The following is a 72,089-nucleotide window of genomic DNA, read 5'->3' on the forward strand; positions in this document are numbered from 1 at the left end:
TTGTTATTCTTGTTTTAGATTTTTGTAAAATCTTATAACTCTAGATTTTATTTACTCTGTTTACCCTTGTCCTACTGAGACATTAAGGGGGAGTATTTTTTTTTTTTTTTTAGCTGTTTTTTCTTTTTCTTTATTTATTTATTTATTTTTTCCTTTTGTCCTTTTGAGACAAAAATGGGGAATATTTTTTTTTTTTGTTTTGGACCGGAAATGTATTTTTAAACCGGTCAAGTGATTTTTGTCCCAGAATGGCCAAATGAGGAGTTTGTTAGTTTGTGATTGGCTGCATTCTGTTTGACAAAATCACTTTTATGTAATGTTGCTACATTATCAGGGATGCCGTTTATTTCAGAGTCTTCATTTCAGAAAAGTGTTTCAAGATGCTCAAAGAAGACTCTGTACAGATTCCAAATCAGAGAAGTCGGATCCTAAGCTTCCGTCCAAACGACACAGTCATGCGTCTGGACGCCCATCAATGTCCAGAAGTTTCGAACAATTCAAGGTTGCATCCGTCCAGCGTCGCGGCAACGCGTCCAAACGCTCATCAGAGTTCGACCAGAAAATCGAATTTCCTTCTTAGACACAGTTATGGGAAGATAGATGTATCCGTTCGGACAACAGGACAACACCGTCTGGACGCTATCCTTGATAAGGCAAAATGTGTAGAAGAATTGTAACTGTCCGGATGTCAGGGCAACACCGTCCGGACGAGGTCTTTATTATGGTATTTACATGCAGTAGAAGTGCAACCGCCCGGACACTAGGGCAACACTACTCGGACGCGGCCTTGATATGGTATTATGTGAAGCGCGTTATGGAAAGCCGATTGCACAATTGTCCGTCCGGATGGCCTCAACTTGCGTCCGAACGTCCCATAGAGAAATCAGAGACAAACTCAATTCTTAGCCTATAAATAAAGACCTCTAGGCATGTACAATTTACAGAATTCGGTATTGAATTCTTCATAGTTTATAGAGTATATTTTAGGGACAAATTGTGAAGATCCGCTAGCTCTCAAGCTGTTGTCGTTGTGTGTTGTTGCTGTGCTCGTTATTGAAGTCTATCCTAGGGAGGAGCCCTAAGGTAAAAGAATCCATAGAAGACCCCTTCAAGTAGGAGACTTGGTTGGGAGGCGTACGTTGGGTTACGGGTCAGAGTGCTAGATATGATCGCTGCATTGGGTATGTGAGTGTTACTGCCTATGTACTAGCTTTGTCTTCTGATAGTGGATTTCCTGGGTTTGGCTATCCCGGAGTGGTTTTTCTCTTAATTGAGTTTCCATTTCGTTAACAAAATAATTGTGTTCTTTAAATTCCGCATTTACTATTGGCTACATTCTGTTGACAAAAATACTATGTTTGTAAGGTTGCATTATTTCACAGGGATGTCGGTTTATTTCAGAGTCTTTAGGTGTTATGGACAGTACCTTATATTATGACAAGTGACAGTTCACATGCTTTTAGAAAATGTCCATGAAGATTCTAAATAAGATTCCATTCAGACAAGTCAGATCCCATGCAGCCGTCTAGACAGGCCTTTGAAGGAGTCCGGACTCTCCCTAGTGTCGAGAAGCTTATGCCAGTGCATTGCATCCGGATGACAGGGCAACACCGTCCGGACACTAGGTCAAGCTTTCCGAGTCCTTCAAGTATTTGGATTTCCGAGAAGACACTGATTGGGAAAGTATTCTACAACCGTCCGAACGCTCTTTAGTGTTCCAAAAGATTCCAGTTTTCCTTTATTGATGCGGAAAGAAATCATAGCTGTGACCATCCGGATGCTAGTGCAACACGTCTGGACGAGGTCTTGATATGGGAAGCTTTCAGCGCTATTTTGGAAAGGCAGTTGCAGTTGACTGTCCGGACGGTTGGTCAAGCCGTCCAGACGCCCCTCAGTTTATGGAGGCTTCTGAACACGTCTCAGTATTTTTATCATAACTTTTTACTCAAGTATCGGATTGAGACGAAATTGGTGTCGTTGGAAAGCTAACAAAAAATGATACAACTCAAACATCTGAATGGCCAATAGAAACGTCCAGAAGGCCCAGAATCCAGATGGAAAGTGAAGTGCGTCTGGACGCTCTCCAGAATTCCTTTTTAGACACGGAAACAGTTGACCGTCCGGATGCCCAAGACTACCGTCCAGACGCGCGTGCCAGAGACTCCGATTCTGACTATAATTAGGACTTGTAAAGCCTATAAATAAGAGGCTCTAGGCATGTATTATATTATGAATTTAGTAGTGAATTCCTTGTAGCTTAGAAAATGGTGTTTAGGGAGATATTGAAGATCTGCTAGCTCTCTAGTTGTTGCCATTGTGTGCTCTTTGGTTCGTATGAAGTCTTTCTTAGGGAGGAGCTCTAAGGTAAAGGAATCCATTGAAAACCCCTTTAGGTAGAAGACCTGATTAGGAAGTGTTCACGTATAGGTACATGTCAGAGTAACATGTATGATCGTTGCATTGGGGTATGTGAGTATTACTATCTATGTACTAGCTTTGTCTTCTGAATAGTGGATATCATTGGCTTGGCTGTCCTGAAGTGGTTTTTTTCTTAACTGAGTTTCCACTTCATTAACAAAATATATGTCTCATTTAATTTCTTCATTTTGATATTTTGTTGCACACTATTACACACACACGATTAATTAGAAGTCATAGTTTATTTTCAACATTATTTTGTTACACATTGCACACACACAAAATTAAATTAGAAGTTATTTAATTTTTCAGAATTGATTTAACACGTAGGATGTATTACGTAACATCTGAGACTTGTGTCGAGTTTTTAAGGGCTATAAGTGGCGCTGACATGGACAATCGTTAGTTATTGGATGAAAATTTGGACAGAGGTACCATCTCCATCAGATACCATTTGCGATATAAAATGAACTACATGGGGTAAAAAATAAAAAAATTAAACCACAGGTACCAATTCCAAAAAAAAAGGGTCATTACACTCTAACCGCCAACCACAACTACCTTAGGTGATTATCAAACTTTGGTAATCACAACCGATCCGCCTTAAGTGGTTAACGGTTTTAAAATAACCGTCAGTTACCAGTTATTGAAACTCATAACCGCACTCATAACCACTTTTTAAAAATTGGCCTTTTGTGCATACTTTGGTGTTTTGGACCTTCATTGAGTTTCTTTTTATGACCTATTTTATACAGTTTTGGGCCTTTATAAATAATTAGAAGGCTTTAAAATTTAACAAAGCTCAAGAATTTTATTATTATTTATGAATCAAGTTCAATTTCATTAAACTCAAACGAAAAATCATATATCAAACGCACCAAAATGACGTAGTTTTTGTATATTATTATTATTATTATTATTATTATTATTATTATTATTATTATTATTATATAATATATATACAAGGATAGGCGGTTAACAGTTATTAATGGCCTTCGCCTACCCCTAAAACCGCTAACTGCTCTGCCTTAAGCAATTAGCGATTTTTTCCAACAGCCTACAAAAGCGGTTATGCAATTATACAGTTAGCGGTTTGTACAACTAGTGGCCATCATTACACAGTCTGACCAGTCTGACCCTAGGTGGCACACAAAGTTAACAATGTCGTATGGTCATGACCACCATGCGTACATGGCTTCGCTAGTCACTCAATTGGCCTTTTGGATCCAATGGCAAAACACATACAATTTGAACCATATGGTCAAGCTTATATAATAGCAGCCCATAGCCCATGATCATGTCATACGATGCAAGTATTGTTAAGTTAATATAAATTCTCATTCTTTCTCAAATAACAATAACTAAAAACAGTTGCAATAATAATCTTAAGCATTGGTTATCAAAATGAAATATTACACGGTACTTAAAAATTTGCAGGCTCACACATAATAATAAAGAACATGAAATAAAAGCTCTCACCGTTTATATCAACATAACATGCTCAAAATGGTTTGATTTTCCCAGTTCCGTAAGTATTCACTTATGAAATTGACAAGAGACGTCAATTTTGGGCTTCTTCCATGCCCTTGTCTTCGCTCTAAAGCTCCAAGAAGCTATGTTTTTGAGCAAATTGGTTTCAATAGATTTAAGGAGGCTTAAATATGGCTTAGAATAGAGTTTCTAAGATTTTGGGAGCTCAAAATTGAGTTTCAATTGCATGAGGATCAATCTTAAAAAGTGTAGGATCGATGTGTGTGCCTTTCATATGCAAACGGATACATAACATTTTTATAAAGAGATGTGCTAATCATTATTTTCGGATCCTTCTCATATTCTTTTACTTTTTAAAATTATTATTAGATTTGTAAGACCTATGTTGGGATACAAATCAACCCCACAAATTTAATAATGATTTTGGAAAGTAGAAAGATGAGAGAAGGACGGGGAAAGAAAATGAATTATTTTTCTTTTATAAATTGTTTTTTCAAACTCAGTTAGGAAGAAAGCACTGTTCATGATCATGGTGCGAATGTGAAGAAAAAAAAAAAATAATAATAATAGTAATAATAATAAGAAACAAAGAAAGAAAGAAATTAATTAACCCACGCAGGGATATTCTGCAAGGGAGAGAAGAATCTCTCCTTTATTCAATCAGACCTTTGGAACCTCGCTCGTGGAAGAAGCCTGAAAAGCTGTTCACCTGCAGCACAATTCTTCTTTGTTTGTTTGTTTGTTTTTTTTTTTTTTTTTTTGAAAATGGAATTGTAGGGGATAGCAAAAACCTGACACTGCAAATAGTAGTCAATAGCATGCAGAGAAAGGCGGAGCCTTGCCTTAATCTTCTCCTCCTTTACCTCCGCCGTTGCTCCTCCAACCAACACCAACACCAACTCCAACGCTCTTCCTTTCATTCCTTCCACTCTCGCACTCTCTCCCCATTTTTACCCTCTCACCCCTCCCACCGCGAAAACCAGAGCAATAGCTCCACATTTGGTTCCTCGAAAAGATTCCTTTTACTCGGATTGGTTTCCTTGGACGGCCTTCGCCGTCCCGGTTACCATCAATACTCCTCCCATCGCGGTAAGTTTTCTCTCTCTCTCTCTCGCTCTCTTTTTCGAATTTAATCGTATGCGATTTTCTTTCAAATCAGAGATTTCTGTTTTAATTTTAAGAATGGACTTTCCTTTTTTTGGGTCAGATTTTTTTACGAGGGCCAAACATGCGAAGAAGATTGAAATCAGTGATCAACACAGGTAAGAGTCTTGCCTCCTTTTCTGGGTTTTCCTTTACCTTGCTCGTCATTTGTTTTCTGCATTGAAGATTGGAAATGTTTATGTTCCTAATTTGGTGAAGCTGGGTATTATTTTATGGAGAGTAGTAGCATATGTGGAATTTCAATAATGACAATATGAATAGTTGGGAAAAAATTGTACAGTTTGTGGGTGTAGTTCCTGTTCCTAATGACTGCACAACAGATGTGGGACAAGTTCAGGATATCTTGAACCCCAATATCATTATTTAGCATCTAATATGAAAAGATGGAAGCTACGGATAGAATACAGCTATTGATGAGAAATTTATAAACTCTGCTTACTATTGGCACGACTAACTGCTTTAAGATACATTCTCGTCACTGATCTTACGGGTAGAATATTATCAATGGTGGGGCTCTCTGTTCAACTAAAAGATCTTAGCCTTCACTGACCAAGAGAGGGCCTCAGGGTTTGACCTCAAATTTATCAAAAAAAGAGTGCTAAATATCAAATTTAGTTTCGTCTAAGCTGATTATGTTCTTTCCCTTCTTATCCATAAAGAGACAAAAGGTACCCCCCCGTCCTATATCGGTAAGAAGCGGGAGTAGAGTTGGTTTTATAAGTGCCACACCTCCTCTTCCAGTTAGCAATTGCCTAGAAGTTGTAGGTTTGTAGGTCCCGCTTATTGGCCTTCTCTCTCTTATTCAACTTCACTTAAGCCAATTTGTGTTCTTTCCCCTCTTACCCAGAAGAACATAATAATAATAATATATTTTTTTTTTCATTTTTATAATTGATTAAAAAAAAAATCTAGATTCTAGACATTGCAAAAGAGTCAAGGAAAAATATTAATTTGCCCGGGATGTTGAGAGAAACTGGAACCTCTTCTCTGAAATTAACATTGAATGTTTTATCTACTTGGATATTGCTCCATTGCAGCCATTAGAAACTTAGATGATCTTATAAAAGAGGAGGGGAAGTTGATTAGTTCTGTATGGATTTGATGTCTACAAGGCGATCCGGGATTGGGAGCTTGAGTCTCTTGTAGCTTCCTCGATCTTTTATACTCTTTTGAAAACCCATTGAGAGAGACAGATAAAAAATGTTTTGGCCCCCAGCACGTAATCACATGTATGAAGTGAAGAGCTATTACAATACATTACAATCTGGAGAGTCTTCCCCTTTTCCCTGGAAGAGCGTTTGAAAGGTAAAGGCTCCATCTCGTATTGCTTTCTTTACTTGGACGGCAGCTTTGGGTAAAATCCTTACGATTGACAACTGTAAGAGGTGGGGACTTACCCTTGTCAACTAGTGTTGTCTTTGTAAAAAGAGCAAGGAGATCGTAAGCCATGTTCTCATCCATTGCGAATTTACTAGCGAGATATGACACTTGGTTCTCATTTTATTGGAGTCTTGTGGGTCATTCTAGGCAATATTCTAGAGTTACTTAAATGTTGGACGACGCAAGTGCGGAGACAATCCAAAGAGGTCATATGGAAACTCGTCCCTAATTTACTTATGTGGAGCATTTAGAGAGAAAGAAATAGACGTCTTTTCGAGGACCGCGAGTCTAATGTGTTGCAATTAAAAGCCGCATTTTTTAGGTCCCTTTTAGATTGGGCTGTTACTTTTGTTCCTGATTTCTCCTCTAACCTTGTAGATTTTGGTAACTTTTTAAATTTTCGACCCCAATAGAGTGGTCACTTCTTTTGTATATTTTTCGTGTACGCGAGCTTTTCTTCTTTTTCAATAATTTTTTTTTTGATAAGTAAGAAACTAATCTCATTTAAAAAAGCGTAAGACGCCCTTTAGTACGCTGAGAGTATACAAAGGAAACACCTAAGTAGAAAGAGAAAAAAGGGTGAGAAAGTCAGCAAAAATAAAAGACAAAGGGTAAGTCTCTCATTGACTTACCCTTGTCAACTGGTGTTGTCTTTGTCTTCAAGGCTCCTTTATTATTGAGTAGTAGGTTGTGCTTTTTCGATAGAATTAGGGCTTTGACAAAGTTGTGAAGAAAAAAGGGAATTCTTTGGAGATGGATTCGAAAGGTTTGAGCTAGAAAAAGAATTTAACATGCATACGTATATTTAGAGAAAAGAATTTAGCGGACCATTTAGATATTTGAGTCAGAAATGTACCCCTGACAGGCACATGCTTATAAGGCTATTTATTCTAATGCTAAAAGGACATTTTTTTTTTCCTGTTTGATGCTTGCCTGTATTGCATAGAATGCCAACAATTTTAGTCCACATCTTTACAATCTAATCCTTTTGTTTTTGTTTTCTATTTCATATGTTTATTCTAGTCAACGAGCGGTCACGACTGCATTGTGGTGCAACTTCCTTGCCTTTTATATTATTCATAATATATATATATATATAATCTTTTTTGATAACTAATGAACCAATCTCATTGAAAGCGTAAGGCACCCCTTAATACATTGGGAGTATACAAAGGAAACACCAAGAAGAAATAAAAAAAGAGCAAGAAAGACATCAAAGCTAAAAGACAAGGGTACAAATAGGCCATAGTCCAAAGGTACAACGTATGGTAGAAAAATGATAAAATTTCTCCAAGGACCTTTCCAAATTGTCAAAGCTTCTATTGTTCATTTCTCTCCAAAGGCACCAAAAGAGGCAAATAGACGCCATTTTTCACACCATAACACTCCTCGGCCTTCTAGAGGACCACCAACAAGCAAGCAAGTCGATATCCCATTTGGGCATAACCCAGGACACCCTGAAACGACTGAAGAAAGAACTCCACAAAGTAGAAGCCACGTCGCAAGGAAGAAGAAGATGATCCACAGACTTACCAGTCTTCTTACACATGTAGCATTTGTCTATTACGATAACATGTCGCTTCCTGAGATTATCCAGGATAAGAATCTTGCCAAGAGCCCCTGACCACGCAAAAAAAGCCGCCCTTGAAGGCGCCTAAGTGCGCCACACACTTTTCCAGGGGAAGCGGCTACCTCCAAAACATGCCAAGGAGCAAAAGAATGACTTGACCTTGAATAAACCTTTTTTGGAGGGGACCCACCACAACTTGTCTTCTCTGTCTCTTCCCACTCTAACTGAATGCAGCGCCTGGAGAAAAGAAGCAAAAGCATCCACCTCCCAATCGTGTGCCTCTCTAGTAAAGGGTTGGTCTGTTTGTGGGTTCTTTCTTGTGATGGCTACGAAAGAAGATTATTAACTTTGTTTGCTGATATTTTTGCAAGCAATGATGTTTAGGATACGGGCTCCCGTTCGAAAGTGGGTAAAAAAGGTGTGAGCGAAATCAATAGTCTGTTCAGCTCCATAATTAAGATGCGCACTGTGGTAGTGATTCTCATAGTAGAAACAAGGGGAGGGTTCTAAGAGGTTTTACATGAAACCTAGGTTGATTTCATGGAACGCCAGAGGGTTAAATCAAGCTGGCAAGCGCTTGAAAGTCCGAAATCTCTTAAGGCAGTGGAAGAAGATTATTAACTTTGTTTGCTGATATTTTTGCAAGCAATGATGTTTAGGATACGGGCTCCCGTTCGAAAGTGGGAAAAAAAGGTGTGAGCGAAATCAATAGTCTGTTCAGCTCCATTAATTAAGATGCGCACTGTGGTAGTGATTCTTATGGTAGAAACAAGGGGAGGGTTCTAAGAGGTTTTACATGAAACCTAGGTTGATTTCATGGAACGCCAGAGGGTTAAATCAAGCTGGCAAGCGCTTGAAAGTCCGAAATCTCTTAAGGCAGTGGAAGGCAGCCATTATATGCTTGCATGACACTAAATTGGAGCTTATTTCTAGCAGTATTGTTAGAAGCTTGTGGGGTTGTTAGTTCCTCGACTAGTGTCATCTTCCTTCTAGGGTGTTCGATGGTATTCTGCTGATGTGGGATAGGAGGGTTGTGGAGAAGATTGAGGTTTGTGTGGGGGAGTACGTTGTGGCTTGCTCTTTAAGAACAATTCTCTTACTTGGGCTTTTGTGGGGGTTTACAGTCCTAATAACAATTCTCTTAGAAGATCTTTATGGGAGGAATTGGCTGGCCTTCTTAGCTCCGTTGAAAGACCATGGTGGAGAGTAGTTGTGGACTCCAAATATGGCAGATCTTGGGACCCAGCCACGCTGGAGGGACCACCAGGGGTGAGAAACTGAAATGCCAGAGAATGCAAAAGGCCCAAAGGAATCGGCTCAGCTGGGATGTCGGTGGATCCAAGAATTGTCAGAAGCTGTAGAGAAGAAACCAGCTCAGCTGGGTCGCCGGAAGCTGAAGAATATGTGGCCTCCGACGTACCCAAGGCTGCTTGCCGGGAATGGAAAGGAGAGAGGGTCGTCGGAGACCCCGCTAGGAGCTAAGAAGGCCAGCCAGTAACTCCCTTGAGGCACTAAGATGGAACCGCTTCTTCTCCTACCCTCGAATTCTTCAAGTACTAGGAAAAAGCCATGCCTGTTGGAGCATTGCTGAGCGGGTTGGTTTGGGTGCTTTTAGGGTTTTTTTTTGTATTCAGGGGTTACTATTGGGGGTTTCTTTTGTTTTGTGAAGGTTTCTATTATGCTTGTTAGGGGTTTTTTTGTGGGTTCCTTGTGGTTTTATTGGGTTTTTTATGTGGGCTAGCTGAGTTGCTTATGTGTATACATCCTGTGTACTTAGGGGCGCCTTACGCTTTTTTAATGAAATTCTTTTACTTATCAAAAAAAAAAAAAAGGATCCAGGGGGTAGCCAAGAAAGGATTGATTCCATAAGACTCTAGAATCTTTCACTGTCACCAGATCATCAAAGGACTTGATCAGCCAAGCTGTCTCGTTTTTGTCAAAGAGGATGGACCTCGTCAATCCTTTACATCTTTCGCAGATCCTTAGTCATGTTGCGCCTCCCACCACCGATAAATCGAATTCCTTAGACTCCACGAACCACCATCTCAAGGACCTCATTCTCCTACAACCTTTTATTGTGTATATGAGAGCAATAACATTGAAAACTTACATAATACATATATATATATATATATATATATATATATATATATATATATATATATATATATATATATATATATATATATATATATATATATATATATATATATCTCTTAAAGGCTCCCTTCTTATTGAGTAGTAGGTTGTGCTTTTCCGATAGAATTAGGGCTTTGACAAGGTTGTGAAGAAAAAAGGGAATTCTTTGGAGATGGATTCCAGAGGTTTGAGCTAGAAAAAGAATTTAATATGTATACGTATATTTAGAGAAAAGAATTTAGCGGACCATTTAGATATTTGGGTCAGAAATGTACCCCTTGACAGGCACATGCTTATAAGCCATTCATTCAAATGCTAAAAGGACTTTTTTTTTTTTTTTTTTTTTTTTTTTTTTTTTGAGTTTGATGCTTGTCTGTAATGCATAGAACGCCAACAAATTTTAGTCCGCTTCTTTACGATCTAATCCTTTTGTTGTCTTTTCTAGTCAACGAGCGGTCACAACTGCATTGTGGTGCAACTTCCTTGTCTTTTCTCTCAAGTTTGGGGTCTGGTTAGCAACCTCTAGCCATGTTATGTTGGCTGAAGTTGTGCATTCGGTTGCAGATTTTGCAAATCAGGTACACTTTTGAGTTAGTCAGCCGTGCTCTTTTGAATATTCGTGTTTTTGATTTGTTACTTTGAATTTAACTCAATTTATTGATTATTGAATGGAGACTAATGAGTGTTCACTTTGTAGGTGCTTCTTGCTTATGGTTTGAGTAGTTCAAGACGTGCACCAGATGCTCTACATCCGTGAGTATATGATGCTTGAGCCACCTATGCCCACCATTAGTAACTGTATTTTAAAATCAGATTTATATTTGCAGGCTTTACTTTGAAAGGAATTGAAATGAATGAAATTAATGTGGGCCATTCTCTGGAAGTTTTGCACTCTTGCATCAAAATTTTACGTTCTTTTCTCTAGATCTCCACCTAGAACTAGTCGTAGCTTCTTTATTTTTCATGTACTATACATGAGTTCAATTGACTGAACAAATTGATTAACATTCTGTTTGGAATTAGAAATGTTGAATGCGCTTATGATTATCCTGTTACATCATTAATTCCAAATGATTATTTTTAACACATCTGAAACGTTATTGCATAGAGTGGCCAGTGACTTTTTTTTTTCTGTTTCAAAATTACACTCACATGTGCACAGGTTCATAGAGTAAAAACAAAAATTATAATTCTTATTCTGTTTGTTCTATGTATATAAGCTGAAATTATAAGGGAGTAGAGAGGTGAAAAACTTAGAGTGCTCAATTAATTATGATGTTAGGGGTTTTGGTTCTAGTTGGGGCAAGGCAAAAGGGCCCTTGCTGTGATGTATTGTTCTCTAGGTTTTGTGGGCTGGTTCCTGTTAGGGTGCTTGGGTTTCCTCCTGTTTTTGGCTTTTGCGGGTTTTGTTTTATTTCTTTCTTCTTTCTTTTTCTGTTTTGGTGCCCTTGTTGTGTACTTTATGTATGCTTAGGGGCGTCTTTGTGCTTTTTATAAAATTTATCTGACTTACCTATAAAAAAAAAGGCTGAAATTATTATTTCATTGTTGTACAGTTATGGATACTCCAAAGAAAGATTTGTTTGGTCTTTGATATCTGCTGTCGGTATCTTTTGTCTTGGTTCTGGAGCTACAATTGTTCATGGCTTTCAGAACTTGTGGACTTCACAGGTACTTGTTCAAGTGAAACTTTACTTGGCAACTTTTCTATTCCAAAATCTCAAATCTTCTCTGTTATAAATTCCTGGTTCTTAGCTGTTGCCTTGTTAAATCCACTTGTAAATTGTTAATAAATAAGTGTGTCTTCTTCAGCCCCCTGAAAATATTATGTATGCAGCTCTGGTGCTTGGTGGTTCATTTATTATTGAAGGTATAACTCATTGAATTATGGTTTTATATGTAGTTTCACTTTTTGCCTTCAACTTCTCCCCCCTTAAAAAATAAAGAATCTTTTCTTTAGGTGTTTCACTGGTTGTTGCCATACAAGCTGTCAAGAAAGGTGCAGCTGCTGAGGGAATGAAAGTGAGAGACTACGTCTGGCGAGGTCATGATCCTACATCTGTTGCAGTAATGACAGAGGTTATTTATTGTGCTTTTGTCACCATCAGTCCTCTAACTAGTTACAGTTTTTGTTTTTCTTTTCAGGATTAATATGAAGGTTGAAAATATCATAATAAATAAAGATAATTAAAGAATAGATGAGTAAGCAAAAGTAAAAAGAAAAAAAGAAGAAGAGATTGTGGTCTATTTGGAGACATACAAATTGACTGTTTAACGGGGTTGAGCCATCTGTGATTGATCCAAAATTGCTATTCCGAGAGCCGTATAGGATTGGAAAATTGCTTTTGGGAATTTTTCTTGTACTTCTTTCTTACACTTTCTTGATTTGTGAAATTTCATATCGTACTTTTTGAGGTGAAACTTATTTTGATATTCTCCTTTGTTAATAAATTTCTTGTTACTTATGAAAATGGCACATGTAATTATAGACCACATAGAGATCATTATAATTGTTCATTGTTGAAAATTGGCTAATATTTGCAAACCCTATAGGGTTTCTACAAGATCCAAGTCATCCCCAAATATGATTGTTCTGTTACTTCTATTTATTTTACAGCAAAAAATCTGTATTGACTTATTTTAATAATGGTCTAATTAAAGAATCAACTCTTATTATTCTAAACCTGCGACTTAAATTGCTTTAGCATTGCAGAGAAGCCCAACAAAAAACAAAAGGTCACTAAAAGGGAAAACATATTATGGCCATTAATCTTGAACGGTATCACACATCTTTTAGTCTCATACATTGTGAGCATTAAGTCTTGTTCTTCGTTAAGGTGCTATTATTTTTATGGACGTATTTGATGCAATATCCTTATTAGTCTGATCAATCAATTCCTATTCATGATTTGATATCCTTATTAGTCTGATCAGTCAATTCCTGTCATGTTTTGATATCCTTAATAAGGTAAAAATATCATATATGAATGAGGTATTTTGTTGAGCTTCAGTTGCCATGGTCTTTGGACCAATGGTCCTCTCCCATAAAGAAGTGGTGGAGGGTAAGCTCACAGGTTGAATCGTGTCAAAGTGTATGAACTTAAATATGATTTGGAATTTTGGGCTGTGGGGTTGTGTCTCTGTCCTTAAAGTATTTTGGTCTTCCTTTGAGGGCTTCCTATAAGGCCAAGCATATTTGGGATGATGTGATTCAGAAGATAGAACATCGGTTCACTAGTTGGAAAAAGTTGTATTTGTCTAAGGGTGATAGGATTACCTTTATCAAGAGCACCCTATCCAACTTATCTTTTTTTTTTTTTTTTTGATAAGACACCCTATCCAACTTATCTACGAACTTCATGTTCCTTTTTCCTCTCCCAGCGAGTGTTGCAAACCATATTGAGAACCTCCAGCGTGATTTCTTATGGGGGCTAGGTGATTAGTTCAAATATCACTTGGTGAGATGGTCCAAGGTTTGTACTCCGATCTTTGAGGGAGGGTTGGAGATTAGGAACTTGCTGAGGTTCAATCCTGCTCTCTTAAATAAATGGCTTTGGTGCTATGGCTCAAGAGAGAGGCTTGCTGGAGGGTGGTGGTCGACTCTAAATATGGAAGTGCATGGGGAGGGTGGTGTTCTAGTGAGCCCAACAAGGCGTATGGTATGAGTTTTTGTTGCGATTCGTGGAATTTTTTGGAGGTGCCATTTAGTGGAACATAAGCTTTACTAAATCAGCTCATGATTGGGAGTTGGAAGCCTTTGCCTCGTTCTACAGGGTGTTGTATTTAGTGAGAGTGAGATGGGAAGGAGATAACAAGATGTGGTGGGTCCCTTCCAAAAAAGGGTTGTTTGGTGTTAAATTCTTCTACAGTGTCATGGGTTGTCATGATGGTGTCCGTTTCCCTTCGAAAAGTGTTTGGCGAACTAAGGTTCCGTTGAAGGTGGCCTTTTTTGGTTGGTCGGTGGTACGTCATTGTGGATGATTGGTGTTGTTTATGTAAAAGGGATGGGGAGTTCGTGGACCATATTTTGCTTCATTGTGAGGTTGCTTGTACAATTTGGAATGTGTTCTTCAGTTAATTTGGGTTGTCTTGGGTCATGCCTAGACGAGTAGTTGATTTGTATGCTTGTTGGTGGAATGCTGGCAACACTCGGAGTGCTGTTGTGTGGAAGATGGTGCCTTCATGCCTTTTGTGATGTCTATGGAGGGAATGAATGATAGAAGTTTTGAGGGCCATGAGAATGTGGAGGAGATTAAGTCTCTGTTTTTCAACATATTGTATCTTTGGACACCTACTTTTGTTTCTCCTTTGGTGATTAGTTATAATGATTTTCTTGTTCTTTTTGCCCCTACTAGCTAGACGGCTTCTCTTGTATACTTCCTGTGTATCTTGGGGCGCCTTATGCTTTTAATGATATTTCGATTACTTATATAGAAAAAGAAAATGATTGGGAGTTTACAAAAGTTGGTTTTCAAATGATTCATTGGAATGAAAGACAATTTTGAATCCGCTTTGTTTACGAACAAGGAAGCTATAAGTAACGCAACTATGAATCTCATGGAGAGTTTGATCCTAGCTCAGGATGAATGTTGGTGGCATGCTTAACACATGCAAGTCGGATGGGAAGTGGTGTTTCCAATGGCGGATGGGTGAGTAATGCGTAAGAACCTGCCCTTGGGAGGGGAACAACAACTGGAAACGGCTGCTAATACCCCGTAGGCTGACGACCAGAAGGAGGAATCCACCTAAGGTGGGGCGCGCGTCTAATTAGCTAGTTGGTGAGGCAATAGCTTATCAAGACGATGATTAGTAGCTGGTCCGAGAGGATGATCAGCCACACTGGGACTAAGACACAGCTCAAACTCCTACAGGAGGCAGCAACAGGTAATTTTCCGCAATAGGCGAATGCCTGAGGGAGCAATGTCGCGTGGAGGTAGAAGGTTTATAGGTTGTGAACTTCTTTTCCCGGAGAAAAAGCAATGATGATATCTAGGGAATAAGCATGTACAAAAGCCTATCGGATTTGATGATGGGTTTGAGCTGCACTAAGCACTATTATCATAGTGCGAAACCTTCATTATAGGGGGTCACCTGACCCTAGGGACACGGGTCAAGGTTTTCACCGGCCACGCCGATCCCAATTTTTCTCACAGCAAAAAAAGAAAAAGAGCTTGGCTCATTATTTTGGAGTGGGCTTCACTTTGTTAAGGTAGCATTTATGCTTCATATGACTTGAGCTGAGCATGAGCTTGAGCTTTTTGCATAACCACTGTATATTTAACAGCCTATGTTTTGGGTAGCCTTAGTCTGTACTCGGTTTAAAGCAGCTTTTGCTCTCTTTTTCTCTTTGTCGGGTCATTATCTCTTTTGTTTTCTAATTATCCTCTCCCTTCCCCTCGCAGCCAAAAGGAAAAAAAGTCTAAGAAAGGGGAAAAAAAATAAAAAATAAAAAATTAAAGTGACCTTGATTTTGGGGCTTTGCGTAAGTTATCATGCATGAGAGGCATAGTTGAGGAGGGCTCATTCACCTCATGTTAGCTTAATAGGTGAGTTGTTCAATGCAGTTCTTTAAGAAATAATTTTTAGTCCCTTTTCTGAGGCATGGCTTCAACACCAAAACTCTAAAGCCACTTATCTTCATTGATTTATAGACCACAATTTTTTTTTTATATCGTATATTCGTTCAAATGAATGTCAAGGCTATGCAGCTTATGAGTGGTTTTGAAAGAAGTGGATATATATATATAAAATGGTATATTTTACATTTAATGGAACAAGTTTGAGTTGAATTTTGAATTTGCTATAATGTTTCTCCCATGCGTTCTTTGCTTTTCTTTAGGTTCCCACAATACAGATACGAATCACATTTTTATTCACACCCTATCTCTCTCTCTCTCTCTCCCTCTGCCTCTCTCTCTCTCACACACCCACACACGTTTTCTACCTTTTTGTTATCCTTTTTTTTTTATAAGTAAGAAGAACTTTATTAAAAAGAAGCGAAAGGCGTCCCTAAGTACACAGGAACAACCAATGCTAACCCACAAAAACCCGCAACACCAAGGCCCCAAAACACAAAAGAACCAAAAAAAGCTACAAAAGAATCCAACTAAGAACAAGACTACCCACAACCCGTCAAGGCACAACAAACCTACAACATGTGTGCCTTGCCTTTCCTACGCCTAGAGGGATAGTTCGCGTCACCATAGTTGATGGAACTATGCAAATTTAGAAGCTCCCTTTTCCCTTTAGACTTCTGACGCACAAGAAACTGGAACTCCTCTTCCATGGCATCCCGAATAGCCAAAGCCTCCTCCCCAAAATCCCCATCCATCACCCAATCTAAGGGCAAACCATTCCAATAATCATCTTCATCCTCCTCCCACACCACAATCTCCCCGTTATGACCAAAACCAACTGGCCAATTCCGAGATTGGGAGAAACCATTAAAGCAACCACTCGAAGGGGAAGGACCTACCACCCCGCCATTGTTGACCTCCTGAAGCGACACGGGAGGCACTGATATCGGGGGAAGGTTGAGAAACCCCTTCCTAAAAAGGCCCTGATTCACTGGCGTCACTGACTTCTTCATTGAAGGAGGCTTTGCCGTCTTCTCAGCTGGCGGCTCTGCACCTGAAACCCTCTTATCAACATAGCCAATTGACGTCTTCACGGCTTCCAGTGAGTTAGAAAGAAGCACATCATTCCACTTCACAGAATGCCCTTCCTTCAATTTTTTCGCCCTCCTGTAGTAACACTGAAAAGGCTTAGAAACCACCACAGGGAGGGGAGAACGCAGCTTCTCACCTAAAAAAGCTGCTCCAGTGAGAGACGGAGAGGCCGAAAGGGGTTTAGTTGTCTATGCTGATATGCACATGTTGTCTTTGGTGCAACTATTATTTAAAAAATAGAAATGATTTGCAATGATTAGTCTACCTATCTATTATTATTCTTTAATAAGTATTGTAGAACACATATTGCTCAAACTATATTATGTCTCTTAATGCTTTCTAATGTGCAGGATGGTGCTGCAGTTACTGGTCTTCTCATTGCTGGAGCATCGTTGGTTGCGGTGAATAGCACAGGGAATGCAATTTATGACCCTATAGGTTCAATAATAGTTGGAAATCTACTTGGAATGGTATGTGATGTGTCTTTCTCATCAACATTTATGCATAATTTTTTTTAAGGATAACGTATTATTGTCCTCAAGCCCTAGGTATTTTAGTTTACCTACTAGCTTGAATTGGTTTTGGGGACATGTAGTCTCGTTGAAAGTTGCTCAAACTCTTCTTGGGAGCATGGAATGAGTTATTTCAGCATCATAGTGCCTAGCACTTGAGCTTGGCTTGAGCATTTTCTGTAAACCCACTTATCCTAAACAATTTAAGCTAATAGGAAAAAGGTGAATTTAATCATTTAATTAAAATTCTAACATTCTCCTTCATGTATGGGCTTAAACTCTCTTTCAACAAGTAAGTGCAACACGTGAAATATATTTAAACTGAAAATGGAGGGTAAATTGTTGAATTAGAGTTCAGACTTTGAATGCTCCATAAATTATGGTGATAAGGGAGCATCCTCTAGACAAGGGAAAGGCAAGACTCACACTTTCTAGCGTTGAGTGCCTAGGGGGTTTTGGGCTTTGCTTGTTTTGTGGGTTTTGGGTATGAGGGCTTGTCGGGTGTGTAGATTTGTTGGTGTTCTTGTTGTATCATTTGGGTTGCTTCTACTCGTTTGGAGCCTCTTGTGTATACTTCCTGTATACTTAGGGGGGCCTTACGCTTTTTAATAACTTACATTACTTATTGAAAAGAAAAAATACCACGTATCCCAAAAATTTAAGCCGATAGGAAATAATAAATTTAATCATTTAATTAATATTCTGACATTTTTTCCAAATCTTCTAACCTTAGAAAGGTTTGATAACTTGTGATTCAAACCTCTAACACCATCTTTTTGGCTAACCTAACCTTCTCCATCCCCCAGGACCAACAAGGGGTTCTAAGGCATCTTCACCTCCATTAACTATGCCTTTTGACCTGATCTTAGCTCTAGTCACCCTTGTAAACGATTGTGGAAGAAGCCTTAGTTTTCATTACATCATATTCTTATTGCATTTCAAGGCATTGGAAGCTTTACATCACTTAAAAAATAAAAACAAGTATATTAATTTTTAGTAAGTAGAATAATAAACCAAAAAAAGAAGTGTTTCCACAGCTTAATCCAACCTTCCACTGAAATTTGGAGGCTTGTCACCTTCCATTTCAACATGATTTCAGTTAGAAACTTTTTAGTTTATTGTGAATTTCACGGGATCAGGAGATATGCTATGTTGCTTTTAGGAAGTTCTTTGATGGATGAACAAGATCATGCCTCAACTTAAGTCATTAAAGGTTGACTCTCTGGGATAGGACTAGCAGTTGAGATAGGGTTAATTTAAGGGTGTTTAGAATGCTGCTATATAAAATCTGCTCATGAATATATGCCATATAACTTGAATACAAGGATAAAACTCATTAAAGTGAATGTTAAGTATAAAGGCAACAAAAAATATGGATGTGTATGTTTGTGTGGAGGGTATTTCATATAAAGCATAATCTGGGGTGAAAATATTGGAAAAGATTCTTGTTGGTCCCCATCACCTTTATACACTACTAAGTCAATACCGAGAAGATATGGGTATCGTTGAATCTTTTCTATTCCTGTGGCCTTGGTTCTCCAAAAGTAAGCACTCATAGGGCCGACCCTTTCATAGACCAGAGTTTGATGGATAATAGTTTATTAAAAGAGAAAGGCAAAGTCCTCATACGAGACAGACAACCACCCTAAAGGTGTCCAAATCTTTGATAAGTCTTTCAAAAAACTCTGTTCTCTCTCTTCCCTCTCTTCGCTCTCTCTCTCTCCTCTAGTAGCGGAGCATGTAGGGGCGTCCCGCTAGGGTTCTGATTCGGCTTGTCGCCTTTGAGCGCGACAGGCTCTGATACCTTGGGGTAAAGTCATGTTGGAGTGATTCTGGGCTGTTCTCGGTTCAGATCGTGTTGTTGTCGGAAGTCTGTGTTGAGCTCTTGTTTTGCTTCTAGATATTTCTAGAGCCATAATCTTTCCAGGTTTTTTTCAAGGATGTAGACCCTTGTATAGACCAAAGGAGGCGTGTGGGGGCACGTCTAGTGTGCTCCCTCGTGGTGGCTGTTGCGTGAGACTGGAAATGGAGAGATGGTTCTTCGTGGAGGCTAAAACCTTTGTGTTCTCGATGGTAGAAGGTGCCTCGGTGTTGCGGTGGGAAGAAAGGAGGAAGGGCTTCTCCAGTGTGGTGTTTTTGGGCTCCCAATGTACCACATGGCTGGCTTCAACGGTGGTGGAGCTAACGTGGCTCTTTGGTGCTAAGGAGTTTGTCAAATCCTTTAAGGAAGGACCGAAGGTGCTCATCGTCCAGAGTGGTGGTAACAGTTCCGGCCGGTTCTTGGAGGTGGCGGTTTACAGAGTAGGTGGCCGGAATGGGCTCATTTTGATCCTTGAGGGTCGTGAAGGGTAGGGTTGGTGCTGTTTTGCCACCGAATTAGGTAAGGTGAAGTTTTTTGGAGCCTTGGTTGGGTTTGGGTTTGGGTTTGGTAATTCTTTGCCGGCGAAGAAGAATAAGGTTCCGCCATGGTTGGCTTTAATAGATTTTGAAGTTCAATGCTTTCTATTGATGTTTAGTAGCGTATATAAAGAAGAGAGATTACATGATCTTTGGGTCAATTACAACCTACCTAGAGTTTGAATTACAAACATAAAACCTATCTAGAGATTTGAATTGAAAACAGAATTCAAACACTATATTTGAATTTACAGAATCCTATCTAAAGATATTATCTATTAGCTAGGAGTCTTGTATCTGAGTTTGTTGAAGGAGTTGAACAGTGACTAGTGTTTTGCACTAGAGAGGAGTCTTCACATTCAGATGTATTTGAACATGCTGATATTGTTTACAGCCCCCCGCAAGCTAACGGGGACGGAACAAACCATAAGCTTGTCACGTAAAAATGAAAACTGAGCAGAACTGAGACCCTTAGTGTAAACATCAGCAAGCTGATCATGAGTGCTAATATACTTGATGGAGATATCACCATTGAGCACCTTCTCTCGAATAAAATGGTAGTCGACTTCAATATGCTTAAACCTAGCATGATAAATGGGGTTAGAAGCAAGAGCACGAGTGATGCAGAATAAATTGGACCTTTATATTTAAAGTATTAGCTTTATTTTTATTTAATTATGGGCTTGGCCCAAAGTTAATCATATTAGTTAATTTAATTGACGTGTAATCCAATAATGGGCCTGGCCCTTAGTCAAATTAGGATTAGGATTAGGGTTAGGGTTAGGGTTTAGTCTATGAGTCTATTTAAGCATAATTTTCATTTGTAATAGACAGTTTTATGATGAATGAAAAATATTGATTAATTGAGCGTGTGCTGCCATGTTTTCTCTCTATTTTGTCCATCTCCTTTGGCTTTCTTCTCTCTTGATTTCTATTTCTTTTTCCTCTTTTTCTGCTTCTTCTTCCTCTTAATTTCTTACTTTATTTCTTCCATTAATTGTCCTACATCAATTCCTCACGCCAAAGACCCCACATCACAGATAAAGGACCCTACTTCCAAATTTGCTTAACTTGACCATGATCCAACGAATTGCCCCTACTACTCAACAAATCCAGCACCTGTTGCGGCATAACCCACTCCACCCCAAACAAAATAAGAAAATAGCTCCATATATCTCGTGCGACATCACAGTGAAGTAATAGGTGGTCAATGGATTCCCCACTCTTCTTGCACATACTGCAACACTCCACCACAACTATATTTTGCCTACACAGATTGTCATACGTCAAGATCTTTTCTAGAGCTACTGTCCACACAAAAAACGACACTCACGACGGGGCCTTAACACGCCAAATACTCTTGCAAGGAAATGTGGACTACAACTTTTACAAGTTCCCTTTAAACTGATGTGGTAGTCCATGTGGCACTTACCATGGTAGCCACTAAAATGTGAACTATCATGTGGCAGTTGATACAACACCGCGTTTACAAATTGATGTGATATTTCACGTGGCACTTATCACGCTAGCCATTAAAACTGAGACTATCTTTTCACCAAAGATACGACCAGCTCATTGTCTGTGGATGTTGTCCTACCGCCACTTGAGTTCCCGGAGTGTTGCCATGGAAGCACAACTTTGTTCGTGCCAAGAGAGGAATCAAAGAGGGTCATCACCTTCTCCAATGATAGAAGGTTTGAGGACCATGAGAGGTCGTTGGCGGAACTTGAGTCATTTTTCTTTTTTACCCTTTATACTTGGATAGCTGTGTTTGTAGCTCCCTGGGAGCATAGTTTTCTTAATTCTTTTGTTTTTTTCTCTCCTCCTAGTTAGGTGTTTCTCCTGCATACTCTCTGTGTACCTAAGTCAGCATTTTTTGCTTTTAATGATATTTTGATTCCTTATTAAAAACAAAAAAAAAGTTGTAGTACTCCAAGTATTTTCTATATTTTAAATAGTGTTGTGTTAAATACTAAGTATTGTGGTATCATTCTTACTTTTCTGCCACTGCCTATACCTAAGTAAAACATGGCTTGTTGCAAGTGAAACACGTGCTTCAAAGGAGTGCCTCTTTTACATCCTTCCATGTAAAAGATGAAGTCATCAAATGATAACCTGCTACATAACCAAGGCTATGAACCTTGACTGCTTGATAATTGTCAATACTCAAATATGGGATAGATTGCGGGATATATTCTTGTAGCAGCATGTATGGGTTCAAGCCATAATCGATAACTTTTTTTAATGTGGAAACTATGTTCCAGGTTGGCACTCTATGTGTATAACTGCTATCCACTATGTTCCAAGTTGGTGCTGATATATAGGAGTGCTAGTGCTATAGATATGTTAATTTGTTGATATTAGGCATAAAATTTAGGGCCAATGTTTGAGCCCCGACCCCCCCCGCCAAAAAAAAATTACCTTGATCTTGCGCCTAAATTTAATACCGTAGAAGAGAGTTAAAAAGATTTAGAAGACAATCTTAAGAAGAGACATATCCCTACACCATAAATTATGGCAAAAACTAACCTTGTAGCCATCTCCCACCTCAAATTTGGTTTGGTTAGAGAACTTCTACCCATTCTTCAATAAACCCTCGCCATATGTCTCAATTGGCTCATTAGAACACCATCCACCCCAAGACATTCCATATAAACTAAAGAATACATCCCATAAGGCAATGACAACCTCACAATGAGAAGAAGATCGTCCATGAACTCCCCGTTCTTTTTACGCATACTGCACCTACTCTCAACCACGATGACAACTTTGGAGGAGCTTAAATCTTTATTTTTCTATACTTTGTATCTTTGGATACCAGCTTTTGTTTCTCCTTTGGTGATTAGTTATCATGATTTTATTGTTCTCTTTTATCTTTTTAGTTAAGTGTTTTCTCATGTATACTTTCTATGTACCTATAGGCGCCTTACGCTTTTAATGATATCTTGATTACTTATAAAAAAAGAAAAGAAAAAAAGTGTTACAATTATGTAATTAGTTTAAACGTAAGTGTAATTGAACTGAGCTTACCTTGCAGGTGGCTATCTTTCTCATCCAGAGGAATCGGCATGCTTTAATCGGTAGAGCGATGGATGACAATGACATGGAGAAGGTTTTGCGTTTCTTGAAAAACGACCCGGTATTTCTATACTAATGATTTTACTTAATTCACTTCGTTATGTTTGTGTTTCACAGGTTTGAAAAAGGAAGTTTTTCTTGTAGGTTGTAGATGCTCTATATGATTGCAAAAGTGAGGTTATTGGACCTGGATTCTTTAGATTTAAGGCTGAAATAGGTGACTATCCTGCCATATCCTATCCCTTCCTAAGTTTTAAGGTTTTGCTCTTCAATCTGCATTTTGTTATCTTCACTAATTTTTCCAATATTCATAGTGTTGAGGTGCCTGGCATGTTAAAAGGTTGATGTTTGTTGATATCATCACATTGGTGATGTAATCGATAGGTTGTGGACATGGTGACATCACTGACATGTATATATAATGGAATATCAAAGTTAAGGAGCATAGTGTGGTGGTTACTTGGTTGATTTCTGTTTATTCTAGGGTTTGTAAAATGAGAGGCAAAGCATATCACCTTCCTCTCACTATTCAACTATATATATAGGAAAACCAATATAATGGACTAGTAACTCTTGTGTGGTATACTTTATTACAAGAATGCCCTTAACTTTTATTACAATAATACTTGGTAACACTCCCCTTAAGTTGAAGAATATATATTCTACAATTGTAGCTTGAAACAAATAAATTCTACAATTGTCGCTTGAAACAAATAAATTCCAATCAATTATGGCCCAAAGACTACTATAAACATATTTGCAATTTGGTCTTCAGATTTCATAAATGGTGTAGATATATCTTCAATCAGTATCTTATCTCGAATGAAGTGAGAGTTAACATCAGTATGTTTGGTCCTTTTATGAACTAGCGGATTGGAGATGATGTGCAGGCTTGATTAATGGACTAGGAATTAAGAGCTGGAAGACCAATTTCGTGAAGAAAATGTTATTACTGCATTATCTCACTGGCAGTGTGACCCATTGCTTTTTACTCAACTATACTAAATTGCGCTGCCATTATCTATTTCTTATTCTTCCATGTACCCAAATTACCACTTAAATAGGTACAATAGCCAATAGCAAATCTTCTATCTAAAGGGAAGCCTGTGAGACGCGGAATTTAGATCTCAATGCTCACAAAGAATTTAGACCCCAACGCTCACAATCAACAATTGTGCAGGAATTATGCTGCAAATAATAAATATCAAACCACTACGAAACGTAGAAGCATTCACACATCAACACACTAGAATTTTGTTGGCGAAGTCGAAACCTTTTGAATAACACATCAAAGGTAAAACCATTACAAGACAGCCAAATCCAAAAAATCAACACTAAAAAAGATTCAAGTACAGGCAAAACACACTTTCAACCATTTGTAATGGTTTAGACAATCTGTACGCATATAAGCACCAGCAACCACAATAGAAACACCCAACACCCACAATCAGTGGCTAATTTGGGGCACTACATCAATGAAAACGCAAACAATCTCCATGGAAAATCACTGGGCAGCTCAACAAGAAGAGAATCGATCACCACACACCGCAACCACACCAACCACCAGCATGGTGATTGCCAACCACCATACACAGCGACAACTACCCTGAACAAATAAACATCTCATGGTGAATTGACCACCGCAGCCGCCACAATTGCAGATCTATTGTTCACCACACAACTGTGAGTCACAGGAACGGCAACACCCACGAGGACAACAGCGACAGCATCATGGTCTTCATGATGATGATAGCACCATCAATCTCCAACTAGAGCATCGGGTATGATGGTTCCTGACACTCCCTCATGCATAGTGATGCCCACAAGGGAGGCACTGCACAGAGAAAGATAAACCAAGGAAAGAAAGAGGGCTGGAAAAGAGATTGAAATAAAAATGATGAGTTCCTCGAAGACAAAAAAAAGATAAAAGAATATCAACCTAGGATTTTACTTTAGGGTTTGTAAAATGAGAGGTAAAATATATTATATCCTTCTCACCGTCCAGTTATATATGACAATGCAATGGACTAGGATACCCTTGTGTGGTATACTTTATTATAAGAAAACTCTCTTACATTTATTGCAAGAATACCCTTTCTAACAATTTCTAGATGTACTAGACCTGACTTTTATATATATTAAAATACTATTGCTTAATATGTGAGCACTTTCTTTGGAATTTTCTGAAGTTCCATTGGGGATTGCTTAATTTTAGTAGCTTTTATTTAACAACAAAATGAAGAATGACGTAATGCAGAGGGGCGCAACTCTTATACACGGGAAGTAAACAAGAAGAGCCCCTAAAAACCCCTTTCTCCTCTCCTCCAAGCGTAAATCCGCCACTTCAGACTTCGCCGAAATGAAGAAGCGTTTGGCTTCCACAGAGAAGCACCGCTCCATCCTCTGGAAGCCTAGAATGCTAGGAGAGGAAAAAACCCTGTTTCCATACCGGCGAGAGTTCCTTTGGAAACACCTATCAAAACCTAGCACCAAGATACTGTAGATGGTTCGGTGAAACTAGAATCGATCAGGAGAGGAAGGGGGCAAAAAGCTCACAGAAAGGGGGCAAAAAATTTCTCACTTTTTTATAGATACTTTTGAGAACTTACAAAACTAAAGCCAATACTAACCAATGGCTCAACAACAAGAAGAAAACTAAAAAGCAAATACATAATACTAATTACAAAGTGATCAAGGTGGATCTTTGCCACTAACTATTCGAATCGAAGGAATAGGAGATGGAGAGGTGGGAATGCCGCCAGTTGTTACCCTGGCTGCGGCCCAATGTGCTACATAATGAGTACAAAAGTTTGCACTTCTATCGATTTTCCTTGCAGACCAGGAACAATCGGGAGGTATAGAGTCAAGAGTAGAATAAATAGTCAAAGAGATACGCCAATCTTGAGCAAAAGTTGGATCTTGAAGAGCCAAAATAACGATTAGAGAATCACCTTCTATAATAAAATGATTGAGACAAAGTAAAGAGGCCAAGGAAACCGCCAGCTTAGCTGCTAATGCCTCTCCCATATTTGGATGACAAGGTTGGTTGACTTGGGTAACTTGCTGAAGGATTTTTCCTTTATGATTCCTACAAACAGCTGCTTGTAATGAGAAAGAATCTCGAATTGCCGTATCAAAATTAATCTTGAAAATAGACGGCGGTGGAGGAATCCATTTTTCTACAACTGAAAATGTTTGGAACTGTTTTCCAAGCTACTAAATGTTCCATAGAGACCTTGTTTACATTTCTAGATAATTGGAGAGCATCAAAGGAAATACCATCATGAAAAGCTTTGTTACGGGAAAACCAGAGAAGATCACATGTCACAGTTGCAAAAATTTGGAAGTAATGGTGATCAGTTTTCGGGATATTGAGAACCAACGCAGGAGAAATAATGACTTTGATCCAATTTAATATATTTGGAAATTATAGCACTGTTGAATCAAGAGGCCAAGGTGAAAGTCTCCATATGACTCGGCTATAAAAACACGCAAAGAACAAGTGATGTATCAAGTCTTCACCATCTTTGCAGAGAGGACAACGAGATTCATGAACAAGAGGTGAAAATATGGAGCTAATACATTCCCGAGTTGGAAGGGTTTTTAGTTGTACCAAACTGATCTCTAGGTTATCTAAAGTATCTAAAAGATTCATGGGGTGAGTTATTGGTCCAAAGTTGTCTTTGCCATCAGTTGTTTGACAGAAAACATTAGATGCACACATGGATCCATGTCACAACCAATCGCCGATTGACACGTGACATCGGGGATTACTCGGCCTATTATAAAATTACTTTTTTACCCCTAAAATAAAAAAGAAAATTAAATAATTTTTTATTTTTATTTTTAAAGAAGAAAGAGTGGCCGCTCCTCACCGAGTGAGGGGTAGTCTCCCCTCATAGGGGGCAGATGGCACCCCTCACTGGTGGGGGGTGAAAAATGTAATTTTATAATAGACTGAGTCATTAGCCATGCCACGTGTCAATCAACGATTGGTTGTAATGTGGATCCACGTGTGCATCTAACAGTTTCTTTAAATAGCTGATGACAGGGACCATTTTGAATAGTTAGTTTACTGTAGGGATCTTTAAGATATTTTTGATACCTTGTCCCTAAAGGGTAACTCAATCGGTTAGGGATCATGCCTCATGAAGTAAAGGTTACTAATTCAAAGTTCCCGTTCCCCCTCTTCTTGGGGACAAAAAATTAGTTAAAAAGAGATTTTTGATACATTATGAATCAGTTTGGTCAACTTTAAACCCCAGAAACTAAATAAGTAATTTTTCAAAATATAATAAATAAATAAAAATAAAAAAATTAACCCCTTGGCCATTGCACCACGTTGAAGGACGGACTTGGATGATGGGTTTATAAGGTGCCTATGCTAGAGTTTGGGGGGGTGGGCTTGGGCCTTCTGCATAATTGGCTTCATCTATACAACCCCACCCCCCCCCCCCCCCCCCAAAAAAAATATATATATATATATTTCTATTGTACTTCACTTTTTTTGGATTAAAAATGAATGAATTAGGATAAATATCTGTACCATAATTTTTTGTGGACTTCAATATACTAGCACATGAATTGCAGTTAATCTCGGTCTGCTCTTTCTTTTGGAATCTTGAATTAATCCGTTCTTGCTTGCCCTTCCATTGGTCTGACCGCTTATTTTGAATCTCTCAACTGGTATAATGGTATTATTATTGGTATAACGATGTAATTTGATGGTGGCTTGCTGGTATGGGACAGATTTTAATGGTGTGATGGTAGTGCAAAATTATCTAAGTAGGACCGGACGTGAAGAGTGGGCCAGACAGGTAAATCATCTTAACCTGGGATTTTTTCATGTTCTGTTGACTTTTCGTAATCCATAGTTCCATTGAATGGATTTGTAAGTATGTCAGTATGGCCATAGTAATTCTTACACTATATTCTTTATGTTTACATGCTTCAAATGTGGATATAAGTTAATCTTGCCAAATCATATTATTCAAGCTAACTTCTTCAGGTTCATTTCTTTGAATTGGAATGCATGCTAATCACTCATCATCATCATTATTCATGCATTGAGATTAGTACACTTAATTAGGTTCCTGGCTGCAGTTGGGACACATCCAATCAATAGCTTTGTTCTATGTCTTTCACAATACAATAAATTTCTGCACTGCATGTGCTCTAAAGTCTATGGAATGAATGCCAAGAAGCCAAGAAACAGACTATTAGTTTGCACCAAATGAATAGGTTCTTGTCTAGTGAAACAATTTCATATAGGTGTGTGGGTGGGATGAGGGGAAGTGTATAGTGTTAACTTCCACAGAGATCCTCTAAGCCTCATGGAAACAACCAATCTCTCATGCAATATCTAGACATGCTCAGATTGGAGATACTTGTTTCAAAAGCTGACTCTGTTGGTCCCAGCAGTTTAAGCCTTTAAGCCTCTCATTAGACATTCTTTTGCTAAGTGCCTCTCATTGGACTCGTGAAAGCTTTATATGTCTTCACAAACTTACTTTTATAAGAATGCATACAATGGGATGGCATAAGAAAGAATGCTATCTACTATGTATTTCCTCTTAAACTAAGACGAGATCTAATCCTTGAAGTTGGAATCAGTTTGATTTCATCATAACTCGTGAAGTAAACATTGTTGGACATTTTTGCAAGTTATTATCCATGTCATGAAAGTTATTTCATGAGGAATATTGTCTATTAACAGATTCTCCTTTGACTCGAGTAATTTTTTGTCGATTAATCGTGAAAATTATCTGCCTATCTTTTGGGGCAAGCAAACCACCCCCTCCCCTTTCCCCTCTTTGTCTCTGCATGTGTTACCATGCATATGCATTAGCTGACTGGACTTGATGGGACAGTTTCGTCAAGCGGCAAATGACAAGAAGGATGATACTGCACTGCTCAAGATCATGTCAAATTATGGTATGCATTTTGACGAGGAATAATACTTTTAAAAGTTGCAATTACAACATGCTAAGAACTTTGGGTCGCATCGCAGGTGAGGAAGTAGTAACGGCTTTAGGAAGTGAAGTGGATAGGCTAGAAAAGGAGATCCAGGAGCTTGTTCCTGGTATTCGGCATGTTGATATTGAAGCCCACAATCCAACAGGACCATCCCCGTGAATCCACTTTTTTATACCTTGATTGTATTCTTTTTATGATCGTCAACAATTTTAATGATATATCCAGAATTGCCAATAGGTAATCGACAAGTTATCCCACCTTTTAGCTTTAGAACAGTTTTTTTTTTTTTTTTGAGTGGCTTTAGAACAGTTAAAGAATGCCTGAACTACTTCCTCTTCAACTGAAAAAATGAAGAAAAAAGCTGCTGTAATAGAGGATTAATGTTTTTTTTAGCAGCTCTGTTCACTAAACTGACATTTGTACAGTGTTTTGGCGGAGACATTTCTGCAATACTTGTAATTTTTTTTTTTACAAGTAAAATTTTAAAAAAAGCACATAGGGGCACAACTCAAAGTACACATGATGTATATATATTATCACTTCATCACAATAATGTTCCTCTTACATAAATTCTTCAGAGTTAGAATTTTTCCTAAAGACGCCATCCACAAAAAAAAAAGCCTCTGAGAGGAACATTAACTTTTCAAATACTCTTTCAAGGAATAGATAATATCTTCTAGTAAGATTTCACTTCAAATGATTTCTTTTTCGAAAGAATCCAACAAATTGTATCATCTCCTTCATATCTTATTTTAAGAGAATGGAAATGCTCTACTTCCCAAATTGTTATATCCAAAGTGGTTTCCAAATGATATATCATCATCCTATAAGATGATGACACATTTTTCAAAATGATAGATCACATGAGATTGTGACACATCATTTGGAAAAAAAAAAAAAAAAAATTGGGATGTGTAGCATTTCTCTTAAGAGAATACATTTTAAAAAATCTGGAGACCACTTCCACCTCTCAATCATGTACAGGTCGAAATGTTCCATAGAATGTTACCATTTTGTCCCTGCATAGTCTCCACCACTTATGCATCCTTACCACACGCAATAGTATACAGTTCTGGAAAAATAAGCTTTAAAGGTAAATCCCCACACCACACATCATGCCAAAACAAGACTCTAGGAATCGTCTCCGACTTCATATCTCACATGAGCTGCAAAAATATCCCAACCCCTCGTAATACATTTCCACACTCCCACTCCTAAAGGACCCCCAACCTTCTTAGAACACCAACCACCCCTCATCCTACTATATTTAATATCCACCACCTTTCTCCAAAGAGCATCAATTTCCACAGCAAATCGCCATAGCCATTTACCCAGTAAAGCTAAATTAAATCATATTTCTCACTCCTAACCCCCTTAAAACCTTCGATGAACAAATCGTAGGCCAATTAATTAGATGGAATTTAAACTCATCTCCAATACCTCCCCAAAGGAAATTCCTCTGATTTTTTTTTTTTCAAACAATTAGCCACTCTCACTGAAGTAGGGAAGAGGGACAAAAAATATGTTAGCAAATTCAAAAGAGTACTATTGATCAATGTTAACCTCCCACCCTTTGATCAAATCGTAGACTAATTAATTGCTTAAGCTCTAAGAAAATAAATTCCTAAGCACAATTAATTAGCCACTTAAGAATCATATTTCTTTGGCCCATTTTATCAAATAAAACAATCCAAATTGATAAATGCATAATTGAGACCTAAAACAAATGGTCAATTTACATCAGCTCAATGAATGACTTAAAGAAAAAATTAAAATTAGCTTAAAATAAGTCTGTGACAATATCACACAACACTATTTAATCACAATTGATCATACTAAATAAATGGGATTGCACTTTAATATGTATTTTCAAATTAATAAATCAATCTATGTGTCGTACTTATTTATTACATATCACATCTCTATGAAATCATTTCGTAGTTGAACCAAAGTCAATACATTTTGACTTTGTTCACTACTTCTTTTCCTTGATAACATGATTTAAATAATATGATATATCAATTTTTGCACCTTTTTTTATTTTTTTATAGATACATCAGAAACAATTACAACAAAAAATAAAAAACACAAGTACAGAAGGGCTTGGGCAACCCAAAATATAAACTATGAATGAAAGTACGCGGTGGCAATGCTTCAGAAGATGCGGGCCCATTGGCTCGAGGCACGGATGCCACAAAGCCGGGGTCACCATTGAAGGTGATTTCATAAGTGTATTGAGTCACAATGACCCAAACACCAAAACAGGGGTAAACAGGGGGAGAGGGGTACAACAAAAAAGTAAAAAACAAACAAACAAACAAACACAAAAACAGCAGCAGCAAAGATGGAGGAGCTGGCGGTGTGGGAGCCATCCCAGGAGGTGCGTGAGAACCACGCGCCGCCTAGGGAAGGCCTCTCAGCAATGGGAAGCGGAGGAATCGGCCGGAACCACCGGGGGTTGGTGCGGAAAGTGGAGGAGGGTGCTGTCGGAAGCTCCACGCGCCTAAGAGAGGTTTTATTGCTTTTTGGTTTGGAAATGGGTTTCTACCCAATATTGAACGTTCAACCCTCCTCTAGACAAACGTTCGATGCCGTGATTGAATGTTCGATGGTCAAACAATGAGCCTATTTTGAATGGTTTATGAAATTATGTCCTTTTTAACTCAAAGGTAGGAACTAATAACTGATCTTTTCATAGATTTGGAGTTCGGTGAGTGTCCAAAAGTTTACCCAGTGGAAGCTTGCGACTTGGGTGAGTAAAAATCACATGGATACTTATTATTTTTCCTGCATACCAATAGCCCACTTCCATGCCTTTCGTGTTGAGGTGCGATTAGGGGAGAATTTTGATATAACCTGATTTACTGGTTGTTAAACTATTATTTTGAGGCGATAAAAAAATGGGTTGTTTAGGAAATAACTCAACAATAATCCTTTTATCAAAATATATAAAGTGCTTCGTTTGTTAATGTGTTTTGGATTATGCTTTTTGTTTTTTATTTGAAAAAGTGTTCTAATGTGATATAAATGTAAAAATAGGTTTGAATGTTTTATGCTTTGAATTGTTTGTGATGCAGGACAAACAGTAATAATAATTAAAAAAAAAAAAAAAAAAGGCAAAAAATAAGATAAAAGAAAGGAAAGAGAGTAGAAATAAGCTATAAAAAAGGAGAAAAAGAAGTTGGGGAAGAAAGGGAGAGGAGGGGAGAAAATAATTTCTCCTAATTTTATTCCGTCATCAAAATCTGTCTCCATCGGAATACAAAGCATGCTTAAAGAGACTCTGAATAAATCTTAGGAAAACACCCATTTATTAACTTACTTAACATAAGCTAGGGAAACGGCAATGCGAATTTATTGAATTTTAAAAATAATTGACTCAAAAAAATGAAAGAAAACATAAACTAATAACCCAATTAAAACCTAAATAAAATTAGAGAACCCAATTAAGTTTGGAAATGTTGAACATAGGGTAAATAAAATGGTATGGGCCGACAGAATCTCCATGAATATGTCTGGATGGGCCTGGTGTTGTCACTTGTCTGGGCTCACTCATTGCTACTATGGGCCTCGGATACGCACAAGCAACGTCTAGAAGTCACGGCGCACTTGCTACTAAGCGTTTTTGATGGGTTGTTGGGTTTCAGAGTGTACGATTGTTATGGAAAATTAAAACAATGGGTTTAGTCTCTGACTCTGATCATACCAAAACTGTTGGTGTTTTTCTATCGTTTCTCATTGGGTAATATTTATTTATTATTCTTGGTTGTCATAGATTCATTGGGGGCAATGGGGTGGGTTTTTTCTTATAATATTTGGGTGGGTAGAATAGGGGTTTGGAGTTTGATGGATTACGTGCCGGAGAAGGGAGAAGGCGAGAGACAATGACATAATTGGACATGGACCGTTTTGTAGGAAATTTCCTACAATTTACTTGGGTTTTGTTGGTCAACCACAATCCCCCCATCCCATCTTCTTCCTCTGTCGGTCATTCCTCCTTCCAAGTTCCAAGAAACTTCCTCGCCCAGCAAAGAAGAGAGAAACTTTCAACACGGATTCCAAGTATCCGCGTGGAATACATAGACTTCTTATATTTATATGAGAAGTCGAGGTTACAGGTTTGGCCAACTTGGAAGAGATCGAAGTGAAAGAAAAATGGGTTTTTTGTCTGTGATTGATGTGCGAGAAAAGGTTATTGAAAGAAGAGGGGCGGGAGCAGCGTGCCCATATTGCGGAGGACCGGTGCTGGCCTGGGACTATGATGCCCATTTAGTCTTTTGTTTCTTTCCAATTTCCCACAAAATCAAGAGGAAGTTCTACTGCACTATTTGCTCCAGACGCTTAGTTCCTGCCCAAAATTAATTTTCTTCCCAAAGGAAATTCTTCAGCACATGCATCTCGGAGACCCTTACCCAGAAACAATAAATATTTATATATGTATTACATAAATTCTTCTAAATACTTTTTTTTTTTGGCTTTCTTTTGCTTGCATGTTTGAGTTGTGAACACAAAGTCTACTTGTCTCCTTTTGTCTATCGAAAGCTTCAGGCTTACCTTTAATTGTTGCTCCCACGTTGTTAGGGACGTATGTCAATGATAATAAAAATCTTCCATAGGGGGCTGGGCTTTAACAACCCTCACCCTTTTTTTTTTTTTTTTTTTTTTTTTTTTTTAAATGATGACAGGATGTTTTCTCCCCTAACTGATGAGGAAAAGGTTCCAATATATATGTCAATTTTTTTTTTTTTTTTTTTTTTTAAGAAGTTAAACTTTCAGTTATTCAAGCCGGAGTACAACCAACAGAAGGTTACATAAGTTACTACCAAGCTAGTATACAACCAAACTAAGTTTAAAGGGTTCAGACCATTACAGACAGTTGCTGCAAATAAATCTAGCCAACACCAATGATCAGATTAATCACACCAAAGTGCAAACAGTCAAAACAGGAAAAAAAACACCCAAACAAAGCTCCCGTCGGAAATAGCCGCCACTAGAGACGACGCGTGAAACCACGTGTCATCCCCGGAAGACACCCTACAACAATCATTCACCATAGGCCACCGGGTGCCACTAGACATGGCAAAAAAGACGGAGCGTGGCTATCAAACACGTCTTAGGGTGACAAACACCTTGGTGCGTAATGACCACGCGTTGAGTACGGAAGGTCAATACAACGATAGCAAGCGGCGACTATACTAGAGAACGGCAGCGAACAAGGCTGGGGGGCACGTGTCTAGTAGAAGACGATGAAAATGCACAAATTTGGACCTCAAGAATGGTGAGTATTGAAGCTCAGCCAAAGCATACCGCTAGCAACACGAGCGGAGCGGCTACTCCCCCTTCAATACCTCTCGGGAGTGCTTTCCTGCCAGAAACCAAAGAAACTAAAACAAATCAAACCTCTATAGTCTAAAAAGAACTCTACAGCCTTAAAGGTTAAGAGACTCTAACTTCCACTGGAATAACTCGAGGAGGAGTAAAAACCACCTTAACCCAAAAAGGCTAAGGGGACAAAAAAAAAAAAAAAAACAAAAAGTCGGAAGGAAGGGGAGGCATGAGGCCTCCCCCCCCCCCTTGGCACGGCAGGAGAAGAGCAATGGGTTAGAACTTTTGGGTTTAGAGAGAGAAGCTCTAATCCAAGATGTGTATATATATATATATATATATATATATATATATATATATGTCAATTAAGCCCTCATACAACTTCTCCAACCAACAAGAGCACTGTATATAATAAATAATATATATATTATAACCCCAAGTCAATTGTTTTTGTTTTCTCCTCTGCATCGCATCCCCATTATACATACCAATGTATGTTGTGAAATTCCAGAGAAGAATATGAAACTAACGAAATGAAACAGGCTCATTTATTTATAGGGTTAAATACAATTTATTCCCTCAAAGTTGTCACCCGTTTTCAATTTGGCTATCAAAATTTAAAAATTTGCGATGCGCCCCAAAAAATTTCCAGAATTTTCAATGTCACCATCTATCTGCCTTATCCGTCAAACCAGGCGGAATTTGCAACCGGTGCGTGGCACGTGATTTTTTTAATGCAAGCTTCTCCATTTTACCCTCACTCCAAAACGTCGTCGTTTTAATTTCTTTTCTTTAAATTTTCTAGGAAGCAAAACGAAGCACTAACCAATTCAAATTCCTTAGCCAAAAATCAAAAGAATCGCAAACTCAGATTCTAAATACAACCATTCACAAACAAGAGGAAAAAATAAAAAGCTAAGATAAAAAAAACAAGATCTACAACGTTCACGTCGACAGCGACTCGTGGAGGTTTCAGTGAAAAATAGTGAGCCTAGAATTCGGTAGCGTCTTGGTTCAGTCCTACGGCGTTTGATATTGTCACCTCCAAGATCCAACAACGAACCGTGAAGAACCGCAAGGCGTTGCAGGGTCTCCTAACCGTGATGCCTTCGGCGTGAAATGGTTGAAGGTCAGTTGTCTGCTTAGTTTTCGGCAGGGTCTAGGTGTATTAGGCATGGTCTGGTTGTCATCAGCGTGCTCTGGTGTCTCCGGTGTGGTCTGGTTTTGCCGTCATGGTCTGGTTGTCTAAAACGCGTGGAATTTTTTAAGAGCAATTCGGTAATTGATTGGTACAAAATGAAGGTAAAATGGAGAAGCTTGCATCAAAAAAATCACGTTCCACGCACGGGTTGCAAATTCTGTCTGGTTTGACAGATAAGGCAAATGGAATTGCAATATTGAAAATTCTAAAAAGTTTATGGGACTAAATTGTAATTTTTTAAACTTTGGTAGCCAAATTTGAAAACGAGCGACAACTTTGAGGAGTAAATTGTATTTAACTCTTATTTATACTTGACAATCCCTATAGGCTATAGACAAATCATTGAAACTTTCAATTATATTTTAGGGTTAAATAATTGGTACTTGAGTTTTAGGCTTTTTTAAATTTCGTACCTGAGTTTGCATTTGTTTCATATGTGGTACTTGAGTTAGGGGTAAAAACTCGTTTGGTACCTTTGTTACATTTTCCGTCCAAATATTAACGGCTCGCAACATGTTAACCGGTTGACATGTGGCACTATATATATATATATATATATATATATATATATATATATATATATATATATATATAATTAATTAAAAAAAAAAGAAAAAAAAAAAAAAAAGAGGTGTGGCTGCTGGCTCAAAAAGAGTGCAAACCCAAATGCAGGCTTTCGCAAGTAATAAATTCTCAGTAAGTATGAGGTCGATTCACAGGGAATGGTAGATACTAAATAAAATTCTTATTATTGTATATAAAAATAAATTGAGTTGTTTTTCCACTAAAAAATGGAGCAATGGAAATATAGTAAACTAAAATTAAATTAACTAAACTAAATTAATAAAAGTGAGACTTGGGGAAATTGATGGAAAATACTAAGGCTTCAGGGATCCACTTAGCAATCTATTACGTATTCTTGAGACATATTTAACTTAACCAAGTGGAGAATCAACTCTCCTGGTCGGAAGATAAAACAATTAAGTGCAAGGAAAAATAAAATGTAGAATGAACCTGGGTTGAAAAAAAAAATTGATTTTAATAACATGTTAAAAGAGATTAAGCATTCACTATAAATTCGAATCATAACAAATCAAAAAAAAAGTAAGCATCTGATCTAAACAAAAATGATAATGAATCAAAAACTAATCAATATGAAATATTTCTCAAATTTAAAATCATCCCCAACATTTAATCATTAAACACTGAAAAAAATTAAACATAGTCTCAAGAACACATAATAAAAATATTAAACTTCACATCTAGCCTTAGCTACAGATTTAGCTAATCATTGTATTAAAATACATTGTAAAGTACAAAATAAAAAGCTATGAAAAAAAAAGAACTTAGAATATTAGGGGTAAATCAGAAAGAACTTAGAATATTAGGGGTAAATCCCCTGCATATAAGAGCATTCTCATCGGCTTGTGTAAAATTTTATTTAAAATAGCTAACGAAATCCCATTTTTGCTAGTTTAGCTAACCACTTTTCAACACCTTCCTCCATCGGCTTATCTAACTTATTCTTTATTTTATTATAATAGTCGATTTTAATTTTTATTCATCTTAATTTTAATCATATCTTCACAAAAAACATCAAATAAAACAGATCACCCTACAAAAAACAACAGACCGCACCTAGAAAGTTCTACTTAAAGAATCCGTTCAAAGCCACAAAATTCGCTGAACAGGACCAGAACCCAGAACATTCGAGCCGCCGAACCAAAACCACACCAACTGGAACAACATTTGAGCCGCCACCAATCCAAGCCGCTGAACCAGAATCGCACCAACCGGAACCAGAACCACCCCACAGAACTGCCGAACCAGACCCACCGAAACAGAACCCAGAGTATGCCGACAGCCCAGGACCAACGAACAGCACCGAGATCAACCAAACCAAAACCATCGAGCAAGTCACTCCGCCGGTACTATGACGAGAAAATCAAAACCCCAACCTCAAACCCATCCTCCACCTTGCCCAAATATAGGTCCCCGGTAAAAGCAAGGCCAAATGAGAGAGAGGGTCCCCGGTAAAAGCAAGGCCAAATGAGAGAGAGAGAGAGAGAGAGAGAGAGAGAGAGAGAGAGAGAGAGAGAGAGAGAGAGAGAGAGAGAGAGAAAGAACAATAAAATAAGCTTTAGATTCGTGAATAGTGCAACGCCACATGTGGCATTGTGCTGTTCACAAATCAACGGCTGCTCTATTTTAGAGTTGCTTTACATAAGTCAATGGAGGGTGATTTTAGAAGTTTTATTATGTATTCTAGCCAAAAGTGAGTTTTAGGTAACCCAATGGGATTGCTCTAAGCCCTTGTTCGCCATTCTTTTCCTTTTCTTCTGCTGCCTGTCGTCCCTTGTGGGAGAGAAAACTAAAAAAAAAATGAAGTCGAAAAGTCCCCTCCACCCATTCTGAAGAGAGGCTTAAATAGCCAAAAACTGTTGACGTTTCTTCTATCTGAAGAAATGAATTTTACCACCGTTTTTTTTTTCTTATGTGCAGCAGTTTGGCGCCCTCTTGTTTCATTTTTCTTTTCTTCTGTCATTTCTTTCCTTGTAGGTCCCACGCATGACATTTCTTTTAGGGAAAAATATATATTAGCCCCCCAAACTACCATCATTTCTCCGGATGGCCCCCTAAACTACCAATGCTTAGATTCTGGCCCCCTCAAACTACCACTTTCTGATTTTTTGGCCCAATCCGTCCATATATGCCGTCAATTCTAAACAGAATTCCGAAAATACCCCTCCTACACTTTGAAATTCTCACAGTTAAGGGAGGAGTATTTTGGGTTTTTGGCCAATTTCTGTTAGAATTAACGGTATAAATAGACGGATGTGGCCAAAAAATCAGAAAGTGGTAGTTTGGGGGTTGGAGTGCAAGTGTTGGTAGTTCAGGGTGCCATCCGGAGAAATGGTGGTAGTTTGGGGGGCTAATATATATTTTTCCCTTTCTTTTATTTGTCATGAGATAAAATGCTCCAACTTAATAATATATAGAAAACGCATCTGTACCTTTTCTTCCCCTCATTTTCAGAAAACTTATCCACAAAATTTCAAAATCCCCTCAAAACTCACCCCATCTCCACGGTGATAGAAAATATAATAGGATAGAAAACTTAAAGACAAATAGTAGAATAATAGAATAGAGACAAGAGAATTTTATGTAAGAAAGAGAGAGAAAGAGAGAGAGGAAGAGAAAAAGCGGAAGCTTATAATAGACTACATTGTGCTTCTTTATTGCATAGTTGTTTACAATACAAAGGTCCCTATTTATAGGGTGTAAAGTAAATACAAATATGGTAATCAAATTCTCATAAAATATAATAATTTAATCCCTATGATTTGGTTACGACACACCATAAATATGAAATATTACAATATCAATCAAATATGGAATATATGGAAAGTATATTATACTTTCCATATATTCTAGCCCTTCATATCTTCTAACATCCCCCTTCAAACTCAAGGTGGAAGATGCTGGAATCTTGAGTTTGTAATAAATGCTTATTCTTCTTCTTTTGGAGATGACAACGATCGACGACGGTCTACGACGATGAGTGGAGGAAGTCGGCGACGGTGAAGATGCGCCTTAAATATCAATGGGTCAACTGTGAGCCAACTATAGGCCAAAGAAAGTGAAAAGAAAAGAAAGGTTGGGCCAACTATGGGCCAAAAGAACGTGAGCCAACTATGGGCTAAATAAGGCATGATATCACTTTTCAAATGCCAAAATAGAATGAGCCAACTATGGGCCAAAGAAAGTGAAAAGAGAAGAAAGATTGGGCCAACTACGGGCCAAAAAGAAACTGAGCCAACTATGGACTAAATAAGGTATGATATCACTTTTCAAATGCCAAAATAGAATGAGCCAACTATGGGCTAAAAACAATATGGGCAACTTTGCCCTTTTTTTTTTTTTTTTTTTTTTTTTTTTTTTTTTTTTTTTTTTTTTTTTTTTTTTTTTTTTCCTTCATACCTTGCATCTGCATCACACAAATTGTTTAGAAACGCAGGTTATGCAGCACACACTTCCTTTCTTGCTGAATCAGGAAACGGCATCAGTGCTTCTGGAAGGTGGACTGACGCTGTCGAGGGCTTTGGTGGCGGCGGCGGAGGCAAGATGGGTTGCTGTTGGAGAGAATTGCCGGAAAACGGTGGCTCACTAGTGAACGGTGATGGTGGGCTGCAGAAGCATGGAAGGAGGTCGGAGGGACTTTGTCGTGTGGTGTTGGAGAGGATGGCCAGAATTGGTTGAGGCAAACCAGAAACCTTTTTTTTTTTTTTTTTTTTCGTCAAATACACTGCAGAAACTATAGAGATGAGATATGCAAAGCATTGACTATAAGAAAAATGAAATTCAAGAAAATGAAAAACAAGGGAAATAAATCACAAGACCATTGGATCGAATATTGGCGTTAGCCTATATAGCTTTGATACCATGATAGAAAATATAATAGGATAGAAAACTTAAAGACAAATAGTAGAATAATAGAATAGAGACAAGAGAATTTTATGTAAGAAAGAGAGAGAAAGAGAGAGAGGAAGAGAAAAAGCGGAAGCTTATAATAGACTACATTGTACTTCTTTATTGCATAGTTGTTTACAATACAAAGGTCCCTATTTATAGGGTGTAAAGTAAATACAAATATGGTAATCAAATTCTCATAAAATATAATAATTAAATCCCTATGATTTGGTTACGACACACCATAAATATGAAATATTACAATATCAATCAAATATGGAATATATGGAAAGTATATTATACTTTCCATATATTCTAGCCCTTCATATCTTCTAACACACGGCCCACGACCACCGCTGTTCACCGCCCACCGCACTTCGCCACCCAAGAGCTCCGGTCACCGCCAGTCTGGTTTTCACCCAAAAATTCATTCATCCATCTCCATCTTCCTTCTCACCCTCCCAACGCCGCCCATCGACGACCATGCCGACCTAACCTCCGAGCACCGGTGATCACGCCGACCCAAGCTCCGGCGACCTCAGATCTGGTACTAGCCCTAGATTTCCCCCTAATTTCAAGTATCCTCCCTACAATGTTATGTGGTGTTTCAGATTTTTGGCTATTTGGATCCTTTTGATTGTATTTTGGGTAGAGTTTTGGAGTTTTGTTTATGGGTCCTTTTTTTTTTTTCCTTCCTATAAATTAAATAGACGGATTTTCACTTTATTCAGATCAACTAAAGGATGTATGTATGGTTTCTCTGCAGATATTTGTCAAATGATTCAACGTCTATAATTGCTTATGGTTTTACGAGAAAGAGTGTGTCTAATGATTTCCTTGTTGTTGCTATTCTCTCTGTTCTTGTTGTTATCATTACATGAATTATGTGTTAATTAAGAGAGTTTTAACAAATGGGTCTTGCACTTCAAAAAAAATGGGTCTTTCTGGGTTAGCCTCTGGATTATCATTTCAGAATTTTAGTCTAATAAATATCATCTGTTGCTTCTGAAGAAAGGCATTGTATTGTTGGTTACCATGGGTATTAGATTTCTGGACTAGTGATTTTGTTCTTGGAAAGTGAATTCTTAGTGATGTGATGTAGGGGTTTGTAGCTTTGCTTGAGCTTGAGATCTTGTTCTTGAAGCTTGTTTCTTTGTTAATGGGGTCTGTAGTTTTGGATTTAGTGAATTGATTTGGTTATTAATGTAAACTAAATACAAAACTAGGGTGAAAGGCCTTAAGCACATGATGCTTAGGGTTTAGTATTGATGTATATTTATAAGGATTTACAAGAGTATAATATGTCGTGTACACTGTCATAGATTACATAAGGTAAGAATCGTTCTATTCTAGGAATGTAAATATGGCAATATAGCCGTTGAGGTACAAGAGGAAAGTTGCGAGAGAATAATGCTAGCTGTAGGTTTTATATGAAGAGAGTATCCGAGTGTGTGATTGTTGGGGAAGGTTGCCTTGATTCACGGCTAATTGATCTAGGGTTTGTGTGGTGGCTGCTAGGGTTTGTGTGCTGTCCATGAGTGAGTTTGAGGTGGTAGATGCGGCTGCTGGTATGTGATGTGAGTTGACTATTATATCCTTAACAATTAAGTGGTTTCTGAGTAGTTGCCACGTTTGTTTGGTTGCTGATAAAGTGTGAAAAAATTAATCATTTGTGGGTTTTAGGGGACTGAACTAATGCTCTGTTTGGTTAATGAGAAAATTTTGGTAGGATACAATTGAACTTTTCTTTCTTTAGTTTATGTTTTATGAAACTTCTTAATATGAAAATCTTAAGCTATCAGTTCAATTGAAGGGAGGTTTTTGTTTTATTGGCTCCCGAATAATGTAATGTTCAAGATTCAGATTTTTGGCTATTTGGGTCCTTTTGATTGTATTTTGGGTAGAGTTTTGTTTATGGGTCCTTTTTATTTTTATTTTTTTTGTTTCCTTCCTATAAATTAAAGACAGATTTTGACTTTGTTCAGATCAACTATAGCCTTTGGAAGACGCTATAATGACCCTTAAACTTAGTGACTTGCTTGTTTGGACTTTTGTAGTGAAATATGTTTGATATTTAGATGAATTTTCACATTATTGGATGTAAGAAGAGGGATTTGCCCTTCTTCTTTGTATATTTTTCCATGAGCTTGAAGTTGTGTGTTTGTTTTATTAGATGTGCTAAAAGAAAGTTAAATTTCCTAATTTCTTGATATTTCGGTTCTCTTATGGTTTGCTGATCATTTCGTTGCATCATTTTTGCGAGCATGGCATCTTTATGAACCGGATATTGCTAATGCAATTTCAGATATATTAAATGAGAGCACTAGAACATATTCTTACTTAGTGATATTATACTTTTGATATTGCTAATAAAATTATTACTTCATGTCAGTTTTAGGTTTTTATGCATTATTTGCAAAGTTGATATTCCATTACCACTATTACCTAAGGTGTCCTTACATGTTATTTCAGGTTATATTCTTGCTCGAAGTTGGTACTGTATGTTGAAAGAGGGAAGAAAGCAAATCTTGCTTGAATTACGCATATGATATTGCAATGTTCTTAGTTTTGTATCTTTTGCGTCATTGGGTAGGAATATGTGGTACACTGATATATACCATTTTGATGTCTAAATTGTCACTCTAATTAGATTTTTTTCTTTGATGCACAATACTCTCATCGCATTGAATTCCATTATGTGTTACTTGTGTAGCAATAAAAATAGTGTCTGTAGAAAATTCATAAATTAGTCTAAATTGTCTTAGGGTGTATTTGGGATTGCGATTTCGTAGAGAAAAAATGCTATTTTAAACCAAATCGCAAAAAATGAACCGTTTGGAAATTGCATTTTTTAAAAATTGCAATTTGAAAACGTTAAAAAAGTGCTTATTCAAATCGTAGGCAATTGGGTGTTTTTTGAAAACGTAATATTTTAAAAAGCTAACCTGCGATTTTAAAAGCCAAATTGCAATTTTACCAAACGCTTGACTGTGTTTTTAAAAATTACTTTGTCAAATCGCACATTTTAAAATTGTTATTTTTAAATCGCATTTTTTAAAATCGCAAATTCAAACAGACTTTTAGTCAAATCATGCCTCCCAAAGCATTGCATATGCAACTTGAGTGTTGAACAAAAATTTCATTCTCTTGGCATCATTCCATAGGTTCGGTACAAACAAGGCATGGAATAAATTTTTCTGTTATTCTTTAAGGAGCAAGGCTAAACCATGGTCGTAAAAAGCACATGAGAATATCTTTTTCTTTTTCTTTTTTTCTTTTTTTTTTTTTTGAAAAAAATAAATAAATAAATAAATTTACTTTTCATACAAAAACAATAAGCTTGTCAACTCAAACAACGAGAGTTTCAATTCAATTCTCAACCTCTCAAGTTAAGTCAGCATTTAGCCTATATAGCAAGATATTTATGCTGACTTATCACTGTTTTCGTTAACAAAATTAATAGAGGGCGGATGAGCTAGAGGACCATTTCATACAAAATAATACCAAAGGATCTTAAAGATAATATTTATACCACGAAAATCGACAAATAATTTTCCCAAAAATATATGGCTGCCCATACATCTAAAAAGAATTGTAACATATAAGGCTTTAAAAAAAAAAAAAAAAAAAAAAGAACCTAATGCAAAGGCTAAAGCAATTTGATATTGTTTCTCCATCGGTTGGTACTTTTTTTTAAATACAACTAGCTCATAACCTGTGCAACAAAACAACTATATATGTCTTTGATGACCTGATTTTTAAATACAACTAGCTCATAACCTGCACTATGCCCAAGATTCTTCATTATAATTTAGTTTCAGAGTTTAAACACATCTTCATCGTACTTTTTATTATAGGTTAAAAAATGCTAATAAAAAATAATTATCACACATTTTTCAATAAAAAGACAATAAAGATTAAGACCCTTAACTTTATTTTAACCCAAAAAAAGTAAAATTTTTTAAAATATTTTTTCACATATGTGTTGTTTATAACGAAAAGAAGTATTAAAAAATAACAAAAAAACAAAAAGAAAATCTAAATTCCAAATATTACAGCATAGGCTGTAGTTTTTTCAATGGTCAAGATGGTGCTTTAATTTTTTTTACAACACCTAAGCTAAATCCTACAAAATAAAACAAAATTTTTCACTCAACATTTAATGCAATCAAATAAATCCTCTCACATCACATTCAATGCTAAATCAAATAATTTTTTTGCCTTATTTTGCTTTCAAAAACAGAAAAAACACTTCAAAATTTTTTTGAGTGAATCATACTAAAAAAAAAAAAAAAAACCATTAAACATTCAAATATATTAAAAAATAAGACCCTTAATTTTATTTTAATCCATATAAATTAAAACATGTTAAAATCTTTGTTCTCATATCATTAGTTTAAAATGAAAAGAAGTATAAAGAAAAGAAAAGAAAGAAAAAAAAAAAACCTGTAGATTATGATCATCAAAGCATTAATAAAATAAAATTAGCAGGAGTCCTTAATATTATTGGTGTGATACATATTACATTTCGATACAAATAAACCCATATAATTCTAAACATTCTAAAAAAAATACATAGCAAACTAAATAAAATGGCTGAAAATCGAGTAAATCATACAAACGAAAACAAAAATATTCCATAAAACATTCAAAGGAACTAAAAAATAAGACACTTAATTTTAGTTTAATCCATATAAATTAAAACATGTTAAAATCTTTGTGCTCATATGAATAGTTTATAACGAAAAAGAAATATAAAGAAAAAAAAAATAGCAAGAAGAAAACATGGTTTAATCTAATTACCAAAGCATTGCATTAATAAAAAATTAGCAGGAATCTATGATATTGTTTGTGTGATACCTATTATATTTAAATACAAATAAAATCCAAGTAATTATAAACATTTAAAAAAATATTGAACAAACTAAACAAAATATTTTCTTACGAATACAAAATAAAACAAAATCTTTCATTAAACATTTAACCCAATCAAATAAATTCTCACATCGTGTTCAATGCTTGAGTAATGTTTCTTGCACAACTTTTACACAATTCGAACAACTTTTTTCTAAGATCAACCATTGAATATCTCTTTGGTGTTTCAAAAGTATTTATATTCCTTTTATGCACAACAATCAAATAAATTATTGCCTTGTTTTGCTTTCACAAGCATAAAAACACTTTCAAAAAATGGCTAAAAATGGAGTAAATCACATAAAAGAAAAAAATAAAATTCCGAAAAACATTAGTCTTTATCTTAGTTTAATTCATATACATTAGAACATGGTTAAATCTTTGTTCCCATAGGTATACATGGTTTAAAATGAAAAGTATAAAGGAAAAAAAAAATCAAGAAGCATACATAGTTTAATCTAAATATCAAAGCATGCATTAATACAAAAATAGTAAGAATCTTTGTGTGATACCTATTATATTTCAATACAAATAAAACGCAAATAATTCGGAACATTAGGAAAAAAAAATACAGAGAAAAACATTTTTTTATGAAAATTTATTTCTATAAGTAGACATGGTTGAAAACGGAAAGCATGAAGAAAAAAAAAAATTGCAGAAGAATATCTAGATTCTATTTATAAAAATGCATAAAACACAAAGTCCTTCAACCTCCACAAAAAAAGTCCTTCAAAAAAACAAAACAAAATAAAATTATGTACTTCAACACTCTGTTTTTCTCTTGAATGTCGTTGTTGGATGCTCTTGATTTCACAATTCAAGATGTTTCAAACCCTAAAAAGAGAGGGGTATAAATAACCAATCTAAGAGAGTAATATGACTATTCAGCTTACTTATACAGTTTCTTTAGAATTAATGCATGCAATACCTATATGGTCAATTATGAGTAGTTAATGTAGTATGTTTTTAATTTTAAATTTCGTCTCTCTATAATTTTGGAGAGTCATAAATTCTGAAACCATAATATTGTACATTAAAATTTTAAACTTAATGAAATCTCATCTAAAGAAAATTCTTGAAATAAAATTTTGGAGAAATATATATATATATATATATATATATATATGAGCACTTAGAATTAATGCATGTTTTTAATTTTAATTTTTTAAAAAAATCTTACAACTTAATGCGGCTATAATGACACTTAATGATATAATGTGGAAAAAATCCTTATTTTGGTCTCATGAAGATTAACACCCATAATCTTTTTCATTAAAGCATAATAAATTTATTAAAATCATGACGAACCGGTTCAACCTTTAAAATTCACCATAAAAAAAACCGTTTCAGCATTTAAAAATTATGGGTTCACGCCACGTGTCATAATTCTCCATTGAATGTCGCTGCTGGATGCTCTTGATTTCACAATTCAAGATGTTTCAAACCCTAAAGAGAGAGGGGTATAAACAACCAATCTAAGAGAGTAATATAACTTTTCAACTTACTTGTACGATTTCTTTAGAATTAATGCATGCAATACCTATATGGTCAATTATAGGTAGTTAATGTAGTACGTTTTTAGTTTTAAATTTTGTTTCTCTATAATTTTGGAGAGTCATAAATTCTGAAACCATAATATTGTACATTAAAATTTTGAACTTAATAAAATCTCATGTAAGGAAAATTTTTGAAATAAAATTTTGGAGAAAAAAAAAATCTGAGCACTTAGAATTAATGCATGTTTTTAATTTTAATTTTTTTTTAAAAAATCTCACAACTTAATACGGCTATAATGACACTTAAAGATATAATGCGAAAAAAAAAATCCTTATTTTGGTCTCATGAAGATTAACACCCATAATCTTTTTCATTAACGCACAATAAATTTATTAAAATCATGATAAAACCGGTTCAACCTTTAAAATTCACCGTAAAAAAAATCTGGTTCAGTGTTTAAAAATTATGGGTTCACGCCACGTGTCATAATTCTCCATTGAATGTCACTGTTGGATGCTCTTGATTTCACAATTCAAGATGTTTTAAACCCTAAAGAGAGAGGGGTATAAATAACCAATCTAAGAGAGTAATATGACTTTTCAGCTTACTTATACGATTTCTTTAGAATTAATGCATGCGATACCTATATGTTAATTATGGGTAGTTAATGTAGTACGTTTTTAGTTTTAAATTTTGTCTCTCTATAATTTTGGAGAGTCGTAAATTTTGAAAACATAATATTGTACATTAAAATTTTGAACTTAATGAAATGTCATATAAGGAAAATTTTTGAAATAAAATTTTGGAGAAAAAAAAAATCTGACCACTTAGAATTAATGCATGTTTTTAATTTTAATTCTTTTTAAAAATCTCACAACTTAATGCGGCTATAATGACACTTTGATATAATGCGAAAAAATCCTTATTTTGGTCTCATGAAGATTAACACCCATGATATTTTTCATTAAAGCACAATAAATTTATTAAAATTATGACAAGACTGGTTCAACCTTTAAAATTCACCGTAAAAAAAAACCAGTTCAGTGTTTTAAAATTATGGGTTCACGCCACGTGTCATAATTCTCCATTGCACAAAGAACATTATATAAATATATAAATCACATAAAATTTTCTATCAAAATAACTAAAATTTTAGTTTTAATCCATATAAATTAAAACATTTAAAATATTCTCATATGTGTAGTTTAAAATGGAAAGAAGTGTAAAGGAAAAAAAAAAATAGCAAGAGAAAAATCTGGATTTTGATTATCAAAGCATTAATAGTAGGATTAATAGTAGGAATCTATGATATTGTTAGTGTGATATGTACCTATTATGTTTCAATAAAAATAAAATTCATATAATTTTGAACATTAAAAAAAAAAGAACAAAGCATTTCAAATTTAATGCTTAATAAACTCTTTAGTGTTTTAAAAGCATTTCTATTCCTTTTGTGCACAATAATCAAATAAAATTTTACCTTTTTTGGCTTTCAAAAACAGAATAACACTTCCAAAAAATAAATGAAAATCGTGTAAATCACTTAAAAGAAAAACAAATATCCCATAAAACATTCAAATGAATTAAAACATAAGACACTTATTTTTAGTTTAATTCATATAAACTAAAACATGTTAAAATCTTTGATTTCAAGCCTATATAATTCTGAACATTCGAAAAAGCAAATGAATAAAAAAAAATAAAATAAAAAATAAAAAAATCTCATAAACATTCAAATGAAGAATTGCTCAACCAAAAATTTCACAAACATAATGGAAACATATTTAGATTTCAACCAAAAATATAAAATACTAAAGAAAGACGTGTCTCCACAAATGAGTCCAATTTGTATCATATATATATATATATATATATATATATATATATATATATATATATATATATATATATAGAGAGAGAGAGAGAGAGAGAGAGAGAGAGAGAGAGATATTAAATAAACCGGTTCAGTACTTAAAGCCGAGTTCATCCTTAGAATGGAATAGAATAGTGAAACGTGGCATGAACCCATACTTTTTGGTGACTAAACCGATCTTTTAAGTACTGAACCGTCTGAACCGGTCTTTTCAAAAAAATTGAACCGGTCTATTTAATCTCTCTCTATTAATGATACAATTAGTCTTTCTCTCTCTCAATTAATGACAAGTAGGACTCTTTTGTGGAGACACGTGTTTTTTTAGTATTTTATATTTTTGGTTGAAATCTAAATATGTTTTCATTTTGTTTGTGAAATTTTTGGTTGAACAATTCTTCATTTGAATGTTTATGAGGTTTTTTTTTTTTTTTTTTTTTTTTTTTTTTTTTTTTTCATTTGCTTTTTCGAATGTTCAGAATTATATAAGATTGAAATATAATAGGTATTACATCGACAATAATAATAAATTTTTTGCTAATTTTCTATTTTATACTTTGATAATCAAAATCATAGTTTTCTTCTTGCTATTTTTCTTCTTCATACTTATTTTCATTCTAAACTACACCTATGGGAACAAAGATTTTAATATGTTTTAATTTATATGAATTCAACTAAAAATAAGGGTCTTATGTTTTAATTCATTTGAATGTTTTATGAGATATTTGTTTTTATTTTATGTGATTTACACAATTTTCACTTATTTTTTGGAAGTGCTATTCTGCTTTTATATAAAAGCCAAAAAAGACAAAATTTTATTTGATTATTGTGTACAAAAGGAAATAGAAATGCTTTTAAAACACTAAATAGTTAATTAAGCATTAAATTTGAAATGCTTTTTTTTTTTTTTTTTTAAATGTTCAAAATTATATGGATTTTATTTTTATTGAAACATAATAGGTATGTATCACACTAACAATATCATAGATTTAGGGTCTGTTTGGGTTTACGATTTTAAAAAGTGCGATTTAAAAAAGTGATTTTTAAAAACGCAGTTAAGCGTTTGGCAAAATCACAGTTTGGCCTTTAAAATCGCATGTTAGCCTTTTAAATTACCGTGTTTTCAAAAAAGCACCAAATTGCTTGCGATTTGAATAAGCACTTTTCTGCGTTTTCAAATCGCAATTTTTTAAAAACGTAATTTCCAAACGGTTCATTATACTACTAATCCTACTATTAATGCTTTGATAATCAAAATCCAAGTTTTTCTCTTGCTATTTTTTTGTTTCTTTACACTTCTTTCCATTTTAAACTACATATATGAGAATATTTTAAATGTTTTAATTTATATGGATTAAAACTAAAATTATGGTTCTTTTAATAGTAAAATTTTATGTGATTTATATATTCATACAATGTTCTTTGTACAATGGAGAATTATGACATGTGGCGTGAACCCATAATTTTTAAACAATTAAACGGTTTTTTAAGTAAAAAAATTGGTGAATTTTAAAGTTTGAACTGGTTTTGTCATGATTTTAATAAATTATCGTGCTTTAATGAAAAAGATCATAGGTTTTAATCTTCATGACACCAAAATAAGGATTTTTTTTTTTTTTTTTTTTTTTTTTTTTTTTTTTTTTTTTTTGCATTATATCATTAAGTGTCATTATAGCAGCATTAAGTTGTGAGATTTTTTAAAAAAGTTAAAATTAAAAATATGCATTAATTCTAAGTGCTCAGATTTTTTTTTTTTTTTCTCCAAAATTTTATTTCAAAATTTTTCCTTATATGAGATTTCATTAAGTTCAAAATTTTAATGTACAATATTATGGTTTTGGAATTTACGACTCTCCAAAATTATAGATAGGCAAAATGTAAAACAAAGAACGTACGACATTAACTACACATAATTGACCATATAGGTATTGCATGCATTGATTTTAGGGGTAATTACATTTTCCCCCCATGAAATACCAACTTTTGCGCAAAGCCCCCACAAACTACCAACTCAACCAAAATAGAGCATTTAACTACCAAAGACAACCATTTTCCCCCCTTCCGTCTGTCAAAGGGGCTAAAACAAACGGTCAACGGGTCACGTGACCGTCACATGCTGTTTTACCCTCATTTTCTTCCTATTTTCCCTCCATGAACTACCACCATCTTTTAACATGCCTCCATGAACTACCACCATCTTCCAACATGCCCCCATGTGACGGTCACGTGACCCGTTGACCGTTTGTTTTAACCCTCTAATTGACGGAAGGGGGGGAAATGGTTGTGTTTGGTAGTTGAATGCTCTATTTTGGTCGAGTTGGTAGTTTGTGGGGGCTTTGCGCAAAAGTTGGTAGTTCATGGGAGAAAAAAGGTAATTACCTCTTAATTTTAAAGAAACCGTACAAGCAAGCTGAAAAGTCATATTAATATTTTAGATTGGTTATTTATACCTCTCTCCCTTTAGGATTTGAAACATCTTAAATTGTGAAATCAAGAGCATCCAGCAGCTATTAGAACATATAAACATATTATGCTCAACTAACATACGCAGCGAAAAATAAAAGATAAGGATCTAGACCTACCTCTAACCATCTTTGCTCAAGGTTTTCCACGAAGATCTGAAGAACAAAATATATATATCTATATATATATATATTATTTGAGGGATCTTCTAACCTATGCCTTACTGTATTGCCGTACTGATAGTGTACACAAGCTGCTTATTTATAGGCTAGGTCAGAGACTCTCAAATATGGTAAACACCGTATTGTTCCTCCTATCAAGGAATCAATATTATTAATTGATTTTAAAATCAATTAAACGATTCCATTACGGTAATCTAAATTAATATAAATTACCATAATCGTAATACCGTATATTATATTTATTTATTAAAATATAATAAATAAAATAAACACGGTAATATGTGATATAAAGGTCACATACGGAGATAATATCTTATATTCTCCCACTTGGCCTTTATGACACATGACCTTATGGTATTAGGTTCTTTAGTTTGGCCAATCTCTTATGGAATCCTCCAACTCAGATAAGAAATATTTAACATGAATTATGGCGATAAAATCATTTATAGAGTAGGTCGTCCCTTCCATGTATCACAATGTAAAACATTCCTTACATGAGTACTTTATGGATAGTCAAGCTTTATGAATGAACTTCTTATAAGTCATTCGAGTCCAACTTTTTTATCCTCATGGGTAAAATAACAAAATGTGTACAAAATATTTATTATAATAACTTCATGTCTATAGACCAAAAAGAGACAAACCAAGTAAAAAATGAATTAATGAGTTTCATATACTCCACATGACTTTATAGTCTACTTACTGCATCTCTAGGATATATCTCTTAATAAGAAAAAAAAAATATACCCTAAAGTAGACTTTTAACTATTTACACAATCAACAAAACTCAAATCTAAACAACTAACCACCTCCAAATGGAAAGTGTATCTTTAGGTTAAGTTGTACTTCTTGGTTCCTTGCGTATACCACAAGACTTTATTTGCAGCACTTTATTGACTTAATATTCTTACTGTCAGTCCAATGGTTAAGTCTAGTGCAAGCCTACGCTTGCATTAGGTTGCAGATGCTTACAAAAGACTATTCATCTGCTCTTGTTCCAATACATTTTGGGACATTAATCTGTATTGAATTGGTCCCTATTAATTGCTACTGAAGGTGCAAAATCCTTCATTCTAAATCTTCCCAAACCTTTTTCAATGTAGGCCTTCCGAGACAACTGTGTTAATATTCTTTATGTCTTAGTGAATCTCTATATCAAAAGACATAAGAGGTTTCACTTAAATCCTTCATTTCAAAGTTTTGTGAAAGGAACTTCATGTAGCAAACCCAAATCACCACTTGCCAAAAATAATGTCTACATATGGTTTTAGAAAGATTACTGTACTCCTACTGACCTTAAGGTATATATAGTAATTGACAATGTTTTCAATAAACAATGAAGCAATAACCTTGTAAAAAGTATATCACCGATGAGAGATCTGTTATAGCTCATAAATAGAATTCTTTAATTTGCAAGCATTTTGACTGTTATTTACAAAACCTTTTGGTTGTTTCATGTAAACCTCTTACTTAAAATCCCCATTCAGGAAAGTTGTCCTCACATTCATTTGATGTAGCTCTAAGTCAAAATGAGTTACTAATGCTATGATTATCTTAATAAACAATTCTTAGGCACTAGAGAGAATGTTTCATGATAATCAATGCCTTCCTTATGAGTAAAACCATTGGCTACGAGTCTAGCTTGACTTTTGAGCCATGGATTTATTTCTTACTTCATGGCATTGAACCACAATGTGGAGTTATCTCCACTCATAGCATGTGAAAACAATTTTGGATCATCTTTACGTCCAACGTCAACATTAGACTCTGGGAGGTATACAACATAATCACTAAGAATTGTTGATCTCCTTATTCTATCGGATTTTCTTAATTCTACTTCTTCTGCATTTTGCAAAGTCTAAGTAGATTCAAACTGAACCTATTCTTTATGAGTTGACAATTCTAAAACTGATTGTAGCTGAGGGTAATCAATTTGATTTTCCATAAGTACAATCAAACATCCTTCATATGAAGGAGCTTCAGTCAACTCTCGTGTTTCCTCTAAGTAAAACCTTTTGAGGATAAACACTCTCACTAGGTTTAACATCCTATAGAAATTTTACAATTAACAACTTTAGGATTATATGAAGGATAATAAAACATAAAAACCCCTTAGATTTTATTGTATAGCTTATAAAAGATCCGCTGGTTGTTCTTGAATCTAATTTTCTCAAGCAAGAATTGTAAATCCCCTCTTTAGCAAGGCAACCCCATATGTGTAAATAATTTAAACTTGGCTTCCAACTATAAAAGGTGTCTTAAGAACAACCTTAAATAGAATCTTGTTCAACATATACACAACGGTCTTCAAGGTTTTACTCTATAAGGGTAATAGAAGATTAGTATTACTAATCATTTCCCTTTTGTATGTACCTACCATATTACTCTTTGTCTATATCAAATCTTATGATCTTCAAGTTGTTTCTCTTCTTCTTCTTTATAGGTATTGAAAGCATTTAATACTTTAAACTTATCATTTAGAAGATAGAGATACATAAACCTTATATGGTCATCGCTAAAAGAGATAAAAATATCTCTAACCATTTAAGCAATGAGTATGAAAAAGGTCAACACCTTTCAATGTACATAATCTCAATAATTTCAAAAGGCTCTCTTTGGCACCTTTAGTGCTCTTGTTAGTATGCTTTCCCTTATCCGGTCCATACAAGTACCAAAGTCAGTAAATTATTATTTACTTATTTTTATTTTCTGTATGGAGATATATTTCAATCTCCAATGCCATAACAAGAGCAATTTTTTTTAAATTCACAAATACTCCACTTTATGTTAACATCAATATGCAAAAATGATTTTGTTTCAAAAGTTCGGATATAGGTCAATTTTAAATAGACTTTAAATAGACCCTCAACCAATATTTCACCCAAAATAAGAAAAATTTCAAGTTTAAAATAAAATTGAAATTTTTAACAAACCAAACTAGAAAATAAATTTCTAAAAGATTATGGAATTTAAATCATTTTTGAGGTAAAAAATATAACTGAATTTCAAAAATAACCTATAGATCCCAACAACCTCCAATTATGAAAAACGCGTGTTCTGCATTTGTTGACAATGTTGATTGTTAAACCATAATCAATCCACAACATATTTGAATGAATCACTAAAAGAGATTCACGACATACAAGATATATGAGATTATCTTTATTTTAAGTCATTTCTCATAATTCATGCAATCTTTTTTTATATGCCCTTAATTTTCCTTATTGCAGGAGAATAGATATCTTGATTGCCATAATACTTTATTGGCACCTTATCTCATGCTTTAGCAGTTGGGCCTGATTGCATTTATCGGTGTTTCCCTTAACATGAGTAACCATGTGGACACTTTATAGATTCTCTCATATTCTTGAACATACATGGTCAAAAGTTTATTTACTAACCAATTATCCTTATGTATGCTTCAAGATAAAATTCCATATTTAGAAGAGAGAATTCAAAAAATGAAATAGACCAATAGTAACTCAAAATCTCAATCTTTAGGGACTTAAGCTAAGTTATAATATCATTCATTCCCATAATGGGATTAGAAACACAAATGAAAAAGCATATTAATCTTTTTCTAATAAGAAAAATATTACCATAAGTATTGGAACATAAAACTACCAAAAGGTAGAGTATAAGAATAGCTACAATCACCAAGAAAATTAAAATAAGAATACTTTAATGCTATGAAGTAACTTTATTTTAAATTAGCCAATGCCAATTTAAATAGTAAATTTCAACCTACCTGTAGGCAAAGGTTGCATCACGCATGAAATTTACTCTTTATTAATAAGACTAAAAACAAATTTAAATATTAAGAAAATAAAATTCTCCATACCTGTGGGCAATCGAGAGAAATTTTACTTTTAATACTAAATTTGTTATCTTATTCTAATTAAGTCGTAAAAATAAAAACTTCCCTGTAGGGATAAATAATTAAATTATGAATTAAATACAAGATGATGTTAATTTTTTTATATGAAGTTCATGTGTATGATCTTTATGCAATTATTATAAAATCGAGATGCTATGGCTCTCACAAAATCATAATAATCACGCTACAATTTATGAACATTTAATAAAATTCTTTTTGATGTTCATATGTGTAATCTTGATGTAATTATCATTAAAAAATAGGATGTTGTGGCTCTCCCAAAATTATTAAGATAATTGCAACTTCATTAACATCTAACAACTTTATAAATGCCCACAAATAGCCTTAAGAATAAAACAAACCAATACAGAAATGGGGTAAACAGTGTTCTCCAAGGTACAAATAGGTGAGTTCCTAAGAAAGTGAGGAGGGTCACATGAAATCTCTTAAATCGCAGGACTTTCCTTGCCAAAACTTTTTCAAACATTGCATTCTTGGATAGTACCGTAAATACACACCAACATATATGATATTGTTAATTATTCTCAAGTCTAGGCATCAAGCAATTTATAATTAAACAATATAAATTATATTCCTCAGTTCATGTATTAAAGAAACAATAATATTAGTACAGAACACTGTAAATAATAAAGGAAATAAAACCTTAATGTGAAAGCATAAAATTAGGCCTAACTTGATGGTTTGAAACTTGTCACTTAATGGACTCAAATGTCCCAAGTTCAAATCCCCACCTAAGCTCAATTTTTCCTTATTTCCACAAAATCCAAAAAGGCCACTGTATTGGGTTGGTCCAATTGGGGCAACACACTGAGTTAGACATTCAAAGTAAAAATCGGGTTGGGTCGGGCTTCTGGGTTTTTGTATAGTGCTGGCCCAAATTGGGTCAGCCCACTTAAAATGTTTTTTTTTTTTTTTTTAATAAACAGAAATTGGGTTGGGTATGGGTTAGAAAACCGTACTTGAAACCCAAACCTTATGACCCGAAATCCTTATGGGTTAACCCTACCCGAAAACATACTCGACCTAAAAACCTTAATGGGTCGAAACCCTACCTAGTCCCCAACCCGCAAGTAACCCAACCCGTAATGTTCTTAATGCGTTGAAAACCCTAAAAGATGAAAATGAAACCCTAGCTGCCACCCCCTCTTATGTGCTGCTACCACCCATATGCCACACCTTATGCGGCGACCAAGAGAGGCCGCCCCTTTAACGACCACGACGACCCTTGTGGGTTGTCGTTTACTGGAGAAGCAGCGGCCAAAAGGTCGTTGCTGGAGCACTAATGGCGACCCAAGGGTCGCTGTTTACTGGAGAAGATGACTAACGGCTTCCCTTGTGGGTTGCCGTTCTCCTATGTAGTAGCGACGATGGCAATGACGCCACTGTGCCCAGCGGCGTCGCCGTGGTCGGTGACGTAGGGGTGTCCTTCATGGTGGTTTTTCCATGGGTTGCTTGAACAAGCAGGCGCAAAACAGTAAATATGAAAAATACCCATATCAAGATTACAGCAACTCAAAAATAGACAGTATATCACAATACACAAAATAGTGATAATTGAAAAAAATAGCCATATCAAAATTTATGGGTTTTTTAAACAATACATGAACAATAAATTTAACTATATTCACAAATGAAAATACTTGATTTAACTAAAAAACTTTAATGCTAAGCAAAATAGCATAGAGGCATGCTCTGATACCACATGTTAGAACATATAAACATATTATGCTCAACTAACATGCGCAGTGGAAAAATAAAAGATAAGGATCTAGACTTACCTCTAGCCATCTTTGCTCAAGCGTTTCCACGAAGATCTGAAGAACAAAAAAAAAAAAATTATTATTTGAAGGATATTCTAACCTATGCCTTACTGTATTGCCATACTGATGATGTACACAAGCTGGTTATTTATAGGATAGGTCAGGGACCATCAAATATAGTAAATACCGTATTGTTCCTCCCATCAAGGAAACAATATTATTAATTGATTTTAAAATCAATTAAACAATTCTATTACAATAATCTAAATTAATATAAATTACCATAATCGTAATATCGTATATTATATTTATTTATTAAAATATAATAAACATCGTTATATGTGATATAAAGACAACATAAGGAAATAATATCTTACAGTAACGACATTCAAGAGAAGAACAGAGTGTTGACGTACATCATTTTATTTTATTTTTGGGTTTTGTGGAGGTTGATGGACTTTGTGTTTTATGCATTTTATAATTAGAATCTTGATATTTTTCAGCTTTTTTTTTTCTTTATACTTTCCATTTCAACCATGTCTATCTATGAGAATAAATTTTCATAAAAAATGTTTATTTTTTTTGTATTTTTTTTTTCCTAATGTTCAAAATTATTTGCGTTTTAGGGTTAAACACATTTTTGGTCCCTAAGTTTTAACAATTTTATTTTTTAGTCCCTGAATTTCAATTTGCATCACAGATGATACCTTAATTTTGGGAAAAAACCAAATTAGTACCTCAGTTAAATTTTCCGTCCAAAAACTAACGGTCTGCCACGTGTCAACCTCAGAGGTTGACACGTGTCACTATATAAAAAATGAATAAAAAATTAAAATCTTTAAAAAAATTAAAAAAATATTTAAAAAGTTAAAAAAAAAAAAAAAAAAAAAAAGGTGGTGGCCGGTTTTTTTTTTTCAATTTTTTTTTCAATTTATATATATATATATATATATATATATATATATATTATTTTATTATTTTTAATAAAATTTTAAAGATTTTAAAGATTTTTAATTTTTAATTTTTTTATATAGTGCGACATTGACAGGTGGCGAGCCGTTAGTTTTTGGACGGAAAACTTAACTGAAGTACCAATTCAATCTTTTTTCAAAATTGAGGTACCATTTGTGATGCGAATTAAAACTTAGAAACTAAAAAATAAAGTTATCAAAACTCAAAAAGCAAAGGTGTATTTAACCCTATTTTTTAGTATATTGAATGTTTAATGGGTTTTTTTTTTTTATTGGTATGATTCACTCAATTTTTTTCGAAGTGTTTTTTCTGCTTTTGAAATCAAAATAAGACAAAAAAATTATTTGATTAAGCATTGAACGTGATGTGAGAGGATTTATTTGATTGCATTACATGTTGAGTGAAAAATTTTGTTTTATTTTGTAGGATTTGGCTTAGGTGCTGTAAAAAAAATTACAGCACTATCTTGACCATTGAAAAAACTACAGCACGTTTGTTGTAATATTTGGAATTTAGATTTCCTTTTTGCTATTTTTTTATATACTTCTTTTCGTTATAAACTACATTTATGCGAACAAATATTTTAAAAATATTTATTTTTTTGGATTAAAATAAAATTAAGGCCCTTAACCTTTATTGTTTTTTATTGAAAGATGTGTGACAAATTTTATTTTTTTTACAAGCATTTTTTAACCTATAGTAAAAAGTAGGATGAAAATGTGTTTAAATTCAAAAACTAAATTATAATGAAGAATTCTGCGCATAGCGCGAGTTATGAGCTACTATATATATAAAAGCCGAGTTCTTTTTTAGAATGGCATAGAATAATGACACAAGGCATGAACCCATACTTTTTAATGACTAAACCGGTCCTTAAAGTACTGAACTAGTCTTTTAAATAAAATTGAACCGATCTATTTAATATATATCTCTCTCTATTAATGATACAAATAGTCTCTCTCTCTATTAATGATACAAGTATGACTCTTTTGTGGAGACATGTGTTTCTTTAGTATTTTATATTTTTGGTTGAAATCTAAATATGTTTCCATTTTGTTTGTGAAATTTTTGGTTGAGCAATTCTTCATTTGAATGTTTATGATATTTTTTTTTATCTTTCGTACATTTACTTTTTCAAATGTTCAGAATTATATAGGATTGAAATATAATAAGTATAATCTCGACAATATAAAAAAGTCCTGCTAATTTTCTATTTTATACTTTGATAATCAAAATTATAGTTTTCTTCTTGCTATTTTTTTTCATACTTATTTTCATTCTCAAAGATTTTAACATATTTTAATTTATATGGATTAAACTAAAAATAAGGGTCTCATTCTTTAATTCATTTGAATGTTTTATAGGATATTTATTTTTCTTTTATGTGATTTACACGATTTTCACTTATTTTTTGGAAGTGTTATTGTGCTTTTGAAAGTCAAAAAGAGGCAATTTTTTTTTTTTTGGTTATTCCTACTATTAATGCTTTGATAATCAAAATTTATTTTTTTCTCTTGCTATTTTTTTTTTCTTTACACTTTCCATTTTAAACTACACATATGAGAATATTTTAAATGTTTTAATTTATATGGATTAAAACAAAAATTATGGTTATTTTGATAGTAAAATTTTATGTGATTTATATATTCTTGCAATGTTCTTTGTACAATGGAGACGTCGAGTTCCAACCTAGAATTGGCATAGAATTATGACACGTGGCGTGAACCCATAATTTTTAAGCAATTAACCGATTTTTTAAGTAAAAAAAATCGGTAAATTTTAAAGGTTGAAGCGGTTTTGTCATGATTTTAATAAATTTATTGTGCTTTAATAAAAAAGATCATGTGTGTTAATCTTCATGAGACCAAAATAAGGACTTTTCGCATTATATCATTAAGTGTCATTATAGCCGCATTAAGTTGTGAATTTTCTTTTAAAAAAATTAAAATTAAAAACATGCATTAATTCTAAGTGGTCAATTTTTTTTTTCCTCCAAAATTTTATTTCAAAAATTTTCCTTATATGGGATTTCATTAAGTTTAAAATTTTAATGTACAATATTATGGTTTCAAAATTTACTACTATCCAAAATTATAGAGAGACAAAATTTAAAACTAAGAACATACTACATGCATTAACTACCCATAATTGACCATATAGGTATTGCATGCATTAATTCTAAAGAAACCGTACAAGTAAGCTGAAAAGTCATATTACTCTCTTAGATTGGTTATTTATACCTCTCTCTTTTTAGGGTTTTAAACATATCTTGAATTGTGAAATCAATAGTACCCAGCAGTGACATTCAAGAGAAGAATAGAGTGTTGAAATATATAATTTTGTTTTTGTTTTTGTTTTTGTTTTTATTTTTTTTGTTTTGTTTTTTTTGTTTTTTCGTTTTTGTGGAGGTTGAAGGACTTTGTGTTTTATGCATTTTTATAATTAGAATCTAGATTTTCTTCTTGCTATTTTTTTTTTCTTTATACTTTTCGTTTTCAACCATGTCTACCTATGGGAATAAATTTTCATAAAAAAATGTTTATTTTTCTCTGTATTTTTTTTTTTTCCTAACGTTTAGAATTATTTGCGTTTTTATTTGTATTGAAATATAATAGGTATCACACAGATATTCCTACTAATTTTATATTAATGCTTTGATATTTAGATTAAACTATGTATTCTTCTTGATTATTTTTTTCTTAATACTTTTCATTTGAAACTATGTATACCTATGGGAACAAAGATTTAAACATGTTTTAATGTATATGGATTAAACTAAGATAGACTTTTATGTACGTTTTCCGGATTTTTTTTTTTTTTTTTCGTTTATGTGATTTACTCCATTTTTCGCTATTTTTTAAAAGTGTTTTTATGTTTGTGAAAGCAAAACAAGGCAAAAATTTATTTGATTGTTGTGCATAAAAGGAATATAACTACTTTTAAAACACCAAATAGATATTAAACATTGAACATGATGTGATGATTTATTTGATTACGTTAACTGTTTAATGAAAGATTTTGTTTTATTTTGTATTCGTAAAAAAAAATTTGTTTAGTTTGTTCAGTATTTTTTTAAATGTTTATAATTACTTGAGTTTTATTTGTGTTTAAATATTATGGGTATCACATGACATAACCCTTGTTTCGGTCTGGCTCTTTAGGGTTTACGGTGCAGCGTAACCAGGGTGGCGGTTTCGGTCTCCCCCTATCTTTGGTGTGGGAGTTCATTGTCCCGTCTCTCGACCGATCCTTCCCTACTGGGAAGACGATGGCCAAGAAGTACGGGGTTCGTACAGGTCTTATCCCTGTTCCCACAGGGGAAAAAGACGGAATCATTATCGAAGATGAAGAAACAGAAGAGTTGAGTGGAAAGGGGGCTCTATGTCTCGTGGGCAAGCTGGGACCGGTGAAGAAAATCAACAAAGAGGCTTTCAAGTCACTGCTGGCTCGAATATGGAAGGCGGAAGGCAAGGTGTTTTTCAAAGAGATAAGTGAATGCCTATGGATTTTTGAATTTTCGGAGGCAAGCGATAAACAAGGAGTCCTAGATGGACGGCCTTGGTCTTATGATCGGGCGCTCTTGGTGATCAATCAGTTCGATGCGAAGACTGCCCCTTCCAGAATGGACTTTTCATTCTCCCTTATGTGGATACAGATACACGATATGCCCTTAGGGTGCATGTTTCGTGGTATCGGGGCCAAGATAGGGAGTACTTTGGGTAATGTAGAGGATGTGGCGGTGCCGGTGGATGATGTAGGGTGGGGACATTGCCTACGGGTGAGGGTCTCTTTGAACCTGTAACAGCCACTAGATCGGGGAAGGGAGCTGCTGTTATCGGGTTCGTCTTGTTGGGTATCTTTCCGATATGAGAAGCTCCCAGGATTCTGCTATCGGTGCGGGTGCATTCTTCATGAGACTACAGGCTGTTCAGCGAAAGCAACAACGAAGTCAAACCACAGTGAAGGAGCTCTGTCATGGGGCTTCTGGCTGAGGGCGGACGACTTCCAGAGACACGGAGGAGTAGCTAAAGGCTATGCCGGTGTCACATTGCTGGAAGCGGCTCGCGGAGGGGAGGAGCAGACACGACCAGCAGTTGTAGATCCCAAAAAGGAAGGACCCGGAAACAAAGGGAAACGGTTTAGAGCGGAGAATGAAATTCCGAATTTACAGGAACCGTGAAGCAATTCTAGGAAACATGCCAAAATGGAAATGTTCCAGGAAAGGAAAAATGCTCGTTCGGGAAATTCTAATTAGGGAAAGAAGGACGTTACGAATGGTGAGGTTATTTCAAATTCCTTGGGCAAGGGGGTTAAGCGGGCCGCAGTAGGGGAAGGGCCCATTCCAACAAGTGGTAGGAGTCAACCCAAGGAGACTAAAGGGCATGGTGGGCCCAAGACAACCCAATACGTAATGAAGACAGGACCACAACCTAAGTCAGCAATCCCAAGGAAGAAAGAAGTCACTGATAGGAAAGACCCTACCCTTCTAGAAGCTCCCAGAAAAGGCACACCCACCCATCCGGTTACAACATCCTCTGTTCCACTCGTTTAAGCTTCCAGTCTAACGGTGGTGGATCATGCTATTTTTTCCCCAGAGAACGGTTCAAGGATGGCTGTATTGGGAAGCAGTGTCAAAAATTCGAAGAGGGTGGCAAGGGGTGATGTATCGGAGTTACAGGGAGGGGAGCTCCCCAAACTGTTACTAGAGAAAAGGCGTTAGCACAGTTGGAGGACGGAGAAATCACTCAACCTTTCAAGGAGTCGAGGTATGACCATGATTCCCTGGCGGTTGTGCATGTTTTGGCGGAGGCTACGTCGCAGCCCCGCCAATCGCCATGAATCTCATAATCTGGAGCTGTCGGGGGCTTGGGATCCCTCGCATAGTTCGTAATTTTCGCCGTCTAGTGAAGGAAAAGAAACCCACATTTTTGTTTTTTATTGAGACAAAAATGAGAAATGAAAAGCTTTAGCTTTTAAGAATAAAGATGGGTTTTGAAGGGATGTTCACAGTAGACCCTATAGGGAGAAGTGGGGGGCTAGCATTTTTTTTAAAACATGCTCCGGAGGTGGAAATTATCAACTCTCTCCACGGCACATCTGTGCTAAAATTACTCAACTAAATTCAGATTTTGCCTGGAAATTCACGAGTTTTTACGACCACCCGGATCGAGCCCAAAGAGCGGATTCTTGGAGACTGCTTAATCTTTTGAGCACCCTTTGATCCCCCTGTTTGGCTGTGTTGTGGAGATTTCAACGAGATCACAGACCTTTCGGAGAAATATGGGGGTGATGTTCGACCAGCTTCTCAAATACAGGGTTTTCGTGATTCTCTTCTATCATGTGGTTGGGGGATATCAGTTACAAAGGAGCCAAGTATACCTGGAGTAATCGGAGACCTTCATCAGCCTTTGTCAAAGAGAGATTAGATAGGGCTCTTGCTACAACAGGATGGTGTCAGCATTTCCCTAAGGTGTCGGTTACAGTTCTTCCAACCCAAAGCTCAGATCACAAGCCTTTGTGGATCCAAATGCAGGATAGCAATACCATCCGGAAGCAACCTAGAAATTTCAAATTCGAAGCCAGTTGGAATGTGGATGAGGAAAGTGTCGAGATCATTCAAAATACATGGCAGGTGAGGGATGTCCAAAATTGCTCATTGGGGGAAGTACAAGATTTGTTGACTGGCTGTAAGGATGCTCTTTCTGTATGGAGCTCTAGGAAATATGGGGATATTGGCAGGAAAATAAAGGAGCTTACTCTACAACTGGAAAGGCTGCAAAGAGTGGAGAGCCCAACAAATTTGGAGGTCATCAATCAGATTCAAAAGGACATTGATAAACTTATGGAGATGGAGGATCTGAAATGGAAGCAGAGAGCAAAAAGAAACTAGTATGTGCATGGTGACCGCAATACTAGTTTTTTTCATGCATGGGCCATGGAGAGACGCAAGAGTAATCACATTGGGCAGATTAGAGATTCGGAGGGGCGATTGTGGCAGGAGCAGGGACATATAGGAAGAGCTTTCACTGGTTACTTCCAGGACTTATTCTCCTCGGTTGGTGTGGCCGAGTGTATCTCTGGTTTAACCCCTAGGGTGACTCCCCTAATGAATGCTGAATTGACGAAGGTATTCACAGCTGAAGAAGTGAATGATGCCTTGAAACAAATGCACCCTTTGAAAGCCCCAGGACCTGATGGTTTTGGGGTCTGTTTTTTCCAGTATCACTGGGGCATCGTAGGAAATACTATAAGGTATGCTGTTCTAGATTTCCTCAATAATGGTAATTTTGCTCCTTCCATTAATTCTACATTCATTGCATTGATTCCCAAGACTTTTTCCGCCTCATCGGTAACTGATTTTCACCTGATCAGCTTATGCAATGCATTGTACAAGATCATTGCAAAAATTTTGGCGAATAGACTGAAGAAAGTATTGCCCGAAGTAATATCCCAGTTTCAGAGTGCTTTTGTTCCAGGAAGAATGATCACAAATAATATCTTGGTGGCTTATGAAGCACTACATACTATGCACACGAGAATGAAAGGGAAGATGGGATATATGGCGGTCAAATTGGACATGAGTAAGACATATGATCAAGTAGAGTGGCAATTCCTTGAAGTTGTGATGAAGACGCTTGGGTTTGCGCCACAATGGATCTCCCTAATTATGACATGTGTGACCACGGTGACCTATAGAGTTCTTATTAATGGGCAACCCGATGAGTTGATTATACCCTATAGAGGAATTAGACAAGGGGATCCTCTATCCCCCTATCTTTTTCTTCTTTGTGCAAAGGGGTTAAGTTCTCTTCTGAGGACAGCTGAGCAGGAAGGGAAGATCACAGCTGTTCCATTTGCACACCGGGGTTTCAAGTTGAGTCACCTGTTCTTTGCAGATGACAATTTACTCTTCTGTAGAGCTAATTTTGTGGAGTGGGGGAATCTCTTGCAACTACTTAGACAATATGAACAGACGTCGGGACAAAAGCTTAATAATAACAAGACAACAATTTTTTATAGCCATAACACTGGCATGGAGTATCGAGAGCTTATATGTTCGAATATTGGTATTACAACCTCTAAAAATTATGAAAAACATCTTGGACTCCCAGCTCTAGTGGATAGGGCAAAGGTGAGCACTTTCAAAGGAATTCTTAATAGAGTTCAAAGAAGGCTAGATGGGTGGAAGGAGAAGATCCTATCCCAAGCGGGGAGGGAGATTCTACTCAAGGCTGTGGTTCAAGCTATACTGACCTACAACATGAGTGTATTTCAGCTGCCTAAAAATCTGTGCAGAAGCTTAAATTCAATGATGGGGCGCTTTTGGTGGGGAAATCAGTCAAACAAAAGCAAGGCCTCGTGGATGAGTTGGAACAGATTAGGCTTGCCTAAGTCAAAAGGAGGGATGGGGTTTCGTAATATTGAGGTTTTTAACACGGCTCTTTTTGCTAAGTAGGGTTGGCGCATACTTCAGGCTCAAGATTCTTTGGTGGGAAGGATCTTGAAAGAGAAATATTTTCCTCAAGGTTTCTTTTCGTAGGTCTAATTGGGCAGGAACCCTTCTTACGCCTGGCGAAGCATTTTTAACGCCAGAAAAGTGTTGGAAAGGGGACTCATGTGCGGGTGGGCAATGGTGACAACATTCAGATTTGGCAGGACAAATGGATTCCAAAACCTACTACTTATAAGATCCAGTCACCTTGTGGGAGTATGGATTCGTTGGCCAAAGTCAATACTCTTATTGATCCGACAACGGGGTGGTAGAACTATACCTTGATCCAGTCTAGCTTTTCCAAGGTAGAGGCTGATATGATTTGTAGTCTGCCCCTTAGCCCTCTCAAAGCATCGGACAAGATGGTATGGTTGGGCACAAAATCAGGATTCTTCACTGTTCGAAGCGCTTACCACATGGAGATGCAAAGAAGTCGAACTGAAAGGGGAGAAAGCTCTCGAGCCAGGGAACAAGAAAGAATGTGGAAGCTGATCTGGGAGTTGCAAGCCCCGCCAGTGTTAAAGCACTTCACGTGGAAATTATGACTTGGAATTCTGGCCACAAAATCCTTCCTCCATAGTAAAGGTATTCTCACTGACCCCTCATGTCCACTCTGCAATTATGCATCCGAGTCAATTTTCCATGTCGTGTGGAGCTATCAAGCTACTGTGACAGTATGGCAAGAGGCTAGTAGAAAGCTCCAAAAAATGGTGCTTGAGGATAGTGAAAGGTTGGAAGGTGAAGCTGGTTGAGAGGAACAATACGGTATTTACCATATTTGAGGGTCTCTTACCTAGCCTATAAATTAATAGCCTGCGTACACCATCAATACGGCAATACAGTTATAGGCATAGGTTAGAAGATCTCTCAAATAGTATTTTTTTTTTTTTTTGTTTTCTTCAGATCTTCGTGGAAGCGTTTGAGCAAAGATGGCTAGAGGTAAGCCTAAATCTTGTTTTATTTATTTTCGTTGCACATGTTAGTTTAAGCATAATATGTTTATATGTTCTAACATTGAGATCTTGTTCTTGAAGCTTGTTTCTTTGTTAATGGGGTCTGTAGTTTTGGATTTAGTGAATTGATTTGGTTATTAAGTGGGTTCTGAGTAATTGCCACGTTTGTTTGGTTGCTGATAAAATGTGAAAAAAAATTAATCATTTGTGGGATTTAGGGGATTAAACTCATGCTCTGTTTGGTTGATGGGAAAATTTTGGTCGGATACAATTGAACTTTTCTTTCTTTGGTTTATGTCTTATGAAACTTCATAATATGAAAATCTTAAGCTATCAGTTCAATTGAAGGGAGGTTTTTGTTTTATTGGCTCCTGAATAATGTAATGTTCAAGATTCATATTTTTGGCTATTTGGGTCCTTTTGATTGTATTTTGGGTAGAGTTTTGTTTATGGGTCCTTTCTATTTTTATTTTTTTTTGTTTCCTTCCTATAAATTAAAGACGGATTTTGACATTGTTCAGATCAACTATAGCCTTTGGAAGACACACTGTAATGACCCTAAAACTTACTGACTTGCTTGTTTAGACTTTTGTAGTGAAATATGTTTGATATTTAGATGAATTTCCACATGATTGGATGTAAGAGGAGGGATTTGCCCTTCTTCTTTGTATATTTTTCCATGAGCTTGAAGTTGTATGTTTGTTTTATTAGATGTACTAAAAGAAAGTTAAATTTCCTAGTTTCTTGATATTTCGGTTCTCTTATGGTTTGCTGATCATTTTGTTGCATCATTTTTGCGAGCATGGTATCTTTATGAACCGGATATTGCTAATGCAATTTCAGATATATTAAATAAGAGCACTAGAACATATTATTACTTAGTGATATTATACTTTTGATATTGCTAATAAAATTATTACTTCATGTCAGTTTTAGGTTTTTATGCATTATTTGCAAAGTTGATATTCCATTACCACTATTACCTAAGGTGTCCTTACATGTTATTTCAGGTTATATTCTTGCTCGAAGTTGGTACTGTATGTTGAAAGAGGGAAGAAAGCGAATCTTGCTTGAATTACGCATATGATATTGCAATGTTCTTAGCTTTGTATATTTTGCGTCATTGGGTAGGAATATGTGGTACACTGATATATACCATTTTGATGTCTAAATTGTCACTCTAATTAGATTTTTTTCTTTGATGCACAATACTCTCATCGCTTTGAATTCCATTATGTGTTACTTGTGTAGCAATAAAAATAGTGTCCGTAGAAAATTCATAAATTAGTCTAAATTGTCTTAGGGTGCATTTGGGATTGCGATTTCGTAGAGAAAATGTGCTATTTTAAACCAAATCGCAAAAAATGAACCGTTTGGAAATTGCGTTTTTAAAAAATTGCAATTTGAAAACGTTAAAAAAGTGCTTATTCAAATCGTAGGCAATTGAGTGTTTTTTGAAAACGTAGTATTTTAAAAAGCTAACCTGCGATTTTAAAAGCCAAATTGCAATTTTACCAAACGCTTGACTGTGTTTTTAAAAATTACTTTGTCAAATCGCACATTTTAAAATTGTTATTTTTAAATCGCATTTTTAAAAATCGCAAATTCAAACAGACTTTTAGTCAAATCATGCCTCCCAAAGCATTGCATACGCAACTTGAGTGTTGAACAAAAATTTCATTCTCTTGGCATCATTCCATAGGTTCGGTACAAACAAGGCATTGAATAAATTTTTCTGTTATTCTTTAAGGAGCAAGGCTAAACCATGGTCGTAAAAAGCACATGAGAATATCTTTTTCTTTTTTAAAAAAAACAAAAAAATAAAAAATAAAAAATTTACGTTACATACAAAAACAATAAGCTTGTCAACTCAAACAACGAGAGTTTCAATTCAATTCTCAACCTCTCAAGTTAACTCAGCATTTAGCCTATATAGCAAGATATTTATGCTGACTTATCACAGTTTTCGTTAACAAAATTAATAGAGGGTGGATGAGCTAGAGGACCATTTCATACAAAATAATACCAAAGGATCTTAAAGATAATATTTATACCACGAAAATCGACAAATAATTTTCCCAAAAATATATGGCTGCCCATACATCTAAGAAGAATTGTAACATATAAGGCTAAAAAAAAAAAAAAAACTAATGCAAAGGCTAAAGCAATTTGATATTGTTTCTCCATCAATCGTTACTTTTTTTTTTTAAATACAACTAGCTCATAACCTGTGCAACAAAACAACTATATATGTCTTTGATGACCTGATTTTTAAATACAACTAGCTCATAACTAACACTATGCGCGAAATTCTTCATTATAATTTAGTTTCAGAATTTAAACACATTTTCATCGTACTTTTTATTATAGGTTAAAAAATGCTAATAAAAAAAAATTATCACACATTTTTCAATAAAAAGACAATAAAGGTTAAGAGTCTTAACTTTATTTTAGGCTGTAGTTTTTTCAATGGTCAAGATGGTGCTGTAATTTTTTATACAACATCTAAGCTAAATCCTACAAAATAAAACAAAATTTTTCACTCAACATTTAATGCAATCAAATAAATCATCTCACATCACCTTCAATGCTAAATCAAATAATTTTTTGCCTTATTTTGCGTTCAAAAACAGAAAAAACACTTCAATTTTTTTTTTTTGAGTGAATCATACCATAAAAAAAAAAAAAAAAAAAAAAAAAAAAAAAAAAAAACCATTAAACATTCAAATATATTAAAAAATAAGACCCTTAATTTTTTATTTTAATCCATATAAATTAAAACATGTTAAAATCTTTGTTCTCATAACAGTAGTTTAAAATGAAAAGAAGTATAAAGAAAAGAAAGAAAGAAAGAAAAGAAAGGGGTAATTACCTTTTTTCCCTATGAACTAACAACTCGACCAAAATAGAGCATTCAACTACCAAAGACAACCATTTTCCCTCCTTCCGTCAGTCAAAGGGGTTAAAACAAACGGTCAACGGGTCACGTGACCGTCGCATGCTGTTTTACCCTCATTTTCTTTCTATTTTCCCCCCATGAACTACCACCATCTTCCAACATGCCCCCATAAACTACCATTATCTTCCAACATGCCCCCATGTAAAACGTCACGTGACCCGTTGACCGTTTGTTTTAACCCTCTAACTGACGAAAGGGGGAAAAATGGTTGCGTTTGGTAGTTGAATCCTCTATTTTGGTCGAGTTGGTAGTTTGTGGGGGCTTTACGCAAAAGTTGGTAGTTCATGGGGGAAAAAGGTAATTACCCCAAAAAGAAAAGAAAAGAAAAAAAATGTAAATTATGATTATCAAAGCATCAATTAAAAAAAAAAAAAAAAAATTAAAAGGATACATAGTTTAATCTAAATATCAAAGCATTAATACAAAAATAGTAAGAATCTTTGTGTGATACCTATTATATTTCAATACAAATAAAATGCAAATAATTCTGAACATTAGGAAAAAAAAAAAAATTACAGAGAAAAATAAACATTTTTTATGAAAATTTATTCCTATAAGTAGACATGGTTGAAAATAGAAAGTATAAAGAAAAAAAAATTGCAGAAGAATATCTAGATTCTAATTATAAAAATGCATAAAACATAAAGTCATTCAACCGCCACAAAACCAAAAATAAATTAAAAAAAAAAAAATAGAAAAAACTGTCCTTCAAAAAAAACAAAACAAAATAAAATTATGTACTTCAACACTTTGTTCTTCTCTTGAATGTCGTTGCTGGATGCTATTGATTTCACAATTCAAGATGTTTCAAACCCTAAAGAGAGATGGGTATAAATAACTAATCTAAGAGAATAATATGACTTTTCAGCTTACTTGTACGGTTTCTTTAGAATTAATGCATGCAATACCTATATGGTCAATTATGGGTAATTAATGTAGTACGTTTTTAGTTTTAAATTTTGTATCTCTATAATTTTGAAGAGTCGTAAATTCTGAAACCATAATATTGTAATTAAAATTTTGAACTTAATGAAATCTCATATAAGGAAAATTTTTGAAATAAAATTTTGGAGAAAAAAAAAATCTGAGCACTTAGAATTAATGCATGTTTTTAATTTTAATTTTTTAAAAAAATCTCACAACTTAATACAACTATAATGACACTTAATGATATAATGCGAAAAAAAATCCTTGTTTTGGTCTCATGAAGATTAACACCCATAATCTCCTTCATTAAAGCACAATAAATTTATTAAAATCATGACAAAACCGGTTCAACCTTTAAAATTCACCGTAAAAAAACCGGTTTTATTGTTTAAAAATTATCGGTTCACGCCACGTGTCATAATTCTCCATTGCACAAAGAACATTGCATGAATATATAAATCACATAAAAATTTTCTATCAAAAGAACCATAATTTTAGTTTTAATCCATATAAATTAAAACATTTAAAATATTCTCATATGTGTAGTTTAAAATGGGAAGAAGTGTAAAGAAAAAAAAAATAGCATGAGAAAAACCTAGATTTTGATTACCAAAGCATTAATAATAGGATTAATAGTAGGAATCTATGATATTGTTAGTGTGATACATACCTATTATGTTTCAATAAAAATAAAATCCATATAATTTTGAACATTAAAAAAAAAAAAAAAAAGCATTTCAAATTTAATGCTTAATAAACTCTTTAGTGTTTTAAAAGCATTCAAATGAATTAAAACATAAGACACTTATTTTTAGTTTAATTCATATAAATTAAAAAATGTTAAAATATTTGTTTCCATAGGTATAGTTTAGAATGAAAATAAGTATGAAGAAGAAAACCATGATTTTGATTATCAAAGCATAAAATAGAAAATTAGTAGGATTTTTTTTCTCGATATGATACCTATTATATTTGAAGCTTATATAATTCTAAACATTCGTAAAAGCAAATGAACGAAAAAAAATAAAAATAAAAATCTCATAAACATTTAAATGAAGAATTGTTCAACCAAAAATTTCACAAACAAAATGAAAACATACACTACAAAAAATTTAGATTTTAGTAACGTGCAAATTTTCATAGGTTACTAATATTAGTATGTGCTAACAATTCGCACGTTACTAAAAACTTTAGTAACCTGCTAATTTTAACACATTATTTAGTAACGTGCAAAAATATGCACGTTACTATTTAATAACGTGCGAAAATTTACACGTTACTAAATTCGTACTAAAGTAGTAACCCTAAAATTTTGCACGTTACTACATTAGTAACGTGCAAAATTTACCATGTTACTATTTAGCAACGTGCTAAAATTTGGACGTTACTATTTAGTAACATGCAAAATTTGCACGTTACTAAATATTATATCAATATAATTTTTTTTAAAATAATAAAATTTTAAATAATTAGTAACCTAACTAATTTTGCACGTTACTAAATTTAGTAACACGCAAATTGTTTGCACGTTATTGAATTAGTAATGTGCAAAATTAGTAACGTGCAAATTCTTGCACATTACAAAAATAGTAACATGCATTATTCTTGCACGTTACTAAGTTGGTATAAAAAATAATAATTTTAAATTTTAAATTATTAATGACGTGTCAAATTTAACACCTCACTAAATAATAATGATCTATCATGATCAATCATGATTTACCATGATTGATCGGAAGATCTATTGATCCTATTGATTTATCATGATCGGTCGGATGATTTATCATGATCGCTCATGATAGATCAATAGGATCGATATATCATACAATTAATCATGGTAGATCATCCGATCGATCATGATAGATCAGTATGATCGATAGATCATCCGATCCATCATGATAGATCGATAGGATCGATAGATTATCCGATCGATCATGATAAATCAATAAGATCGATAGATCATCCGATCAATCATGGTAGATCATCCGATTGATCATGATAAATCAATAGGATAAATAGATCATCCAATCAATCATGGTAGATCATCCAATCAATTATGATAGATCAATATGATCGATAGATCATCCAATCGATCATGATAGATCATCCGATCCATCATGATAGATTATCTAATCGATCATGATAGATCAATAGGAGCGATAGATTATCCGATCAATCATCCAATCAATCATGATAGATCAATAGGATCGATAAATCATCCGATCGATCATGATATATCAATAGGATCAATAGACCATCCGATCGATCGTGATAGATCAATAGGATCGATAGATCATTCGATCAATCACGGTAGATCATCCAATTGATCATGATAGATTAATAGGATCGATAGATCATCCGATCGATCATGATAGATCGATAGGATCGATAGATCATCCGATCAATCATGGTA

The 72,089-nt window shown here is 35.1% G+C and overlaps 1 protein-coding gene across 1 annotated transcript; it reads left to right on the top strand.

The window, feature by feature from the left end:
- The first annotated feature begins 4,464 nt into the window (after positions 1–4,464).
- Positions 4,465–29,300, top strand: LOC133864926 (metal tolerance protein C4). The gene is made up of 13 exons (XM_062301371.1): positions 4,465–4,998; positions 5,117–5,171; positions 10,608–10,740; positions 10,860–10,915; positions 11,719–11,833; positions 11,975–12,032; positions 12,123–12,241; positions 17,181–17,300; positions 22,777–22,878; positions 22,962–23,034; positions 27,567–27,634; positions 28,688–28,751; positions 28,828–29,300. The coding sequence occupies exons 1-13, from the start codon at positions 4,728–4,730 to the stop codon at positions 28,950–28,952; spliced, it is 1,359 nt and encodes a 452-aa protein (XP_062157355.1). The 5' UTR covers positions 4,465–4,727; the 3' UTR covers positions 28,953–29,300.
- Positions 29,301–72,089: the final 42,789 nt, after the last annotated feature.

This window comes from Alnus glutinosa, chromosome 3 (assembly GCF_958979055.1).
Source record: "Alnus glutinosa chromosome 3, dhAlnGlut1.1, whole genome shotgun sequence".
NCBI classification, from domain to species: domain Eukaryota; kingdom Viridiplantae; phylum Streptophyta; class Magnoliopsida; order Fagales; family Betulaceae; genus Alnus; species Alnus glutinosa.

Coding starts and splice junctions, on each gene's coding strand:
- LOC133864926 (XM_062301371.1), top strand. CDS start 4,728: ATGCAGAGAAAGGCGGAGCCTTGCCTTAATCTTCTCCTCCTTTACCTC. Junction 23,035..27,566: donor TAGATTTAAGGCTGAAATAG/GTGACTATCCTG, acceptor GGTATGGGACAG/ATTTTAATGGTGTGATGGTA. Junction 27,635..28,687: donor GTGAAGAGTGGGCCAGACAG/GTAAATCATCTT, acceptor TTGATGGGACAG/TTTCGTCAAGCGGCAAATGA.